Source organism: Setaria viridis, chromosome 9, assembly GCF_005286985.2.
Source record: "Setaria viridis chromosome 9, Setaria_viridis_v4.0, whole genome shotgun sequence".
Classification (NCBI taxonomy): Eukaryota; Viridiplantae; Streptophyta; class Magnoliopsida; order Poales; family Poaceae; genus Setaria; species Setaria viridis.
The window spans coordinates 43904436-43971399 of NC_048271.2; the positions used below are offsets into that span (position 1 = coordinate 43904436).

Genomic DNA, 66964 nt, shown 5'->3' on the forward strand with positions numbered 1-66964 from the left:
TATACTATATTCCAAATATAAATATTTAAATTAAAATTTAAAAGTTTAACCGTACCTCCTCAGCACGACAAATATTTAGTTTCAACCGTATGATCAGCAGTAGTTTTTGTTTTATATTCTAGCAAGGTCCACATGGAAGCGACAGAACCATGTCCTGGGCCACGAGATTAGCGCGTCCTCCCAGCGTTACCAGCACGAAGGAAACCTCATCATAATCCGCCCCCGACACCATGACGCAGCACCACGTGACGGGACATCCCCATCCGTCCGTCCGTTCCTCCCACCGACGGTCGATCCAGCCTCGTATCGCGTGGCCTGCGGGACATTTAACGTGGGCCCGGCGTGGCATTTCCAGCTCCCACCCGGCCCCACGCCGTCCCAGACACCGACGAGTGGGCTCGGCTCGAACGCGGGACCCACGTGTCGGCTGGGGGTGCGGCACACACCCGGGCCCCTCGGCCCGGCCACTAGTGGAAGCATCTCACGGAAAGCGAGGGGCGGGCGCGCGGCCCGGGCTCGGGACCCAAGAGAGCATCGCATCGATGCGTTCCTTCCCTTACCCGCCGGGCCCACCGTGACGGCCGCCGCTGCCAAGCGGGGCCCACGTGGGAGACAGCGACTGCAGGAGGGCTGGCGGGCGGGTGGTGGGCCCCGGCGAAGTCAAGCCGGGTGTAAATCGCGGTCTCTGGCGGCCCCCTCTTCCATCATTCCGCTCCCCACACCATCTGCCTGTGTTCGTGGCGGAGTTCCTGGCTCGCTGCGGCCTCCCCGCTCCTACCCGCCTCCTCCTCTCCCGTCCGCGGCACCGCTCCTCCCTCTCGCGGGCGGGGGCATCGACGGTTCCTTCGCCCATCGGTGAGTAAACCCGAGCTTCCTCGGACGGGTACCCTTGTTGCGGGAGCCGGTCTGGTGCCTGGCCGGATCCACGCATTTCTTCCTCCCCTCTCTGTGTCCGTTGCGGGGTTCGTGTGCAACGTGGTGCGCCTAAAGATCCAAACCCGTACTTGTATCCGCGGCTGGGTTGGGTTTTCTTGGCGGTGTTCTTCAGCGCGAGAGATCGATCCGCCGATCTCAGTGGGTGCCGCGCCGTATGACACTTCGGTGTGCCCAATTGAGGTGACTGGCGTTGTTTTTTCCCCCGGAAAAAATGCTGTTTCTCTTTCACATTGATTTTTCGAGGTGTATTTGGAACACATCGGGCGCACGTATTCTAGAACCGTATCAAAAGAAACCTATTAACGTTTAGAATGAATTGTCTTGCCTCTCCCCTCGTTTTTCGTTGCCTCTTGTTGAAGAAAAAAATAGCTCTAGGAGATGCACGAGAGTTGTTTGGAAAGTGGGTTGGAGAAAAGCCTTCACCCAAAGCAACGTTTTGTAATTTTGATCGCCGGAATCATCCTAGTCTTCTTAAGATAGGTTAAGGGTTTACTTGCTTGACTCATTAGGAACAGGTGAACGCGCATCGTATCATTCTAAAAGCGAATTCTTATATCTGCTTATCTGGAAAGCTTTATTTTTGGAAATCCTTGGGTATTCAATTAAGTCTTTTCAGCCTTGTATTTTGTATGGTTCTGATCATAGTTTCTTATTGACTTTGTTATATTGGGTCTTTGTGGAAGCTTGTGTGCATGGTCTAGTTGGATCGTATAAGTTGTGTTTGAAATTTAGTATGCTTATATGTCCTGTTGAACTTTGTGCTCAGATCTTGAAAATCTTGTCACCTTTGCAGTGCTGAGGAGGTTCGGATTCACCTTTGAATTTTCGCAAGGCGGCACATTAGTTGGAAGAAATGTCTGGTGGCAGGCAATCATACTGGTGTTACCAATGCCGACAGCGGATAAGGCCTCGTGGCCGGGAGATGGTGTGTCCTTACTGTGATTCCGGGTTTGTGGCTGAAATGGATGATGTTGATGCTCTCATGAACCACTTCGTTGGGATGGATCCTGATTTCCAACGTGACCCAAGGTTTGGGATAATGGAGGCAATCTCCGCTGTGATGCGGCATGGTATGACTGGGATGAACAGGGAGGTTGATGTTAGAGGAAGGCCAAACATCTTTTCAGACCTAGAGATGGAGTTTGGCTCAGGGCCATGGCTGCTCTTCCGTGGCCAGCTCCCTGGTCATCTCACAGAGGATAATGGTTTCGATGTGTTCATCAATGGACGGCGTGGTGTTGGCATGAGGAGGGCAAACATTGCAGACTACTTTGTTGGGCCTGGATTGGATGATCTCATTGAGCAATTAACTCAGAATGATCGTCGTGGACCACCCCCTGCCGCACAGTCCTCGATTGATGCTATGCCCACAGTTAAGATCACTCAGAGGCATCTAAGTGGAGACTCACACTGCCCTGTCTGTAAGGAGAAGTTTGAGTTGGGATCAGAAGCAAGAGAGATGCCATGCAACCATTTGTACCACTCTGATTGCATAGTTCCTTGGCTAGAGCAGCATAATTCCTGCCCTGTTTGCCGTTACGAGCTTCCAACACAGGGTTCTGCTACTGGAGCTAGCTGCTCACGCACAAGATCAACGAACCAAAGCCAGAGCTCAAGTAGTTCAAGCAGCAGTGGGAGAACCAGTGGGCGGCAAAGGAGAAGGAACCCGTTCTCGTTCCTGTGGCCTTTCCGCTCATCAAGTTCTCGCTAGATTAGTCTGGTAATCTCTCTCTAGTTCACTATACTGCTTTAGTCAATACGCTGGCCTAATGAGCTTTAATGTGTGGGATCTTGGTACTCAACCTGTACTGTACTGTATGGCTTGTTATGATCGCCACATAATATTTCTCCTTGCAAGTATATTATTTTACCACGGTATCATAGCTACTCGATTTTGTTTACTTCTGAGATTGCAAGCAATCATAAGCCTAATTGCCGTCCAACTCCATTTTAGAAGTGACTACAGTTATGATTGCCCATGTTCTGATAATTATCTGCTGTGACTGTAGAATACATTATCCTGCTAATTATTCATAAGCACTAAAAAGGTGTCACGGTTAACCGAAAAGCAAAAGGTATGATCATGATCTGATAATAGTGAAAGCAAACACCTGACCTGTCATTTATATTTGTGCTTGCTCTTTTTAGAAGTCCTTTGAAGCTACTGCTTTACGTTGGACCATTCGTTTATGCCATCAGCTCTAGCACATCTTGATTAGATAATTGTGCTTTCATTTTGGAAAGGTTTGTCCTGTGAACAAAAAAATTGGACATAATTGACTTGGTAAATGAGTCACTAGCTGTGGTTCCATTTGACTCAATGCTCTCTGGATGGTTTATGAGCTGGCTACCTTTTCTGGACACTCCTAGCTAGTTGTTTTGTTTTCACGCCATGGTACCTACCTTGTGTATTCCAACGTCCTCTGAGTTACATTATTCTGCCAATGACATGCATTCGTGTGGTTCTTTATACTGAATTCAGCGTTGTTGGCGATTTGTATACTGAGCCACTTGCAGTGCACTTAAAATTTTATCAAACATGCGGTGAGTCACTCCTGACTTATTCTAGCCAGTAGCCAATGGTGCATGTGCTCCTGTGATGGACATCTCATAGCTTGACGTGGTATTGCCCTGCGTGAGATCATTCTGAATTCATTTCCTGTTTCCTTGACTGTACGATGAACCTGCTAACACGTGTTGATTACGCTAAACACTCTGGATGGTTATCGGATACGAAAATGTAATGGGAAATATTCAGAAGAGAAGTGTTGCTGGATAGAGATATGCAGCTAAGATGCTCTCGCCAGATGGGCGACTGGTAAACTGTTTTCAGCTCTAAAGCCTCTAATTGATGCTTCATGCTTCTTTACCTGTGACTCTTATAATTGTTATCTTTTTTCTTGCGAAAATTATAATTCTTATCCCATACGGTAGCAGACTAGATTACCAGGCTGCCGTCTTCTCACGGTTTCGCAAGAGCTTATCTGCGACCCTGAATTTTGAACCATGGGCAGTTGATGGGTGGCATTGATGCCATGTGTGTGTTGTCCTTGTCCTGAATGAATCCTGATCCATCGCTGGTTTGTGCCGGCCTGCCGGGAACCTGTCCTCGTATTCCTGCGAAGCTTCGTTGCACGGGCGGGAGCATCATCCCGTGCAACTGTGGCTCTGGTCCCTAAGGAGTAGCTTAAGGGAAACTCTGCTCCAACAGATTGAGCTCCATACGGTTTACAGTTTACTCAAGCGGCCTGTCACTTCATGACCAGAGGACCACCAGAAGCGGCACAAATTGAGCTCTTATGCCCGTCTGCTGGCTCATGGAGTGCACCGAGGCCCAAAGTAGGGACCTCAATCACACAGTATTTGTTGGGCAACCCAGCGGTCCAGCTTATGAATGAAAACTTTCCAGTTCGCAATGAACACAAACCCAGCAATGAAGAAAAAAAAAATCCAGGAAACAGTGGCATGGCTAAAATATGCCAGAAAAACAGCATTAAGCTATAGACTTTTGGTGTAAGCAAGCCAGCAAAGATGAAACCATGTTGCAATTTCCTTGACCAAAGTGCAACCAAGCATGACAGTCATTATGGTCCACAGATATCGCTCCAGCTGCAGTACACTCAAGGGGGGAAACAAAAGGTTTGACAGCAATGAAAACAACACTCTAATTTGTCAGCTCCATAATGGCAGTGACAATGTCCCCATCAGCAGCCTTAAGAGCCTTGACAGCCTTGGGTCTGGAGACGGATGCCTGGGTCATCACCAGCTCAATGTCCTTGGGCTCAACACCGGTATCGTCAACCTCCTCCTCGTTGTCCTCCTGACCGAGCCCAGAAGTCTCAGGCTTGGAGATCATCTGGCTCAAGTCAGGAGCCTTGAACTGTTCAGCAGCCTGGGTCTGCAGCTGGGAGCTGAGGTCCTCAATCTTGGCCTCACCAAAGATGACATAGGTGTCCGAGTTCGGGCTCTTGAACACATCTGGCTTGGAGATGACAAACAGTATCTGGAAATGCAGCTGTGTTAGCCAAACAACCAGAAACATACCAGAAACATTAGTCAACTGGTGTGGCTGACAACAGTGAACTCACGTTCTTGCTTTTCTTCACGGTGACACGGCTGACACCAGTGATGGGCTTCATGCCAAGCTTCAGCATGGCCTTGCGGCTCTTCTTCTCGCTCCTGCTTTGCTTTGATTTGCCACTGGCATCACCTTCTTGCCCTAAACATGACAAAATGGAATCAAATACATGTCAGGTCACAGGTGTCGTGATTGTTCCACAAACTCAACAGAAAACAAAACAGTCAGCGGCCGGTACAGCCGTACAGGGGCAATAGGAAAAAGTAAAAACAAAACCCATGGCTCATAATTTCTTTGCCCAACACAGGCTTCTGCACCAATCATCCACAAGTGAGAGTACCTAGCAACGCAGTTTACTTGCCTCCTATGCATGGTATCCATTATGCATAGTTGGCATGCAGTTTATCTTTCAAGGATATGGTTGACAGGTAGTTGATACAGATGCTAGGGCAAACATAATCAGTAACGACAAAAATATTAACTAGTTACATGAATTCACTGCAAGCTAAACATAGTAACGTAAGCATAATGCATTAACCAGCAACTAGTAACGTAAGCATAATGCCAATAACCGGCAACCTTAGGTAATGTACACGTGCATCAGAAGTAGGGAAACTCAGTTCACAAACAACTCCATTTAACACTCTAATTAAACATAGTATCGTAAGCATAACCTATTTCACATATTCCACTCCAGCCTTTCAAAGTTTACAAATGCCAATAAGCAGCAACCTAAGGCAATGTAGACGTGCACCAGAAATAGGGAAACTCAGTTCACAATCAACTCCATTTAATACTGTAAATAACATTCACATATCACGAGTTCATGACACTCGCGAATATACAAAGCCCAAACCCATAAATGCCCCCCACACTCTTAACATGTACAATATTTAACAATAAAGATGCAGACCCATAGGCTTGTAGCAGTACCATTGATTTGCCCTAACTGATTCTAATACAAAAACCATTGGAACTGCCAAACCATTTACAGAATGAGACAAAAGACAGACGAGTGACACTCTAAAATAACCAAGCGTTTGTGCATAACTTACCCTCATCATCATCCTTGTCATCATCGTCGTCATCCTCGTCATCATCGTCGTCATCCTCAACCACAACCTCCTCTGCCTGTCCGTGACATTCAAAAGAGAAGTCATCAGGTGATATAAAAATCAGAATAGATTATGCACAGCGCTATCACGAAAATAGATAGCAAATCAAATCATACGAACAGGCGAGATTAAAAGGATCATGCCGCCTCACACAAACAAACAACAAACCGCATTGGAGTGATGGGCGCTTAACCCCTCTCAGATTCACTCCCCTCACATGATGGCAAATCCACTGCCACTCACCACCTCGTAGTGGCAAACAGTTGACTATCTGGGAAAAGCGCACAACTAGAAGAAGACTAGCAGCACCAATCATTTCTGCCTGCCAAGTAATACTACAAAAGATGCAGCTTTACATAATCCAGCAAAAACCATCAAAGAAAATCCAATCTACTTCAGGCTCACGGATCTACTTGATAACATCATCCCAAGCCTACGCGAGACAGATTCCACTTCGGATTCTTTTTTTTCGAGAACGTGCCTGAGCATGTATTTCATTAAGAAGAGGATTACAAGAACGACCTAGAATTACAAAGAGCACAAACCGCTGCACACCACACACAACCCAAACAACAGAAGAGACCCACAGCACACACACCAACCATCTAAACGACCTAAGAGTTAAGACACTACTCATACAACAAAAGAGACCGCACTCCAACCCAACTAAAACGACCTAAGACACTGAAGCCCTGCAGAGACAAAGATGAGCGCTATGATCACCCCCTGAGATTGCCAAAGCGACCGACCCAAACAACAGGCAAACGAAGGTAGCGTGCGGAAGGTTATGCAAGATTGATGCCTTCACAAAGGGTGCGACGTCAAAGACGCCGCCGTCATTCGTCTGTTAATGGACGGAGTTTTCACCAAGCAAGAACCAGAAGGGAGTAGGTGACCACGACAACGCCTCCAACAAGGTGAACTACGCCCGAAGCCGTAGCTGTTGTCGGCACCAGCAGAAGCCGGGCAGAGCTTTCGCTGGTAACACCCGATCCCTAACACCACAGAATAAACCAACGGAGGCCTATCATGACCCAAACAACCAGTATGACATCGCAATCACGACGAAGGGCAGACCACAACGCAGGCAAAGAGCATACACACAGGGCTTAGTGAAGATTCCTCCTCCAAAGCAAAGGCGACAGTGGCCACCACCGCAGAACGGCGGCGGCAACGACCTCCAAGCACCGGCATCCAACCCCCCCCCCCCCCCACACACACACACACACAGCCTCCTCACCTGCAACCAAGGCACCGGCCACGAGGAGGCACCTGCAGTGATAGTCGTAGATTGGGACCCGAGGACGGCAGATCGGAGTCGGCCGGGGAAGGGGGTCCGGCGTCGGGGACCCACGCCGTCGATGAAGGTGCGCGCGTGACCAGCAACAGGGAGGAGGCGACCACGCCGGGGGACGACGGATCCGCACCGAGGGGCGACGGGAAGATCAGGCGGCGGCCGGCCGAGACACGACCGGCGGTGGCAAAGACGACCAGCGACCGGGTTGGGTGTGGTGGAGGGAGAAAGGAAGAGAGAAGAGGAGAGGGAGTGGGAGCGCGCGGACGCCGACTTCGACGCCGCCGCGGGCCGCCGCGGCCGGCGCCGGAGGTGGCGGCGGCGGCCACCGGGCTAGGGTTTGAAGGGGGCTCGGCGGCGCGGCTCTGTTCGCACCCGAGTCGCCCAGGAGAGCGACGCGGGGGCCGGGACTATTAGCATTCCACTTCGGATTCGTACCATTAGGGAGGGAAGGTTGTGAGTTCTGACCTCGTTCTTCTGCTCCTCGAGCTTCTGCTGCTCGATCTGGGCGGCGAGCTCCTCAGCGGTCTGCGCCGTCATCTTGGGTGGGAGGGGATGCGGGGGAAGAGAGAGGCGGCGGCGGCGGCTTGGCAAAAACCCTAGAGCAGACTCGCGCAAATGGGGAGCTGGGGCTTGGGGCTGGGGAAGGGGCGCTTTGGACTTATTTAATCAGGTTGGATCACAACAAACACCCCCACTTGTTTGGATTTTACAAAGCACTGACAAGTTGTATAGGGCAAGGGTGATGTGAATGTCTCCTATTATGGCAATAAGGGTGGGACTCACAGCAGATGGCAGTAACTATGGTCAATCCTACAATAGTTAGAGCTTCGCGGGTATCTCCAACCATTTGAGATAGCTGCTAGCTTAATGTGAAAGAGAAAGAAAAGTAAATTAGTCTACGTGTAGGAGAAGGGAGAGTATCGGAAGACGTGCAAGCTTAGCTCTTCACTAAAAGCTAGCGGTGATATTTTTACACTGTTTATTGATTAAAATATTAACTTCACTAGCTCAACACCCTCTCGTTGGAGAGGCCCCAAGGGAAATAACGTGGATCAATGAAATCACCTTCTCCTCCCATGTGAACAGCGAATCAGCAAAAGTATTGTATTTTATTGTCTTGTTGCCACACCTTAAGCTTAAGCTTCATTTTTGATGAGCATTGACGGTGTGTTCCTACGATGGCAAAGGTCAATGACTGTAGTAGCATTGAATGCTTAATGCTACATTTTTTAGCCACATTGTGTTGCCCTAAGTATGCGTTGGCCGTCGAATAGGGAGTGGGGTGGGAAAACATTCATATATACATTTTACAAGCACTAAAAAACTAATTAGTCAATGCTTGCATACTTATGTGATTGACAATTGTACTCAACAACTCTTGTAAAAAAATATACATAAATAACTTAGTAAAAAAAATTCTAATGTTCATGCTAAGAGAAGTTCGTGTATTAAGGTCATGAAACACTATGATATGCTCTTTCTAAAATTAATTTTAATCTGATTTGTCGTCTCCTGATCAAGTCATAAAGAGCTAGTAACTAATTGTTTATAAGTTAATATATGCTCAAAATAAATTATAAAGAAGTAGTAGTGAAAATTATATTTTTAGATTGTGTCAAACTCTCGACGTTTAAAACATCACTTAATCGCTCTATTTTAAAATATAACATCGTGAACAAAAACTAACATAAGTGAGGAACAATGTTCCTTACCAGGGGCTTTTGTTTGTCGTATGCACATACTTTGTGTACCAGCTGATTAGATGCATTCATGCATGTACTAGTCTTGTATATGTTTAGTGTGCTACCTTAAGTCCCTTCTTTGCCCTCCATCGTTCTCCTTGTGGAAAAACCACTCATCCACGTATAATGTCACCTTCTTACTCGACCAAGCCATCACTGAGACGATGATAATATCCACGAGCACCACATGCTCCGTCTGTTGAAATGTCTAGAATTCATGCATGCTTGTTCGACACGTAGCTTAGTATTTTGTTTGGTAGTGTTTAACCTTGCCATAGACAGGGTGAGTGTGGCAACAAATTAAAGCCATGGTTGTCGTAAAAAGTTCGGAAAGAAAACGTATCTATAACATGTGGGTTGCATGGCTGAGGATATGTAGCAAGTCATAAATGTGCAACTGAATCAAACGGAAACTGCAACACGTCTAAACTTTAGCATAGCAATGTCAAGCACGAAACAACACACGCTAAGTACTGAAGGCACACTTCGATCATAGCTGACCGATCGTGACATGCGGCAAGACAACGTTTACCACCACTGCCATGAGCCATGAGCGCATAGTGCGTGCTTATAAATAGAAGCTTGCCATGGTTGCGATCGACACGTGTAAAGAAGGCACAACAAACATAGGGGATGTTCGCCACACAGGGGCTAAAATTTAGCCCCTGTCACATCGGATGTTTGACACTAATTAAGAGTATTAAATAGTGGTTAATTACAAAACTAATTGCACAACCCCTAAGTTAAATCGCGAGACGAATCTATTAAGCCTAATTAGTTCATGATTTGATAATGTGGTGCTACAGTAACCCTTCGCTAATGATGGATTAATTAGGCTTAATAGATTCGTCTTGCGATTTAGCCTAGGGGTTCTACTATTAGTTTTGTAATTAGCTCATATTTAATCATCCTAATTAGCATCCGAACATCCGATATGATAGGGTTAAAGTTTAGCCCTTGTCTCCCAAACACTCCCATAGTGCGTTGCGCATGCGCAGGCGCAAGCATCCTCCATGGCTTGTGCCGCCCCGAGCGAGCTCAGGTACTAACACAACCATCGAAGAAGAGCAGCTCCCTACCGTACCATAGTCATTGGAGTTTTAAGACATCGTGACTTCTGGGCTTCCGCTTCGGCCTCCGGAACTCGGAAGTCGGTGTTCGCAGTGGAGAAATTAGAGCAAATCAGAGAGGCGTTTCTATCCTGTGGGTGTATATGCTATTGAAAATTTGATCGCAGTCACTAGTTTTCTTATTTTTTCACCCGCACCGCCTAGGTACCATGTACCCCCTAGGCCACGAGACGGAGGAGGATCAAGGCTCTGTTTGCTTCGCGTCCAAACTCGTCGTGCCTAGACTTCGGCGCGCCAGACTCGTTTAGGCCACCGTTTGGCACACGTCCGTATGTTCGACACGCCACAATTGCTTGGCTGAGCTCCTGTTGTTTTCTGCGCCAAAACACGCCTGAAGTCTGGCGGACGCTTCGCCCGCCGGACTTGCGGCGTCGCCGCACCTCAGCGTTGATTGCTGGGTCACAAGCCCAACAGGGCCTAACCACGCACGTGAGCGCATTCATGCGCGGTCACCGCGGAGCGCGGAGGCCCCCGTCCACAGACCCCGCGCCGCGCGGCGCAGGTCAACAGCTTTCAACGCCCGGGCGCCACCCGTCCCCCGTTGTCGTCATCAACCCCCGTCACGTTCCCACCAACCTGGCTGCTGCCTGCCTCTCCGCCCGGGCACTCCCCCTCCACGGCCGCCTCCGCTCGTCCCAGCCACACTCACCGACGCGCGGGGCCCATGCCTATTTGTGCCCCACCGGTCACCGAGATGGGCTGCAGCGCTGGCGGTAGCTGCGGAAGCCGCTCCGGGATTTAACTCGCGGCAGTACCCGAGCACTCGCTCGCTGCCGCTGCGCTTCGGCGGTAGTGACCTCCGCCTCCTCGCTGTCCTTCTCTCTCGCGCGCTCGCTCGCTCACTAGCGCATCCAACCCCCAATCTCTTCTCCCACCCCCCCATTGGAGGAGCGAAAGGAGCCTGAGCAGAGCGGGAGCAAACCCTAACCGCCCGTTGGCTCGGCTCGGGAATGGCGGAGGCGGTGGCGCGGTGAGCGGATCTGCTGCCGGGTGATGGGGAAGGCGGCGGGGGACCCGCCGGACTCGGCTGGAGGAGGTGGAGGAGGAGAAGGAGGCGGCGGGGAGGTAGCGCCTGGGGAGGAGGGGCGCGGGCGGCGCCGGTGGTGGCGCTGCGCGGCCGCGGTTCTGCTCGGCGCCGCCGTCGTGCTGTCGGCGCTGTTCTGGCTGCCGCCGTTCGCCGCGCGGCGGCGGAGGGACGAGGAGGCGCGCGCCGACCCCTGGGGCGGAGGTGAGTGGCGTGCGTTGCTGCCTGCTGCTTGGGTGTAAGGGTGGGGTGTTTGCAGCTTGCAGGTCGCTTGCGATGTGTTCACCTTGTGCGTTTGGTGAGGCTGTTGTAGGATGGAGCTGTTGGGTTGTGTGATGCGAAATGCAGGTTGATTCCTGTGGCCAGGCGTGCTCAATTGGGAGTTCCCATTCGGGTTCCAGTGAGTTGAGCTTGTAATGCTGAGCTCGATGGTTTGCAACTTTGTCTAGAATTGGGGCGGGCTACACATGGTTTAGCAGCGGCGCGGTGAATTTGACACGCCTTGGTTTTAAATCGTGGACTAGTTGATGCACTGGGGGTTCGTGCTTCAACAGGTTGACCTAGCCACCTAGGAACTCTGTTGATGGCGACAATGGTAGTTGATATGGTTTGTTTGATTGAGAAGTTTGTGGTGCATTTGATTATTTGAGATTATAGCACTGTTACACGGTTGCGTTGGTTGTGGAACCACTGTCCGATTGGTTTCTGCCAAAATTATAGTTGTCCTGCTGGGGATTGTTGGTCTGCTGTCCTGACCTGCAGTTGGCGCCGATTCATATTTGAATAGGACCACTTGCTAACTTTGTAGACTGTCAAATTCATTGTCAGCTGATGGAGTAGGAAGGTGTTTAGAATAACCTAATTATTTGCCCAGAAACATCTCATAGAATTGATAGCTCTTGTTATATGTTGCAAGATTTGGTAAACTACATCTGCAAATTGTCATCCAAGAACTTTTGGAATGAATATTGACGTACCTGACAAAAGGTACAACCGTAACCTGAACAGTTCACAATCCACAAATCCGAATTCCAAATGTGCTGTGCCTGGCAATTGTAGTGCATGATAATATTCTGATTTCTCAAATTTACTCTACATTACCACGAGTACCCTATAAGCTAGCAGCTGAGACTGAGGGTTCTCGTGCGCTTCCCCTGTACCTAGTTCTTATTTGTTTATGGAAAACATGTTAGGCTTGTTTAGATGGTCCGATGTACTTGCATAACATTTCCTTTAATGAAGCATTTCTTTTAGTTCCAATTCTCTTTTGTGCTTATTGTATTTTACTTACAGCTGATGTGGTTGCAAGCTTCAGGCTGCAAAGAATGATTTATGAGCTGAGTGGAAATAAATCAAAACTTGAGTATGATATTTTTGAAGAAATTGGCATCAACAATTCTGCAGTACGTTTTACTTCACTTATTATCTATAGCGATTGTCCATGAGTCGGTCTATTTATTTGCTCTTCTGCTACTCCAGGTGTCTGTACTTTCCTTGGATCCAACTGCTGAATCAAACTGGACTACCGTGACTTTTGGAATTTGGCCCTATCCTAGTAATCTCACCATATCACCAACAGAGTTAAGCATACTGCGGTCATCTTTGGTGTCCTTGGTTATACATCAGTCTATACTCCATTTGACACCATCTCTGTTTGGGAATTCTTCTTCTTTTGAGATCTTGAGGTTTCCTGGCGGCATAACAATTATACCTCCACAGACTGCTTTTGTTCCTCAGAAGCCTGATGGATTATTTAATTTCTCGTTGAACTTTCCCATTGATGTGGTACAAGACAAACTGAGTGAATTGAAGGCCCAGATGAAATCTGGGTTATTTCTTAATGAACATGAGGTTTGTGCTACTCAAGTTCTAATTCATTTGCTTAAAGTGTTATTGATGAACCAGTTCTCATTTCGTGGATACTGGGGAAATATTTCCATTAAAGTCAGTTGGTTAATCCAAATCGGTTTTATTGGTGAATAATTGCTTTGACCCATATTCTTGCTATGCTGCTGACATTATATGGTGCATGGAAGATGTCATTGCACTTGCACAGCAATTTAATAAATCATAAACTAATGTAAATTTTTTATTTTAACATGTCTTAGCTGTACATATCTGGATTTAGTGTATCCACACATGACAAAAAGCATAGCAGCTTATGGATGCAAATTTAGTTATTTACTGTTTGGCACTAAGTCATTCAAGTGTACCTCACTCACTTGAGTGAATGCAAGAAGTTGCCTTGTTATCAATGTTTATCAGTTGTCACTGGTATTTTTTTTTTGTCGGTAGTCACTGGTAAATTTTTTGTGCTTATTTATTACTGCAAGTAGTTTTACTGTTAGGGTTTTAGGCTACCCCCTGGGCCTAGGGTACTAGAGAGGGAGGAGGAGGTGGCCAGCGGCCATGGTGGAGGTGCAGGGGGCGCAGGGAGAGAGGGAGAGGGAGCCGAAGCCTGAAAGCTGGAGAGCTTTAGGGTTTTACCCCTTAATGCTTTACTGGATTAATTTGGTACATGGGGCCTCTATTATATAGAGGGGACTCGACTTGGCTCTCAAGGCACCTTGACCTACTTGGCTTGCAAGCCATCCTAATATCTAGAACCTTCCTAATTCCTAACCTAGGTAAACGGGCGGCAGCTGCCGCGCTACAGTACCGCAGGTACTGTTCAGTACCGCATGCTCCTCTTTGGGCCAGCTTTGGGCCCCTTTGGCCCATCCGGGCTAGCTGGGCCCTCTAGACCCATAACATTTACACTTGGGGAAAGACACGTTTCTGCTCTGTTGATTGGTCTTGCTAGTTGCCAGATAAAATATATCCACTAATCCTGCATTGTATTGATCTTTTATGAGTTGAAAGCCCATTCAATCACCAATCTTTACATATTGTGCCTACTGCTTTCGAAATTTCTTTTGTTCAAACTTTTTTTCAATCTTTATACTTTTCACAAATGCTTCTTTTATTCTTGAGTAACTCTTTCCCTTCTGAAATGCAGATCTTATATGTTACATTGACAAATCTGTATGGTTCAACAGTTGCACCTCCTACCATTGTTCAAACATCTGTTCTTCTTGCTGTAGGGGCAGATAACAAACCACCATCCTTGCAAAGATTAAAACAATTAGCCCAAACGTTAAGAAATTCTTCTTCAGGAAACTTGGGTTTGAACCACACTGTATTTGGACGAGTTAAGCAGATTAGTCTGTCATCCTATCTTCAGCATTCACTGAACAACTCAGGCAACGCTCATTCCCCAAGTCCAGCTCCTCAACCTTATAATCAACCTCCCTCAATCCACCAGGATCACATTGACCACCACCACCATCATCACCACCACCACCACCACCACCACCACGATCATAGTCATCAGAGTTTACAGCATTTGCCCCCTGCTCCTGCTCCTCTTCACGGTGCACCTACTTTTCTGAGCTGTGGTTCTACATGCACACGCAGGAAAGAACATAGCACTGCTAAGCACCATTCACCTTCCATCAGGGATCCTCTGTTACGCCATATTGTGCCTGCAGCTTCTCCAAATAGTTATGGAGCTTCAGGTCCATATGCAGATCCACCATCATTTCATCCAAGGATTTCATCATCTCCGCTTCCTGCTGTTGTCTTTCCTGCAATGCCGCCCAGTATGAGAACTTTGAAGCCTCCCAACAAGTTCTCATCGATATCACCTGCAACATCTATCTGTGAGTTATTTTTCTACTGATTTTCCGTAATCTCTCTTAGATTATATATCTATTGAGGCAAATTATTCGTCTGGATCCATTTTTCTATAAGTTATAACATGAATTGCTTGGATCATTGATCTAAAAATACTGATATTGACTTCACTAACTTTAATATGCACTCCAGTTAAACAATTATTTGCTGTGTACCAAATCAGCTTCTTGTGTTGATAATACTTGACCTTGGGCAGTGTTTAAGGATGGTCTGTTGACAAAATCATATTTTGAAATTTGGACGCCAATGGTTTGTGACACTCTTGACTTACTATTTTTCTTTTTCCACAAGCTTTTAGATTTTAACAATACAATCAACTGTTTGGGACCTTTAAGTAGGTAACATGTCTATTTAATATTATAAAATCCCTATTAACTCTTTTGAACTTTGATTATTCGTTGGGAATCATAAGGCTTTTCTATTTAAAAAAAACATATGGGTAATGCATGTAGCATGACAGTTTACCACAAGAATAGTATTTTTAGTTATCAGTACCATTTTACTTACTAAGAAACTGGCACAGAAATATATAGAAAAATAGAACTTATGTCGTTATAGTGAAATGGACATGGATATTGCGTTGTTTTACACTTATGCTGAGTGACAGTGAAATGAACATTAATATTTGTGTTAGTTTTGAAATGAATTAGTGGGAAATGCGAGTTCCTGATATCTTGATGAGAATGATAAACATAATATGTGCTACAGTCATTTGTGTACCTCTTTCTTCGTAATGGAGCCTTAGGGGGCAATTAAGGACTGATGACAGTACTTAACAGCTACGTAGGAATCTGAAATCATTTAATTTTGTGACTTGTGATGTTTAGACATATGAAAGTGAAGTATTGGGACTTTGTTGTGGGCTTTCCTGACAGAGATTAGGAAAAGAATGAACAGTTGCAATAGCTTTGCTAGAGGGCGAACCTGCTTTCACTCTCTTTCATAATAACTTAAGATACATATGAAAGTGAAGTATCGGGGCTTTGCTGTGTAGCTTCCTGACTGAGATCAGAAAAAAATTGAACTGTTGCAATCTGTATCTTTGAGTTTGTTTCCTTCTGTCGATATTATCTGGTCTTCTTTTCTTATTCAGAACTTATCCGTCTGGTGTTTGATGTCTAATACATCTGCTATAACATGGTGCAGCATTTGCGCCCAGGTTATCTTCCCACTGGTGGGTCATTGCATCACTTCTATACTGGCCCCTATTATAGAGATCGAAATATCTCATCACCCAGGAGGTGAAGTTCATGCGGCAGCTTGGATCACCATTTTTCAAATGATCCTCAGCATAAAAAACTCTGGATGGTTGTCTTTGGTGATCACTTAATGGATGTAAATATGTGTATAACGCAGCAGAGGGGTGTATTTGTGGTCAAAGCCGTAATGATGGCGGGCCCTCAGTTGTCTTCCATCCCTTATGCTGCTTTGTACAATCATGCGCAGATCAAATAAAGATTTTGTGTTTTTTGTTGAGAATTATTGTGCAGCACTGAGGTCTTCAGTATTTAGAAAACAAAGGGGTCTCATGTTATTGATCCAGTTTTGCTGTTTCATGTGTTGTAAAATTGTAAATACGAGTTTGAGAGGGGATGGACTAATCTTTTCTTTTTTTGAAATTAAGAAGCAGCAATGTTCTGAATACTTATGTTTAATGAATAAGGCACCTCTATATCTCGCGAAGCATTAGATTGTTGTCCGAGATTTGGCCGGGGGCAGAAACTAAACATGTGGATATCATTCCTGAATTTATTGCAGCATGCATATGGATACATGATAGCATATTCTGTATTTTGTTTGGCACCTTCCATATTTCTGATTTGCCTGCAACCGGTCATAATTTTTTGCTCCTTTAACTCGTACAATTACAGTAATTGATGTTGCAAAAGTTGTACTAGTTTGCTATATGCTTTTCTCATCTTATTCTCCATGTGAAAAGGTTGCCTATCACTATCAGTGTCAGAATCTGAATCTGTGAAGATTTGCTCAGACCTGGGACTCTTCAAATTGAAGCAGAAGACTAATGGAATGGAATTCTTGAAGTTTCCCTCCATTTCCTCCGAAGCTGCCTGAGTCATGGTAAGTTTGTATCCAAATTGTAATGTACCTAGAAGCCAATTGATCTCTGTAGCTCTTGGATCTATTGTTGCACTGCAGGTATTTGGTGTGTTTTGCTAGAAGATGTTTCCCAGTGGTACGCTTCATTGTTAAGCTGGATTGATGCTCCATCGCTGATGTGATGTAGCTTATCTTTCCCTTTCAGGTACAAGACTTTATCTAGGATAATGGCATGGGCTAAGTGCTTTTAAACAGGATCGAGTTATATGTAACATATAGTGCAATATGCCTCCTTTCTTGGATTCCAAATGTGGTGTGACAATTGGTTGAGATTTACCCAGAATGTGTTGCTTTACAGGTGTGCTTGTGACAACTTTGACCCTACTGGTTGGCTAAGTCATCCAAGCAACTGTCAGTGACATTGTTGCAGGTAGTGGGGCTCCATTTCCAGGAACCAACATGGAAGGGGGCGGGAGGAAAAATGCAGAGAACTTGTCTGAAGGTGACGAGGCTCAGCTGAATGGGTAAGCCATCACACAGCCATCACAAAGTTTGGATAACAATGACACTTATTGACAAACATAGAAATATAAAGGTGAATGGCCATGTCGGCTCCGCCCAAATCACCCCTGTTATGGAATTTGAATTAACTACCACACCATTTCATATGACTCTGAAGACAATATGACTTCATTTATCCCGTCAGCATGATCTAAGTTCCGGTTCGGTTCGCGGTAATCTTCCTCGATGCTCATTTGTTGGTGGGTGGCACTGCTCCTTCTTTGACTATCCTAGACCTTGCTATTGGATCAGGTCACAGATTTTCTAGTTGCCAGTTCATATCATTCAAGTTGTTAGGGTACGTGATGAATTGGACAGTGTCTCCAACTGAGAGCTACACATCTAACCCCGCTCCTGGCCGGTGGCCGACATCAAAATGGTTAGTTTGAGTCTTGGTCTCGGCATCCGCGTTAGAGGCAGGAGGTGCATGAACATCGCTAACAGCGATTTGATTGGGCCCCGAGAGGAAAGCAGCTCCTTAAAATTCCAATTCCTTTTGAAGAGCACAAGCAACTCGGGCACAGTGCTTTGCTTTCTTTTTTTTTGAAAGCCACAGTGCTTTGCTTTCGGTTGTACTGAACGCTGGTTTTAACAAATGCACAAGGTGTACTTTTTTCCTGTTGGGAATTCTAGAAACAGTTGACATACACTAAAGGGCACCTTTCCTTTTAAACTGGCTACTGAAAAGAAATGCTTTCTTTCCACTGGCAGCAAAATCTCTAGAGCGACAAGCATATGTTAGCCCCTGTATATTTTTAACTACACGTGTGGTGTTCATTTTTTTTTTTTGCCCCTGTCTTGCACCACGAATAGAAAAAATAACCCAAAGTGAAGTGCAAGAAATAGGTACAGAGTGCACACGACTTTCTGAACGAAAGAATCACTAAGCTACTAGGTCTGTTACTGCAACTGCAAACCTGCATCTTTTTTGATGAATGAATTTTGCTGACGCCAAACACACACGCTACTGTTGCAGTAACTTGCAACGACGTCCCAAGCCCAAACTTGCTGAGGCCGGCTGACTGGCGCGGCCACTGATCTGGCCGCGATCCAAGCCTCAGGGGTAGCCCGACGCCAGGCACGCCTCCCAGAACTTGCGGTCTTCCTCCTGCCGCCTGGCCGCCGCCACCTTGGGGTCCTCGTCGTCGCGCTCGCTGCCGGCGCGTAGTCCGCCCTCGGCCGCCGTGCCCCCGTTCGCCCAGAGGGAGCAGCGGCCGCCGCCGCCGCCGCCGCTGCTCTCGTGATGGCGCCACCAATCGACGACGCTCCTGCTCTCCTCGGTCTCCTCGTCGTCTTCCTGTCCCCCACAGCCACCGGCGACGAAGCTGCCGCAACCGCCATCCTCGTCTCCGCTGTCGTCCTCGACCAGCACCAGCTCCAGCTCCTGATCCTGGTCCGACGACGGGCAGCAAGACTCCGCCACCCTCTCCTGCTTCCTGCCGTGGGCGACGGCGACGGCGTCGGCGCGACCCCGCTTGCACGGGAGCCGCGGTGGCCGCGCGGCCGGCGCCTGCGACGGTGCCGCTGGCGGCGGCGGATGCCGGCGCGGGGCTACGTGCGGCTGCGCGGCGGCCATGGCTCGGAGAAACTAGCTAGATACCCGGGAGAGAGGGTGAGGCGAGATTGGTTTCCGGCTTTTGGGTTCGTTTTCAAGAGCGTGGGATATGTATGGAGTGGGGGAGGAGGCAATCAACAATAGCAACAAGAGAGCTTTCCTAGGGGACATGGCGTATCGGTGGCTTGCTTTTGTTTTGCACTCCTGCAGCTATCAACTTCCGGGGTCCGCTGCGCCCAACCGCGCGGGCCACGTCGCGTCTTTTCCGCGGGCGTCCGATCGCGGTGATCCGGCGACGCGTACTCCTAGTGGGTGGTAGCTGCTGTACTATTTGCGTCCAGCAGTTTGGTGCTAAATTAGGAACGCGCAGGAGTGTTTGGATATTGAGTTAAAGTTTAGTCCGTGTCACATCGAATATTCGGATGCTAATTAGGAGGATTAAATATGAGCTAATTACAAAATTAATTGCGGAACCCCTAGGCTAAATAGCGAGATGAATCTATTAAGCCTAATTAATCCATCATTAGCGAATATTTACTGTAGCACCATATTGTCAAATCATGGACTAATTAGACTTAATGGATTCGTCTCGCGATTTAGTCTAGGGGTTGTGAAATTGGTTTATGTAATTAGCCTATATTTAATACTTCTAATTAGTGTCAAATATTTGATGTGATAGGGGCTAAAGTTTAGTCTAGGGATCAAACACCCCGGGCTCACGAACGAGTCACGCACGAGACGACCACTGCGCTTCATTTCCATTCATCATCTCCAAGCATTCTAGATAATAACGAGGCACTCTTAAAAACAACGAAATGAAATTTTCCATTCGAATTGGCCTAATACGGTTTTTCATAATTCCATGCTTTTGGTGCATTCTTTTTATATATACATTTACCACTATAATGTACAACTTTCTTTTACCATCGTTCCTGCCTGAATTGGTTGGTACCTTTCCTAGCTAAAAGAAATTCTTGCAAACTCTCCCCCAATTAGCCTGTTCGCTTCAGCTTATAAGTCGGCTGAAAAGCTGAAACGGCTGATTTGTTGTGAGAGAAAAACACTGTTTGGTGGCTGATAAGCTGGCTGAATGAGCTGAAGCGAACAGGCTCAATCCAGACTTTCCAAAGCGAAACAGAGGCGACGACAGGAAGGAAACAAAATAAGCTACTTGCACCGTTGGCCTCTCTGATCCGGGCCCCATCGGATCAAAATGGGTTGGGCACTAGCAGCGCACTGACAGCACACTTGGCATCGTCAGATGGATAACCAACGCATGATTACCATTGCGTACGGCGCGGGGGGAACAGCTAGAGCGGCTGACGCCGACGGGCAAGCCGCTGCGCCGTGCGCCCGATCCCGTCGCACCTCCTTCTAGAAGCGCATCAGCGATAGCATTTCAAATGCCACATCCTCCTGTCTGCATGGATCGAGGGCTGCTGGCTTCTAGAAGGAGAGGAACCGGACGCGGGACCCATGCCTGTCCCTTGGGCGCTTTGGATTCATTCGATTATTCACGCGCGTGCCACCTCTACTTGATCCAAATACAACAGCAGCATCAAACGAGAATCCATGGGCACGTTTGTTATGCTTGCTCGCTGCAAGATAGGCGCCGGATAGACTAGTTTGGGTCCTGTTTAGTTGCTCGATTTTGGACAACTAAAATCACTGCGTCAGCACTGTAGCATATTGTAGCGTTTCGTTTGTATTTGTGAATTATTATCTAAATATTGACTAATTAGGCTCAAAAGATTCGTCTCGCAAAGTACAACCAAACTGTGCAATTAGTTTTTGATTTCGTCTACATTCAGTACTCCATGCATATACTGTAAGTTTGATGTGATGGTGAATCTTTTTTTCATAGTGCCAAAATTAGTATTTTGGAGTAACTGAACAAGACCTTGGTTGGTCAGCTAGCTGTCTCGGGGCTTGAGCTTTCAAGGTTTTTCATGCGAAGCTGAGCGAGTCAGAACCGCTCTCCTTCATTGGCGAGCTTTATCTTGCCGAGGCTGAAAAGGCAAAACTACCAAACGTGTCCTGTACACGCTTATCCTATCTTGGTTGGTCATGTTTCTCACGATGGAATCTAACCATAGCTCCATACAGGTGAGGTGCTTGTGCCCATCTAAAACGAGTCATGCGTCATGCCCGTCTCAAAACCATTCCCAGAAACAGCGTGCATTCCAGTTCCAAAGCCGGTATGATGTATTGGGGGCGGGACCGGATCAGATGCATGTCCTGATCGGCTGGTGCACATGCCGATGCCGGCAGATCGACACACAAGCATGGCATCGTTCGTTAATACTAGTAATAAATGGATGGATAAAGCAAGCAAGGCGTTACGTGCGGCGCGGGAAACACACCGCTAGCACGGGAGAGTATCTGCAGGCGCACGAGGCCCGCATGCCTTCTAGAAGAAGGGCCGGCCGGAGAGGGACACTCTTTCACGTGTTCCATCGTCGTGTCGTGCCTGCCGCCTCGGTTTTTTTCTGGCAGCTGTTGCAGTTGTAGGGACCGACCGTGTACAGTTGTAGGGACTGACCGTGTACCTGTTGTGTGTGTTGTGCGGTGATGCACCCTACTAAAGTTTAGCACATATCACATCGGATGTTTGATGCTAATTAGAAGCATTAAATATAGGTTAATTACAAAACTAATTGCACAAATAGAGTCTAATTCGCGAGACGAATCTATTAAGCCTAATTAGTTCATGATTTGACAATGTGATGCTACAGTAACCATTTGCTAATGATGGATTAATTAGGCTTAATAGTTTCTTCTCGCAAGTTAGTATAAGGGTTCTGCAGTTAGTTTTATAATTAGCTCATATTTAGTTCTCTTAATTAGCGCCCGAACATTCGATGTGATCCTTCTAAAGTTTAGGACCTCGTATCCAAACACCTCCTTAAGTGGTAAGGAGTGGTAAGTGGGATGGCGTACGGTACGACGAGGCTAGCTGGTATTTGCAGGTGCGTGGTGAATGCTGCGAGCTGCAAGGGCGCCCGTGGATTTTTTTCTCTCTCACGAGCACAGCAAGCACCTGCGCAAGTTCAATTTCGTGTCCTTCGAATTGAATTTGACTTGTCCATCTTGTACGAGGGAGGGAACCAAAGCCGAAGCCCACACGTCGAGGCGTTGCGTCGTCCTCAACTTGTCGACGTACCGCAAGTTTTTTCTTTTTTGGGTCTGGGGACGTGGTCTCTGGTAAACATGGAAAATTGGAAACGTGTAATGGCGCAGAGCCGGATGTGTTGTTAATACGTTTAAATAACATTTTAAGACTAACGTTGACGTCAACAGGGCATTTGGTCTAGTGGTATGATTCTCGCTTTGGGTGCGAGAGGTCCCGAGTTCGATTCTCGGAATGCCCCCCTTTTTTGGCTTAATTGAAATTCTTTTTGTGCTTTCTTCTTCTTCTTCTTCTTGTTTTTTTTTTTTAAAATGCAGCAGCCCGTCGCGCTGTCCATATTTCGACCGATCCGGCGCGATTCCTTGTTTGCTGTGAACCTGACTTGCTGCAATGCGATGTAGGGAGTGTTTGGTTCCTGCCAACGCTTGCCACGCCACAAAATTCGGCTTTGACGTTTAGCGTGGCAGACTCTGGCTGGAGAGCAAGCAGGCCCGTCAACGTCGCCAGCGACCTCTACGTTTGCCCGTCAATCTCCGCAGACTGCAGCAACAAGCTTATCTACTGAGCGAAAGCGAGCACCCCCTCCTGGCTCCCGTTCATAAGGCACGCCGAGATCGCCGCCGGCCATGCTTCGACGACGATGACAGTGGGAGAAGATGCCAACGGCGCGGTACGCAGGTAACCATGCGCACGCCGGCAAACCCGGTGCCACCACTGGCACGGACCAGCTTCAAGAAAGAACAGACGATGAGACAATGCACATCAACCGGCAAGACAGCAACAACCAACAGGCCAAACAGTCTAGCACACCAGAAATGCGCTCCACAGGTGCCCTCTTATTTCACTTATATCAGTCGGACGCTCTCAAAAGCGACACGTAACACAGATTCAGGAGAAACAGCGTTCACCAACACATGTTCAGTTCATCGGCAGGTGCTACAAGTGCGAACGGCAAACACGCTGATCATAGATGGATCGGGTGCTCTTATTTCACATGTCCAAGGATGTTCAGACTGGTGTGGTGGTGACAAGGCAGGAGGCGACGCTTTCAGCACTCAAGTCCAGCGACCACTTTCAGCTTCAGCCCTGGAGTCCAATGATCCCTGGAAATGATAATACAATGCAATGAGAAATCCATATAGTATAACAAGGAACATTTGGTATTTGTTATTATACAGAAAATGATGCTTGTTTGGAGGAAGGAATGGGGCTGGCCAGCTGGGGAAACAGTGAACATACCACAGGCAATGCGGCCACCAGCGTTTCCAGTGCTCTTGCTCAGCTCGTGCCCACCTGAACATACAAACACAAAAACCAACAATTATTAAACTCCATTTAATGGCACTGGATAAAACCCACAAACAGAGGCATCGGTTTGGCAATCAAAGACAAACAGGCAACACAATCTGACAAAGTGCACAGACAAGATGTTTAAATGAACAAATGTGCATAGATCAGTGACAAGCACCATACCGCAAGCAAGATTTCACAAGCATAATATACAAACTTGAAACTCCAGACAAGGTCAATAGATCACAGGACAGCCAAATAGACAACTCAGGTAAGGCACTATAACCTACTTCCAACTTATTTGAAGTTCAAATTCCTTCCTGACAGAGAGATGCCAAAAGCACTGGGGTTTTCAGGGAAATCGCAGGACAGTACAAGCATAGCCATACCTCAATTTTTTTTCCTCTGGCGTTTAATAATCAGATAGTTAGGACACTATTACATTGTCTTGCTCATGTCATCTATAAATAGAAATCTATACTGATCTTTCATAAGTCTATCTGAACTAAGAACCACTGTGTGCTAATAGACAGAACCTTAGCTCAAAACAGACTACAACACACAAAAGGCACAAGTGTAAACGATAAGTAGCAGCATTACCCTTTCCAAGATCATCAGGATCAGCGTGAACAACAACAGCTCTGCCAATGATCGAGTTCGGCCCAGTCAGTGGGATCTGCCAGGAAAAAAAATATCACCGATGTTAAAGGTAAGTAGAAGGCTAGGGCGACAGGAATCACAAGGGAATATGCTGAAGAAATGTCTGATTACCTGGCTGTCGGTAACATGGATGTTAGCAACACCTGAAAACAGAGAAATAAAGTCAGTGACTAAGAATGGTACATTCTCTCATACGTAAGATGTGAAATTGTGAATAGAGTTGCAGACTGCATCTACAGGATCAAGAAGTAATTCAGTTTCCTTAATGCAAGTAGCCAAGTACCCACTACATGGGTATGCAACAGATGGGAACAAAGAGGAGCAAGAGATCTTTACCATCTGCTCCCGCTGTGACATTTCCGAGATCTCCAGCATGGCGGTTGTCATCTTCTGGTGCTCCATGCTCCTTGCCCGCAGGATTGTAATGCGGTCCTGAAATATGAAACAAGTTCACCAATAAGTAGACAATTCAACGGTCTATAACTTGGCACAAATCCTGATCACATGAGCAAAGCCAAAGTAGGAAAGGAATAAATACCAGTTGACATGCAGCCATTTGTGGTGTCACCAAGTGCATGCACATGGAACCCGTGGAGGCCAGGCTTGAGGCCAGAGACACTTCCGGTCACAGTGGTGGGGCCTAAAAATAGATCCAACCATTTATCATCAAAAGGCAAGGGCTACAGTTCAACTGAATGAAACAGATCATAGAATATGTGATGACTTGCCATCTCCCTCTTGGGTGAAGTAGATGGTGCCCTTGACACCCTCACTGCTACCAAGCACAACAACAGCCTTCACCATTGTTTATGTGATCTGCAAAAAACTCCACAAGTAAAAAGGCATATCGGTACAGGTACAAGTAGCCTGAACTATAAGCAAGCAGTGAGGGATGTCAGTACATTTTAGAGGCTACCCCTAAGATATATAGAATATGCATACTCACATCATACTAGTGGAGATTGAATATGCTAAAAACAGACATTAAATATGGCTACATTTGTGGTATCAAGACAAATGTATGGGACAGTTGTCTACTTAGCTTTCAAAACCATGTAAACCAAGAGGGGGGTCTATGATGCACGATGTTGTAAATGTCTATTTCCACTTACTAGAAACCACACAGATCAGCACATTCATTCAAGACAACCAAGAGTTTTTCTGGGAAGATGGAACATTTTGGGGTAAAATGCCTGACTTGTTACATATATAAAAAAACCAACTCTACAAAAATCACACCTTGCACCAATGGGTGCAAGTAGTACACACGACATCAGATTTTCAGAACAGAATTTTAAAAAATAATTGTGAAGGTAGAGGTGGTTTTGGCTGGTCACCATGCTAGTCAATCATCCCCAATATACTGGCCTCCACCCTCGTATCAACTGACAAATCATAGCAGCATAGAACTATCTAAATTTTTGTGACTACTATAAGCATACTCCAAGGAATTTTTTTTTAAAAAAAGAGTACTCCGAGTAGCTAATGCTACAACGGACTGAAGCCATGGTGCCATGACATCTAAACTTCAATGGAAGTTTATTGCATGATTCAGACCCACTTTTAACCTCGGTGCAAATTATGATGCCAAAAAAATTTTAGAATTGCTCCACCATGTTCTTGAACCCTATGGCATCTATTTAGAATCAAGCCTGTCAGGGGTAAAACTGAAGGCTTGTTGATGATCCGTTCATCCAACTAGAACAGGCAAAAAAAAAAATCTACAACCAACACTTCCATAACAGTCGCATCAATCGCATAAACTACCTTTCCATGTATGTAGTCTACACATGTGCACAGTCCCCAAAGGCCCAAAGCAATAACAGCGTTGTGCCAGCACACGAACTGAATATGTGATACTAAATCCTTCCCTTAACAGCATGAGCTCGTGATCATTCATCGCAGGACAAACAACAAGCTCCAACCTGGGAACTAACATAACACATATCTATCGCTCAAAGCGCTTAGTCCTGTGAACAAATTGCCAAAGAAATGGACCAAATCAAGCCCCACGGGTGACACCTAGATGGAATAGATCACTCGCACAAAGATCGACCGATAGCATGTAAGATCTGTCTCGACGATCCATCGGAAGCTAACGGAAGCGGAAAGGGGGAAACCCCAAATCGAAAGAGGAACCGCACCAACGATCTGAGATCCGACCGCGACTGCTTCCACGGAATCGGAGACCGGAGTAGATTACGCGGAGCAACAGCACAGTGAGGCGATCGAAACCCCCAAAATCGTGGGGTTTTGGTCAAGCAGCATACCTCAGGCGACCCCCGCGGCGAGGAAGGAAGGGATGGGAAGGCGACGGCTTGGAGTCTTGCGCTTCTGGAAGGTTCCCGGGCGGGGCGGGGTTGCTGGACCGGGGGGTAGTTGGATGCTGGGGTGAGGAGGAGGATGGGCGCGTGTGCTGGATTTGTAGGCGCAGCCGGACCGAGGAGTCAAGTTGCGTTGCTATTCCGCAACTGTCAGCTGCTAATAAGATACTATTAGTGATAATTAATCTTTTTTGCCACTAGCCTCACCTATAAATTGCTGTGAATTTTACAGGAGCGGTATAAACCTTTTGGTTATGTAAAACTACATTCTTTGTTTTTTAATCAGCTTCTGTACTCGTAATTTCAAAGCTATAAATGGTATTTACTCTTTCCTAGCGAATATAAATTGCACTTGTTCACGAATACAACGGATAGAATACATCTCGTCAAGTGCTATAAAATTAAACATCTTGAATGTGAGGCCTTGTTTAGTTCCACCCAAACTCCCAATTTTGACACTATGCAAAAAGAAGATTCCCCATCACATCAAATTTGCGGTACATGCATGGAGTACTAAATGTAGACGAAATCAAAAACTAATTGCACAGTTTTATTGTACTTTGCGAGACGAATCTTTTGAGCCTAATTAGTCAATATTTGGATAATAATTTACAAATACAAACGAAACGCTACAGTGTGCTACAGTGCTACAACAGTAATTTTGGACACCCAAATTCAGGGCAACTAAACAAGGCCTGAGCTATATAGTTCGACTAGTAGTTAGTTAAATTTTGCGAAGTAAAAATTTCAAATTAAAGTAAACTTCAAGAGTAAGATGGCATGTGACTTGTTTGTGTTTAATCGGACGCATGTTAACGACATTATTTCTGGAGAAGAAGATGGAGAAATAGTCTTTCGAGGAATTGTTTGGATACTGGAGCAGGGGACTGAAGTTTCACAGTAGTTTTTGTTTTTTGGTTGCCTGGTTGGTAGGTTTTACGATTGGGCTCCTAGGGGAATGGAAACTACAAGTGAGGGCCACGGTAACGGGCCTACATGCAGTGGGCCTTCCCGCACTGAGAAGCAGACCCGGCCTTCGTTTTCAGGCCCATGGAATAGAATCAGCCCAGTCGCGCGCCAGCAGTTTTTTTTTCTTTTTTTTTCTTCACCAAACAACTCCGTCGAAACCACCCTCGTAGGCACATACGAGTACCTGTGCTATAATAATGTAAATTATTGGAATAATTCGTGTATATAATATAACATGATGATTATGTATTTCCCTCCATCTTATTTTGGTGTTTCGAAGTTATGTATTGAGATGGAGTATACATTATGCCTAAAAATGGTAAAACGATGTAGAATTTGAGGTGGGACGGAGCAAGTACAAGTTTCCCTCAACCTCTACGTGTCATGTGATCGTGGAATGTGATTGTGGAATTTTGTAGAAACACATGCTCCTTTGAGCTCAGATCGCTCGTTGCCTTCCGTAGTTCCGTGCCCGAACTGCAAAGGAGCCGCCCTCGTAGCTCCATCGAATTCCTTGGGATGCTCGAGGGCCATACTGATCCACGGACCACACCATCTATCATCCCCACATCTCCAAATAGTAGCTCCTCTACCAATGTGCTCCTTTTTATCCACAAGCATCGAAAATGGAGTGGCAAAACAAAGGTGCACTGTCTTTCAAGAAAACAGAAAACAACCCCCCCCCCCCCCCCCCCCCCCCCCCCCCCCACCCCCACCCCATCTTTCAAGCGAATTATTGTATGATGCAAGCAAAGCAGTGTCGTCACGGGTCAGCAGCAAAACAGATACCAGGATTTGCAAGACCAGCGCGGGATGACAGATGATTGGCCTCTTCCTTTTTCCGTCCTGCGTTCTCACCGGACCGTTGCTGCTAGTAGTTGACTAGTTGCCGCATCTCTCCTGTTCCTTTTTTTTCACGGCCAAGTATAAATTATAGGTGCTAGATAAGGACATGAGGCACATAATATTTAGTGCATTAGTTATGAATTTGACGAGTTTAAGAGCATGTTTCGGTCCATGTAGTTAGAGTTATTCGGTGCCGGGTCCAGAACTTAGAGGATGAGGTTCATTTTTCCTTTTTTTTTTCCTTCTTCCTCCTTTCTCTTATTCCCCTCCCTTTCTTCCTCCTCCTCTCCATCCATAACTGAGGGAGGGGTGGGGTGATCTAGGCCTGGTTTGGTTCCTCCTACTTATTTTTAGCACCCGTCACATCGAATGTTTAGATACTAACTAGGAGTATTAAACGTAGACTATTTACAAAACTCATTACATAAGTGGAGGCTAAACGGCGAGACGAATCTATTAAGCCTAATTAGTCTATGATTTGACAATGTGTTGCTACAGTAAACATTTGCTAATGATGGATTAATTAGACTTAATAGATTCGTCTCGCCGTTTAGCCTCCACTTATGTAATGGGTTTTGTAAATAGTCTACGTTTAATACTCCTAATTAGTATCTAAACATTCGATGTGACACGTGCTAAAAATAAGCAAAGGGAACCAAATGTCCTGAATCAGATAGGTTTAACTACCTTCCAACTAACAACTATCCAGCTAGCTACCTTCATAAAGCTAAAGTCCCATATTTGGATCCACGGGGCAAACTTTAGTCTGCTAGAATCAACCATTGGTGATCCAAATAGGGAGGACTAAAAATTAACCATTCTTAAGTTTACTCTAACCCCAACTAATAAGAGCTAATTTTAAACATAAATGGCAAAAAGAAAACAGAATACCCTCCCATAAAAAATCTTATCATTTTTTTCTCCCTTACCCCTCAAGGATATAATGGCCCTTTCACCAGGCGTGCTGGATTTTCATGGGAATCAACTGGGATACCTCCCTAGAATCTGGGCAGATGATCCTCAATGCCATACAAGATTTTGGTAAGATCATTTTCAGGGAAATTGTTATCGTAGCTTCCTGGACAATTTGGTGTCACAGAAACAATATAATCTTTGATGGTGCTTCTCTCTCATTGGCAGCCTGGAGAAGCTTTTTGGAGAAGGAAATGAAGCTGGCCACTTTAAAGTTAAACCAGCCACTTGAGATAGGATCATTATTTGGTTGAGTAGTCTTTAAATTCCCTCCTTTTTTCAATTTTTAGGCTTAATGCCTATGTAACTCTCTTGTACATAAACTCGTTTTATATAAAAAAGAGGTAGGGACTCCCTGCTGATTCGCTTAAAAAAAGATATAATGACCTTAGATCAATGAATGAACTAAAAATTAGCTCTGATTTCAAACATGATAGACCAATTTTAGCCAGCTAAAATTTAGACGTCTAAACTTTATTCAGAATTAATAGTGACGGGTCCATAGACCTGGGTCCCTAATGGGCCCACTTTTCCACAACACTCGGCCCAATAGGCGGCGCAGCGACAATGTGCGCCTGGGTCAGCCCAGATACGTGACACCAGTCCGTGACTATGATCTGGCCACCGACCGGCGCCCCCGACTAGGAGGCCTGGTCGGGGCTAGGACTACAACCCGACTCCGGCAAAGTTCCCTCAACTGGCGATGTGCCCTTGGTCGGACCGGCGCACATCGATCCCTCCCGACCGACACGGTCAGGACCGATCGGGGACGCCCGCTCGGTATGGGCCTGGGAAGCAGGTGGAACGAATAAAGGAAGATGCTCAGGTCAACAGCCGTACAGCGGACTGTAGCTTGCCACGCCCTGCACACGCAATGCACAGTGCCGCCCCGCCATGCTAGGCGGACACTATGCTACCTATCCGTCACGACGGAGTGACGAGATGAGATGAACAGGGATGGAGGGCGATGGCCATCCCGTACCCGACGACGTGGGTACTGACAAGATTAGGCAGCGCCCATGCACCTTTTCTCTCTCTCTCTCTAACTTGTAAGGCCGTCCCCTTGAACTATAAAGGGGGCGCTCTCTCTCTATCACAGGACTCTCTGGCTCATACGCACTCGAACACTCTCTCCAACACTTAGCGCACATTCGAGCTCCCATCACTCTCCTCCACTTGGACCAAATAATGACTGGGCCGTGAACACCCCCTTCTCCACTCCTCGCTCATTTGTACCCCCACTGCAAACTTTGAGCACCTGGGCTCAGGAATACAATTGACCGATTGACCCCTGATTGGACGTAGGGCCCGTTGCCCGAACCAGTATAAATCCTGAGTCATTGTGTGCTTGGCCATATCCGATCTAACGCGTGGCAAACTACGTACATTCACCTGTCGGCCATATTCCGCACCAACAGTTTGGCGCCATATGTGGGAACCCGCCTTGCGTTCGCGTCTTCGGTCATCAGATGGCTCACCTTCCCGCCATTCTCAGCATGGCGAGCTCGAGCGATACGATTCTCTTGGGATCGCTGGAGTTCCCCACGCCCCCGCTTGGTGTAACGCCCGCAGAAATCACCAACTAAAACCACCCGTTAAAAACTGCCTTTAAAATCTTTTTACCGCTGAGCTCCCGGAAATCGGAAACCTCCCCGGCGATTTCGCCGTCCCGGTACCCATGCCGACCCCCACCTGCCTTTTTATCCGTGCCCGTAAATCTCGCCGCATGCCGTATCAGACGCCGCGCGCGTGCTCCGACCGCGTGCCGCGATCGCCGCCGGTCCCTCTCTTTTTCTTTCTCTTTTCCCCTCCCCTTTTTCCTTTTCTTTTTCCTTCCTCCTTCTTCCTCTTTCTTCTTTCTTCCTTCTTCCTTCTTCTCTCTCCTTCTCTTCCTTCTTCCTGGCGCCACCCGTCCGGCCCCAGCTCCTTAACTCCCCGGCGCTACTGGCGCCACTCCGCCCGGCCTCGCAAACCAGGGGCACGCTGCCCGGCCTCGCACGCCAGGGGCCTGCCGCCCGGCCAGTGCCACCACGCCGCCCCCTCGGGCCGTGCGCCCGACCCGGCCCCGGGTCGCCTGCGCCGCCGCTCCGGCGTCCGGCCACCCCGGTCCCGCGCGCCATCCCTTCCACGCCGGCCTTTTTGGCCCCGCGCCACACCTCCCGCTGCCGGCCCTTACCCCCCCATCTCTCGCTCGGCACGGCACCGGTGCCGTGCCGGCCATCGCCGCCCGCCGCCCGGACCCCCACCTCCCGCACGCCTTGGACCCGCCCTCGCCGGCCTATAAAAAGGGGGCGAACGCCCCGGCCACCACCACCACAACCCGCCGTATTCCCCTCCCCGTTACCAGCACAACCGCCGCCGCCTCCTTGCCGCCGCTGCCGCATCCTTGCCGCCGCCGCCGCATCCCTGCCGCCGCCACCTCCCGCACGGGCGCCGGTGCCCCGCCCCCCTCCTCCGACGACACCGCCCGAGGTGAGGCAAAATGGGGCCTCCACCCCATCCTCCGCCGCCCCGGCCCTCGGCCGCCGCCGGCGCAGCCCGGCCGGCCGGCCGCTGCCGCACACCCCCATTCCTCACCTTCTCTCTTTCTTCCTAGAAGAAGAAAGGGAAGATTTCCCAAAATTTTGATCTAACCCTCATTTCCTCCCAAATTACGAGCAGGTCCTCCCACCACTCTCATAAAGCTATTCGCGGATAAGCCCCTCCACCTCCAAAATTATTTACAAATAGGTCCCTGGTTACTATAAATCAGCCCTTAAGCCTCCATTTAAGCCCCTAATCCATGTTTAACCCGTCATTTCATGCGCCAAACTCCCTCCAATTAATCCCAAATTTTACCACGTCATCCTTCAGAATACTTTCGCCGATCTATATCCAAATTTCCCAAAAATAATCCTTCTACCTATTTTCCGTTCACATTTTCTGTTCGGAGCTCACGGTTAAAAATCGTTTCCTCTTTTATTTATTTGTGTGTCTGTTTGTGTGTGCCATAGATCGTGGGTTGACCGAGGAGGAGCCCGAGGAAGAGTTTGACCGCGAGCCCGAGCCCGAGGACCAGTACCGCGAGCCGGAACTCCCGGAAGGCTTTGAAGACGGCAAGTCCAATCTCACCCTTTGATGCATACTTAATACCTAGTTTTTTTCAAACACAACCTATTGGCCTGTTTTACAAAATGCATATTATTTTATTGCAAGACACGGTTGGATAGCCACCCCTTGATTGCTATGAACCTTCCTTGTTGTCCTATGCTTATCTCTAAATATGACTCGCTCTGTTTAGATGATAGCCACTGCTAGAACGCTTAGGAATTCGTTACTCAACTGCAACCATTATTACAATGGCGTATTCGGAAAATAAATGTGTGTGTGTGTCCAAGTAAGAGAAATGGCTTTTGGGTTCGGGAAAAGAGGATGTGTAGACGGGATGGATGGGTGTTCCTTGTGTGGAATGCCCTGTTGTTGTGCTCGTACCTTGGTGGTTGAGCAATGTCGGGAGATATCCATCTTGTCATGATTAAGGACCGAGTTGATGTGTCATCTTGCCTAATTCCCCTATCGTGCAACCACTCGACCGTTGTATGGGCAACGGCTTAGCATAAATCCCACTAGCTGGATGGTTAGTCCTCAGGGGTGCTGGTGAGCAACAGAGCCCATGAAAAAGGAGTAAGATCTTGGTGACTTAGGTCCCGGTTACGGTCTCATGGATGAGCCGTGAACCCCTTGGGTGCTTCCGCGGGAGCTAGCCCGTCTTAGCTAAGGTGGGTAATGGCTTAGTTAGGATCCGTACCGTCACCAAGGTGATCGTGCTACGATACCCTACTTGTGGGAAAAGTGTACACCCTCTACAGAGTTAAAACCTATCCGGGTAGCCGTGTCCACGGCATTGGATGAGTTACAGCTTGGTCACATAACTAGCAATTGGGCAAGGTTGTCATGTGTGTGTGTGTGTGTGTGTGGGATTTTGGAAGAGTCCGGCAGTTGTGCCGTGCGCTATGACGGACGGGGAGTCCGATAGCGATAAAAACTTGGATCCTTGTGTAGGATCAACCCCACTCAATGTTCTGGGTATGAAAGGAAAACTTTACGAAAACCCCTTTTGGAACAACCCCCTGCATGTGTTAAAATCTAGCTTTTCCGCAAATAAACCCTAGCCTATCCTTGTTATACTTGTGCATAAACTTGCTTGTATCCCCTCCGTGGATGGGGTTGGACTTGTTGAGTACGTTAGTACTCACCCTTGCTTCATTGCTACAGAGGAGGACCCCGACTTCGTCGCCGAGGACCTTGAGTAGAGGTTGTGTCCGCACCCGACGCTGCCTGTGGTGTTGGCCTGCCCAAGATGCTGCTGCTGCCGTGTAGTCCCGAGTGCAGTCTTTTGGCAGTCGCTTGGTTAGCCGCCGTTATTTATTTACTCTTTATCGCTGCGTGGCTTTCACGCCCACTCCCTCGGGAGTTGTACGGTAACTGAATTATCTGTCGAATAAATGTGTTATCAGCCTCTTGGGACTGATATTTGTATCACATTTAGTCTCTACTTATATGGGGACGCTTCACTTGGCGGATCCTCATGCGGAGGCCCTGGCGTGTGCACAGCCGCATGGTGACGAGTTGCGACAACGGAGGCTGAGCTGGCAGCCACCTGCGTCGGCGTGCCCCACGCAGCGCTTTGAGCCGCGCGCGCGCAACCCGACGGGCAGCGCTCGAGGCCACGCCTGCCAGGTCCAACGCAACATCTTGGTTGGAGGAGACAATCCTCCTCAGTTCACTCGTGCTGGCCAGAACATCGCTACCACGACGATGCTTCTGCGCAGCCTACCCAAGCCCGTCGACCCTCAGGAGCAGGCGATTCACCGGACCCTCCGGGAACTGGTGGAGACCGTCGCCGTTTAGCAGACGGATAGCTCCACATCGCGACAGCGACATGCGGCCTCTTGCCCGACCGGGGCATTGGGGCCGCACTTGCCAAATCATTCTGTTCGCCCACCACAGCAGCCGCCTCGAGCAGGGCAGGGCGTCGCGGTCGCGCCACAGCCCGACCCGGCTCCTGCTCCACGACGTCCATGTGTGCGCGAGTGGCTCAAGCCAACCTGTGACACTCGCAGTGTCATCAACACGCGACGCCAGGCTCGGCACGACACCAACGTCGACCGAGTGGCGGCGAGCGCGGTCGGTGCGGGCCCCAGCCGACCTAACGAGGAGTACAAAGAGACGCACCCTAGGCGTGGCAGGCGACTGAACGACCGGTACGGCGACTGGAGCCCCAGATTGGATGGCCCGGGACCACGGGTCTTCGGTCGCCGCATCCAGAAAGCACCACTCCTGCAGCGCTTCTGACCGCCTACCAACATTGCCAAGTACACTATGGAGACGAACCCCAATGTGTGGCTCGAAGACTTCTGGCTCGCCTGTTGAGCCAGTGGAGCGGATGATGGCTACTTCATCATCCAGTACCTCTGCATCTGCGAAGGGGAGTTTGTTCGGGCATGGCTCGAATTTCTACCCCCAACAGCATCCACGACTGGGCAGCCCTCACGAAGGTCATTGTCGGGAACTTTCAGGGGATGTATGTCTGTCTCGGGAATTCTTGGGACCTCAAGAGCTGCAAGCAGGAGCCCAACAAGTCCCTGCAGGATTACATCCGCAGGTTTTCAAGGCAGTGCAACTCCCTTCCTAATGTCATCAACGCAGATGTCATTAGCGCGTTCCTCTCCGGAACAACCTGCAAGACCCTGGTCCACAACCTCGACTGCCTAAAGCCCCGTACCACCCGTGGCCTACTCGACATCGCCACAAACCACGCCTCCAGCGAGGAGGCGTTCAGGGTGGCCTTCAGCGATGGTCGGGACAAGGGCAAGGCCAAGCATGAGGTCTAGGACGAGGACCCCTCCGCACGGCAGGGCAAGAAGAATGAGAAGGACCGGCATCCTACCGACTGAAGGACAACGATGGCAACATCCTCACCAACTCATTGAACATTGAATAATTACATCATTTCTTTCTCTAGCTCGATTTTAATGGTCATTTCCATTCAACGCTTGCTCCTACAGTACCCCTGCCCGAACACTCTTGGCCTGGGTTGCTTGGGGGCTCCACGAGGGTGTGATACCACCCCTTATTTACTTTCGTGCAATCACGCACTTCACCCAATCGAAAGGGCGTCCTGTTACTCTGACTACCCTAAGTAGCTTACGCTCTAGCCTCCCGACCGATCAAACCCCGCCACGACCTACGATCACGAGCAGCCGAGCCTCGCGGGCCACGCTCGGGTTCTAAAGGTTGCAGCCTACGGTCAACGGGCAGGTTTGAAAGGAAAATACGTTTTCTTTCCCATTGCAAGAGCTTTTCATGCATGCGTTCATTCGTCTCATGCATGCATACATTCATCCATTCATTCATCTCATACATACAATCATCGCATCACATTGCTTTGCGTTGAGTCATAAAGAAAAAGTCAGCTCATTGAAATGACCCGCAACCGACCGAGGTTTGAAGGCCGGTCCGCAAAGGACTCAAGGCCGCCTCGCGTCAAACAGAGCCAGGGGAAAACAGATGAGCCCCAGTGACCTCTGCTTGACCCCCTCAGAAGCGGATAGGGTCATCTCAATTTCTTGTTCGATCCTGACCTCGAGCGATGCCCACAGAATCTCCATCGAGGAGAGGCCAGCGGACCACTCGAGTCGGTCGAACAGCTCGGGCATCTGCCGGGAGGCGGGTCAAGGAGCAGTGGAATACCACATGAGGGCTATGCCGACCCCATCACGAACGACGGACCCGGATTCCACTCGAACATACCCATTAGGAGCTCACCGAGCCCGCCACTTGAGCCATCAAGGCAAGTGGCGTCAGCTCAACCCCTACGGTTGCGGGAACTGCGGACGGGGTGACGCAGAAAAAGACGCGACCGATCCCGACCGGTCCCTCCAAAGAACAAGGGCTCGGGGTCTCGAGCCGCTAGATCCCGACTTGGGAGTCCGACCAGTGACACAGGTCACGACCTGGAACACACGCTGGCAAACACCCTGGCTTGGATGCACCCGTTCATAGCTCACCGAGCCCGTCGCTCGGGCCATCGAGGCAAGCGACGTCAGCTCGACCCCTCTGGTTAGATAAACCACAAATGGGGTGGCGCAAAGAAAAGTCGCGACCGACCTCCCCAACTGACCCCTAGGGGCACGGGGGCTCGGGCCGCCAGATCCCAACTCGGAAGTCCGACTGGAGACACAGGTCGCAGTCGGGAACACACACGGGCGAACGCCCCAACTCGCGATAAGGACCGTCTCATATCGATCGGTGGGGACACATGAGTCGCGACTCTTGAAAAAATATGAAAGTACTCAATTCTGACTTGACCGACCGCTGGGGAAGCATACGATGAAGGATAAAATCATCCTTGGCTTCCCCCCTACTCCGTAGGCTCGAGGGCTAGACCCACCGGGTGCGCTCGTGCGAACCCGACAGAAGACGACCTACCGATCAAAACTAAATAGCCCCTTCACAGCTTTAAAAAGCCCCAAAGGGGCTCGGGGGCTACTGACGGGTCCATAGACTCGGGGTCCCCAATGGGCCCGCTTTTCGACAATGCTTGGCCCAACAGGCGGCGCAGTGACAATGCACGCATGGGCCGACTCAGATACGCGACGCCAGGCCGTGACTACGATCCAGCCACCGACCGACACCCCCGACCAGGAGGCCTGGTCGTCACCCCGACCAGAAGGCCCGGTCGGGGCTAGGACCACAACCCGACTCTGACAAAGTTTCCTCGACCGGTGATGTGCTCTTGGTCGGACCGGCGCATATCGCTCCCTCTCGACCGACACGGTCGGGACCGATCAGGACGACCGACCGGGGACGCCGCTCGGTATGGGCTCAGGGAAGGTGGAACGGATAAAGGAAGATGCTCAAATCAACCCAGGATTGTAGCTCGCCACGCCCTATCCACGCAATGCAAAGTGCCGCCCCGCCATGCCATGCAAAGTTTTTAGGAGGGTAACCAGGGTCAAAGCCTAGGATGTTTGGTAATAATAATACCAATAATGATAATGGTAGCTGTTTCGTGGAGTTTGCTGGCAGTGCCGACGCGGTTTCTTCCTCCCTCTCTTCCGCGTTCAGCCGTTCAACCGTGTTGGAATTTGGATTGGATTCCAGTCGAAATTCAGGAAGGGATGAACTGAGCTCGTTTAGGTTTCCAAATCCCAAATCAATCCCCTGAAACCCTCACGGCCTCACCCTCCACCCCCAACAAATATACGGAGGGGGAGGCAGAGAGAACACCGGGAGATTGATTGTTGCAAGAGCAGATCTGATTCCGGAAGGACTAGGGAGGTATGCTTGCTTGATTTATCGTCTCGTTTCTGCCCCCTTGACCTAAGACAGGCATCGGCCTCCTGGATCTCATCCGCCACATGTCCATGGAGCGGCAGCCGGACCGCTGGCGTCGGCAAGTCCAAGCCCCTGGTTAGCAGCCTCGTCCTCCTCCTCCTCCTCCTTAGCATGTGTTATTTCTGTGCATGCCCAGCCGCAGCGGCTTGTTGCAGTCTTAATCTCTTAGCCAACAATCAATCCATATGGAGAACCAAAAGGAAGTCTTTTTTAACGGGTGTCTCTAGCGGTTTGGATGGATGGATTAGCCAATGATAATTACTAATTGTTTGAGTGGCTAAAGCTATCTACCAATCTCCTTGTTGTTTCAATGTGAATCTGAAAAAAAAGGTCTTCCTTTTGCCGTCATGTAAGTAAGACCTGAGATGAGCCTTGGGAGCGACAAGATCAGAGGCGATTATCTAGGGTGTGTTGATCGCTTTGACTGATGGTTTCCACCGCTTTGTTCCCTTGGCTTGAACTAGATTGACAAGGTCGGGGGGTTCATACGTAGGTGTGCTTGTTATGCTGCTTTGTGCCTTTCATAACCATGCATGTTATCCTGTAGATGGGTTGATTACTTCACGGGCTAAAAGTAAGGGCTCACCCTGCTTGCAAGATGATGATTCTCAGAGTGGTGAAATACAAATATATTCAGGACCAAGCCTTCCAGAGGTATGACATGACATTTTGATAATGGGAGACCTTCTACAAGTATATTTAGTGATTACTGCTTGAACTGACAAATCACTTAACCCATGCTCACTAAATTGATTATGGTCTGATATTTTAGTTCTGTGATCTCCTTCAGTCCTGCTGCATCGATAACTTCACTTTTTTCCAACTGTGCATAATTAATTTTCCAGTGCACATGGTTCTCCTAAGCATAATAATGTTGCAACCCTCTTCTGTCCTTCAATGCACATAAAAGCTTGAATTTCTTAAACTTAGAGTTTGTAAAATTACCATCAATGATGAGGACTTACAGTTAATCTCCATATCATCTATAAGTTCCTTTGAATGTATAACTACAAAAAAATATTGATTTCTAAGCTGGTCATAGGTCATGTCTTTGTAGTGCTACTTCCCATGAAGTCTATTAAGTGACTTTTTTATATCTGCATTCAACCATTGCAGACAATACATTGTAACTTAGGGCTGCATATCCTAGGAGAACGGCATGTTTCCATCTGATCAGTTTATTAAGATTTATGGCACATTCTTTTAGCTTTCAAAGCTGTTCAACTCTACTATACGACTGCATTTGCTGTTCAAATATTCAGATGCATTGTTACCCTGTCCAGAAGTGCATGCTCTTTCTGTCCAATCTACCATCAACTAGCATGGTAGTGTACAACAAAACATCATCCCATCCATCTTAGTTGGCACAAATGCAAAGAAATCAGTATTGTTGGGCATTACATGTCTGATTTGGGTAGTAACACATTCTAGTAGTAAAAATGAGGTGTGAATGAATTTTGTAGCAGCTAATCAGCTCTGGTTGCCGATAGTGTTTTTTAAGTAACCACCAAAAACACTTTATGTAACAATGCACATATCAGGTGAGTTACATTGTTTCTTCATATTTTGTTCTTTCCCTCTTGCATCTGAAATAATCGTTTGCCTTTACAGTTCTAACTAATACTGAGCTTCTCTCTCATGGCCTCTGCCTGCAGGATATCTTGTGCCATATACACTCCCTGATGCCAATGAGAGATGCTGCCCAAGCTGCCTGTGTGTCTCGCGCTTTTCTACATTCCTGGAGAAGCCATCCCAACCTTGATTTCAGTAAGAAAACATTGGGATCGAATAAAAAAACATATGGAAATGGTGAGGTCGCCAGAGATTTCTCTAGTAAAGTTGACCACATTCTGAGAAAGCACTCAGGCATTGGTGTGAAGAAACTCAAGATTCATATGCCCGAATTTTGCAATGCAAAGGACTCCTGTTATCTGGACAGTTGGCTTCAGATTGCTGTTATACCAGGAATTGAAGATCTTGTACTAGCACTGTCATGGAAAGCAAAATATAACTTCCCATACTCACTCTTATCTAATAGGAGTGGAGACTCAATACGATCTCTTCATCTTGCCGGTTGTTCCTTCCGTCCCACATCTGAACTTGGTGGGTTAAGAACCCTAACAAGACTGCATCTTCGTGATGTCTGTATCAAGGGGGGCGAGTTAGGGTCCCTTCTTTCTAGTTCTTTGACTTTGGAGCAATTGGAAATCATGAATTGTGATGGGATTGTTTGCCTGAAGGTACCTTGCTTGCTGCAGCGTCTCAGCAACCTAAAGGTATTTGAATGCCGCACGCTTCGAGTGATAGACAGCAAAGCTCCAAATATATCAAGATTTTCCTTTACTGGAGATCATAGAGTTAAATTATCACTTGGAGAAGCATTGCAAATGAATAACCTATTCATGTGCTTCTCTGGCGCAGTCCATTACGCTCGTGTTGAACTTCCATCCAGCATGCCAAACCTTGAAACTGCTACCATATATTCGGGAAGTGAGGTATACTCTTAATTTTGAGTTGACTACCGATGTCCATACACTACAGGAGTCATACCTTGGAGTATTAAATAATTTGGCATCTTTATGCAGATAGTTGATACACCAATGCTGCATAGCAAATACGCCCACCTCAAGAATCTAAGTATTGCTCTCATAGCTCTAACATTTCCTCCGACCTATGATTATTTTTCTCTGGCCTCCTTTTTTGATGCCTGTCCCTCGTTGGAGATTTTCTTGTTGGATGTAAGTTGTCGTGATTCATATTGCATGATATTAATAGCTATCACAGTGAAACAATGACTATAATTTTTTTTTAATCCTAGGTCTCACAGCGAAAGATGGAGCACGTCTCAATTCTTGGAGATCCATCAGGTCTGAGACATTTGCGAGGACAGCACCACCACAAAATCAAGAGTGTGAAGATACTTGGATTCACGTCTTCAAAGAGCCTGGTTGAGCTAACATGCCATGTTGTTGAGAATATTACATCTCTTGAGCTACTTACATTGGAGGCCCATCAGAGTACTGTTAGGTGTTCTGTGCCTGCTCACAACTGTCGCAAGTGCTCTCCACTGCCCATTGATGTTCTCATGGAAGCTGAACGGGCACTCTTCGCCATCAGGGCATTCATCGAGCCTAAAGTTTCCTCCAAAGTAAAGTTGAATATTGTGGAGCCTTGCCGCCAATGCCATGCTGCTGAACTTGCACGTTTAGGATAATTGATTACCATTAGTTTTTGTTTTTAGACGTGCCATGGCTCCTTAAATACATTGTCATAAGTTTCCTCCGCGACTTGTGCTGTTATCTCTGCTTCATCGTGCTGTTCGGTGTTTAGCTCTGTACTATAACATTATATTCTCACAATTCGGTAGTGGAGTACCTTTTTTGTTTGCAAATTTGCGAGTGCTGTCCCCTTCTCTCTTTATAAGAGAGAATAATGACACAGGACATGAACAGGTTGGATGAGACCTTGGTTGAAGCCATTGTTGTTCAGGCGTTCGTCACAGCTCTGTGACAGCTGTCAGATTTCGAGACTGAGATTGCTGCAGGAATTGCTCATTTCTGATGAATTATTATGCTGCAGGTACGGTGCTTCCGGTTGTTTCTTTTTTTTTTTCTGCTGATGGCGCCTACTTACCTGTGCTCAGAAGTTACCACAGAATTTGAGCTGATGGAAGCTCGTTGTATGAACTGGGCTCTGAGTTTTGGAACTTAGATAAGTATCAGTGGAGTTCCAGTATCAGGGGAGAATTTGGACTGATATGAAAGATTTTGAGCCTTTTTTTACTTTCAGATTGCTCATGTCCATCGAAGAAAAAGGCTCATGAATTGCATCAAACAACAGTTCCAGTTAATTCTTGGGGACCAAAAGGTGCTGGTGTAGTGCTAGAGGAAGAAGACACCATGGCAGTAGATGGATATAGGAGAAGAGGGTTCTGATTACCATGAAATATTTGGTAAACTGTCAGCTACCTAACTCGGCTCGCCACATGTTCCATGTTATATGAGGCACATCAAACTCTTCTTATAAAATTTAGAGGCGCGGTGGAGGTAACGGCGGCACCCTAACTTGGGTCACCACCGATGCATGTTGATTAGCTGGACAGAACAGCCCCATCCGTGACCTTGACATAGGGCGCAACCTGCTGGAGAGACCGAGAGGTCAAGCTATCTGTTACAACTTACAAGAATCCTAATAGCTTAACAAGTCTATCTACACGATATGACTCGACCCTTATCAAATCCAGGAGGGTTACTTGAGATACAAGTTAGGAGTTTAACCCGTATCCTATCTCTAGACCTTCTAGAGATTTTAAATTTCTAATCTATATGTACATATTTACAAATAACATACTCCCTCTGTTTCAAATTGTAGATCGTTTTAGCTTTTTTTTAGGTTCATGGATATTATTATACATCTGGATATAGTGTATGTCTAATTACATAATTATATCCATGAATCTAGAAAAGTCAAAACGACCTGCAATTTAGAACAAATGGAGTATCTACTAAGGGCAGCTCCAGTGCCGGTTCGACTCATGCTATCCATGGAACCTGAAGTTCCGAACACAACTTGATGGCTGCAGTGTTGAATCGATGTGTGGGATCCGGACTTCAACAAAAACATGCAAAAGATAAAGTTCTCTCTCTATTGCACAACATCCGTCTGTGTCTGTGCAGCTGAATTTTTTATTCAACGCGGTTCAAACAGAGAATACTATTCGATCTTACGTCTGCAGTGTTCGATGCTCGCTATGTACTCTGTTCGTTCTATTGTTGGACTTGCCTAACACACCACTCACCAAGTCACCAGCAGCGCCGCACCCGCACCCAGATCAAAAATTGCTGCCCGCGCAAGAGACGATCCGATGCACGCGTCGCGGAGCCACCTGCCCGCGACTGGCGACGCCGACGCCCTCCTCCGCCTCGTGGCCGCCTTCCGCGCGCCCGCTCACCATGCTGATTCAAGCTACCATGCTGTCAAATGGCAGAGCACAGCATCTTTTTCCAATCCATTTCTAGTGCTAGCTCGGCCTCGACGCGAACCGCTACGTGGCGCACTCGGCGATCAGCATGTACGCACGGTGCGGCCGCCCGGAGGACGCGTACAGGGTGTTCGACGGAATGCAGCACCGGGACGTCGTCTCCTGGAACGCCATGATCTCTGGGTTCGCGCGCGCGGGTTTGTTTGAACGTGCGGTGGAGGTTTTCAAGGAGTTTGTGGCACTGCAGTGTTCAATCCCCGATGCCGGTACAATGGCAAGCATCTTGCCAGCTACGGGGAATGCCAAGGCAGAGGACATATTATTCGTCAGGAAAGCGTTTGACGAGATGCAGTTTAAAGAACTTATTTCTTGGAATGCAATGCTCGCTATATATGGGTACCATGTTAAGGCTGTTGAACTGTTCTTGAGGATGGAAAAGGATGGGATTGGGGTCAAACCTGATTCAGTGACTCTGGCAACAATTCTTCCTCCATGTGGGGAGCTCTCAGCATTTTCGGTGGGAAAACGGATCCATGAGAATATCAAGAGGAAAATGATGCTCCCTAACTTGTTGCTTGAAAATGCTCTCTTGGACATGTGTGCTAACTGTGGATGTTTGAAGGATGCTTGGGAGGTCTTTGATTCCATGAGTGCACGGGATGTGATATCGTGGACTTCAATCATATCTGCTGATGGCAAGCATGGTCATGGAAGAGAGGCTGTTGATCCTTTTGAGAAGATGCTAGGACAGGATCCGGAACCTGACTCTATTGCCTTCGTTGCTGTTCTCGCAGCATGCAGCCATGCTGGTCTTTTGGATGTTGGAAAATGCTACTTCGGTTCTATGACGTCCAGGTATCACATAGCTCCTAAAGCAGAGCACTATATTTGCATGGTGGACCTTCTTGGCCGCGCTGGTTGTATAAGTGAGGCATATGATTTCATCACGACAATGCCTATTGAGCCAAATGAAAGAGTCTGGGGAGCCTTATTACAAGCTTGTCGAATTCACTCTAGTATGGACATTGGGGTTGTGGCAGCAGACAGTTTATTCCGATTGGTACCTGAGCAAACAGGATATTATGTGCTATTATCTAATATGTATGCTAGGGCTGGGAGATGGGCTGATGTTACCTCGGTGAGAAGTGTCATGGCAAACAAGGGTATCAAGAAATTGCCTGGTGCTAGCATTGTTGAGCTAGGGGATCGGCTTCACACATTTCATATTGGTGATAGATATCACCCGCAATCTGAAATGATCTATCAGAAATTGGATGAGCTATTGGGAAGAATCAGGGGAATGGGTTATAACCCAGAGGTGGAGGCCACACTTCATAATGGTTAAGAAGACAAGGAGGGTCATCTTTCAGTTCACAGTGAGAAATTGGCTATTGCATTTCTCCTAATAAACACTAGTCCAGGGACACCTATCAGGGTAACTATGAATCTCAGAACTTGATTTTTTGTTATCATAAAAATTCAATTAACAGAAGTTGTACATTCATGCATTGTCAAATTACCTTTTCAGTAAAAAGGATCACACCAACTAAAGTTATGCTTCTCATACTATACTATGTTTTTACTAGCTGGAATCTTTGTTCCAGTGATCTATGTTTGGTGAATGGTCCACCATGCAGTTATTGTTTGTTTTTTCTAAAACTTGTCAATTTATTGTTCTGTGATGCCTAAAATATAATTATTTGGTGGTGTAGCTTGCAACGAACCAGTTCAGCTGTTGACTTGTTGCTCTTGCATAGGGAGGTTATATTTAAGATAGTCAATTAAATACAAGCAACTGCGACATATAATTTGCCTCATTTCGTGACCTCTGAGCATCTTGTAGTTATGAGGAGGCTAAGAGGAGCATGTATGCTTTTAGTACGACAATTTATAATGGTTTTTAGGCTTTAGTGACTGAGGAAATGTCATTAAAATTCCACGGTGAGTGCATAGGATTACTGAATTCAAGTTTGCCTTGCCTGCCTGTTCTTACCTGCCTGTTTTGGTATTTTCATCAGGGTTGCCTGAGGTGGTTTTCATTTTGCCTGATGTGTATCTATATCTAGAGACAAAGGAATTTGGAGGTAGGTCGTCCCACTCTTTTCTCTTTACTGAATCTATCATTTATTAACTTCCGATACTTTTGTTTCCTTGTATCCCGCGGGTAAATAAGCAGTCCATTCATTTTATTGAGTTTATAATTGTGCCTTTATTAAAATTTAGTTTCAGAATTTTCCTAAATTTATTTAAGCGCATGCTAAAGTTTCTAAATTTATTTACTGCATCTAGTACATGGTAGAAATTCATACTATGTTTATGTTTTGACTTCATCAGGAGATAAATATGATAATGGTGTCATCACTCCAAGATGACCATTTCATCACTGGGGCAAATCATCAAGGCCTGACACGAAGATTAACTTCCAAAGGAAACAATCACCATAACAGAGCAGCCCTCCTCCACAAGAAAGTTCCCACAGCAGCCATCCACAGCAAGAAGTTTCCATACATACTGCTGGTAGCAAGATAGAAGCTATGCATAAATCTCATTAACTAATCTGGTCGTGTTAAAACTTGAATCCTAGAGTTTCACCGAAGACAAGCATGAGGCCTGAGATGTTGAAGTCCCTGCATGTAACATAATCGACCAATTTCATTATTGTGTCGTTTTGCTTGCATTCAAATTCTAGCCTGGTGGCATGTGTTACTACCAAATTAAATTTCTAATGCTGAGCCATATGTTGACATTTCAAAACATCACAAATTGTGAAACTCTGGTCAGTGTTAATCAAAGCCACATGTCATTCAGATACTTTCATTGAACTTACCACTAGAACCTTGAATTTGGGTATGCCATTCATATGCTTTGATCCGTCTTAGTATATTACGACTGGGCCATCTTGAATAGGCAATGTCTTTCAGTTGCTTTGATCGAACTTTATTGTTCAACTTGAATTCTCAATTCGTTCAGATTCGAGTCATGGGCATGAAATCGAACATCTTTTAGTTTATAGCGACTCATCCATTTGAATGTACAGAACAAGTAATCGTGGACAATGAACGTGTTCTTCTCTGATGAGAATTTCCATTAAACAATAGTAAGAGTTGAATATGTGATGCCATTAGTGCTAGTAAAAAGGCCAGCAATTTTGGATAGTGAAAGCATAGCCCTGCTACGAAACATAGCAGAATAAGCTGATTTCCTCTCAAGTCAGGTGATTATAGTTTAAATTTTAGGCTGCGATGCATATTGAAAACAAAAGTGTCGTGTTACTACTTACTATGATGCATGGCAGAATTTTCCTAAAATATTTACTCTTTTTATATACTAGAAAATTTAGCATGCTCGACCTACCAACCGTCTCATCGTCTATTAGAAGATATATATATAATACTCCCAGCTTATCCACATTCTCAACTGTGGGGTAAAGATACATCACAGTTAAGGCAGAAAGCAATAGGGAATACAGAATATGCGGATCGCATTATCTTCGGACCATAGCAACTCATGCAAACCATCTTTACTGCTGTTTTCGAGCATCTCAAAACACACATTAATTACATACACCACAATCACTGAAACAGGAAGAAGCACAACCTTGCGGCCCGTCAAGCAAGATCTTTGGTTGATACTCAGCATCTGAATAGAAGACAGGAAAAGACAAATAGTCGGTAACACATCATAAAAACATTGGACTAAACTTCCAGGTTCAAGTTAGAATCTACGTATGTGCTTTTACTACCTTCAATCAGTTCGATTTCAATTAGAACTCACTGTTACATAGTTTGCTGGCTAGAGAGCACATAATACATTTATCTTGCCCATATTCTAGTAGAGATGAAGGAAAGGTGTGCAAATTTAAACAGGAAATGAAAAGAAAACCTAAAGATTTATATCGGTGATAATAGCATGGAATCAAATAATCAACACATAGGATAGGGTTTTTAGTCTACAAATCATGAGTACACCGACCAGGGTCCAAGTAACCTCAACGGATAGTAGTCTTACCTGTAGCGATCAGGATTCCTCTGAGCTTGTTGCCAACTAAAGTGGCCAATACCTTACCACTTACATCCACCGTGATTATAACTGGTGGTGCTCTTCTACTCCACATATGCTGTTTTTGTATCAGTGCCCTACATCGTTGTCCATGTCTCCTAGCAGCCAATGTGCCAACAGTATTGTTATCCTCCAAAATATCAATACTCAGTCTAAACATGGGATAATTAAAAAAAATCCTCAGAAAGAAGAATTTTGCATCATTTAACAATTTTGGCACTCTGTAGAAAAAAGAAGCTAGAATAAACTTAGTGTCGGATTTATAAGCCCGACAGTCCACCACGGGGTTACCCAAGTGGTTGATTTGTAGGTGAGGACGATTGCGAAACAAGAACTCGAAGGTGATCGCGAGAACACTAAGGGGACATGAGGGTTTTAGATAAGTTCGGGCCTCCGGAGAGTAATACCCTACGTCATGTATGCTTGATGATTTATATTGCTCAATGGTTCGATTGCCTCGGGAGGCTCCTTGGTCGCTGCTGACGATCAAAAGTTACAAGTCCGTTTGAACTTAATCTACTTGGTAGCTACATGGAAGGTAATCTAAGTCGGATTACAACACGCGTCCCATAATATCCGGGTAAATTTGTACTATCTAGTTGCCTTGACGTATACTTCAAGTAACTCCATGTCCTCAGCCCACACGTCCTGGTCAGGCGGGCCCACTTGTTAGGTCCGGCTAGTATCATGGTCGGTGGGGGCCCATGGGGTACCCATATCCCTCAAACCCCCAAGCAATGTGTAGGCAAATAGAAACTAGTGGTCATCACAGTGAGTCGCGTGGGGACGGGGCGGAGCTCCGGGATCGGGGTGGGGAGCAGCGGGCGGCGTCCGGGGGAGCAAGCGGTTGCCAGCGTCGGGGGAGCGGGAGGGCGGCCTGGGGCTGGGGGCGGCGGATCCGACCGCGGCTGAGTCCTCCACCGCCGGCGGAGCGAGCGGCGGCGGGGATCCGGTCGCGGCTGAGTCCTCCACCGGTGCGGCGGTGGGTGGCGGGAGTGGGGCGGAAGTGCGGTGGGGGCTGGGCGGAAGTGCGCCGGTAGCGGGTGGAATGGCGGCGAGCGGCTGGGCGGGAGGGAGGGTGGGAAAGAGAGAAAGGGCAGGGCAATAAAGGAGGGGTAGTGAAGGACTTTAGGAGCCTTTAGGAGAGGGTGGAGCTCCTAAATTTTTTGACCCTTTTTAAAGTCTTTAGGGGACGTTTGGATACCATGTGCTAAAGTTTAGCAGTGTCACATCGAATGTTCCGATACTAATTAGGAGGACTAAACATAAGCTAATTATAAAACTAATTGCATAACCTTGTGCTAATTCGTGATACGAATCTATTAAACCTAATTAATCCATCTTTAGCAAATGGTTACTGTAGCACCACATTGTCAAAATATGGACTAATTAGATTTAATAGATTCGTCTCACGAATTAAACTCCATCTGTACAGTTAGTTTTGTAATTAGACTATGTTTAATACTCCTAATTAGCATCTAAACATCCGATATGACACGTGCCTGCATCCAAACAGGCCCTTAGAAGCTTTTAGGGGTGTGTTTGGTTTTTTAGGCAAATTTTATCTAGATTTTAGCTCCTAAAGTTTGTTTTTAGGAGGGGTAACCAGGGTCAAAGCCTAGATGTTTGGTAATAATAATACCAATAATGATAATGGTAGCTGTTTCGTGGAGTTTGCTGGCAGTGCCGACGCGGTTTCTTCCTCCCTCTCTTCCGCGTTCAGCCGTTCAACCGTGTTGGAATTTGGATTGGATTCCAGTCGAAATTCAGGAAGGGATGAACTGAGCTCGTTTAGGTTTCCAAATCCCAAATCAATCCCCTGAAACCCTCACGGCCTCACCCTCCACCCCCAACAAATATACGGAGGGGGAGGCAGAGAGAACACCGGGAGATTGATTGTTGCAAGAGCAGATCTGATTCCGGAAGGACTAGGGAGGTATGCTTGCTTGATTTATCGTCTCGTTTCTGCCCCCTTGACCTAAGACAGGCATCGGCCTCCTGGATCTCATCCGCCACATGTCCATGGAGCGGCAGCCGGACCGCTGGCGTCGGCAAGTCCAAGCCCCTGGTTAGCAGCCTCGTCCTCCTCCTCCTCCTCCTTAGCATGTGTTATTTCTGTGCATGCCCAGCCGCAGCGGCTTGTTGCAGTCTTAATCTCTTAGCCAACAATCAATCCATATGGAGAACCAAAAGGAAGTCTTTTTTAACGGGTGTCTCTAGCGGTTTGGATGGATGGATTAGCCAATGATAATTACTAATTGTTTGAGTGGCTAAAGCTATCTACCAATCTCCTTGTTGTTTCAATGTGAATCTGAAAAAAAAGGTCTTCCTTTTGCCGTCATGTAAGTAAGACCTGAGATGAGCCTTGGGAGCGACAAGATCAGAGGCGATTATCTAGGGTGTGTTGATCGCTTTGACTGATGGTTTCCACCGCTTTGTTCCCTTGGCTTGAACTAGATTGACAAGGTCGGGGGGTTCATACGTAGGTGTGCTTGTTATGCTGCTTTGTGCCTTTCATAACCATGCATGTTATCCTGTAGATGGGTTGATTACTTCACGGGCTAAAAGTAAGGGCTCACCCTGCTTGCAAGATGATGATTCTCAGAGTGGTGAAATACAAATATATTCAGGACCAAGCCTTCCAGAGGTATGACATGACATTTTGATAATGGGAGACCTTCTACAAGTATATTTAGTGATTACTGCTTGAACTGACAAATCACTTAACCCATGCTCACTAAATTGATTATGGTCTGATATTTTAGTTCTGTGATCTCCTTCAGTCCTGCTGCATCGATAACTTCACTTTTTTCCAACTGTGCATAATTAATTTTCCAGTGCACATGGTTCTCCTAAGCATAATAATGTTGCAACCCTCTTCTGTCCTTCAATGCACATAAAAGCTTGAATTTCTTAAACTTAGAGTTTGTAAAATTACCATCAATGATGAGGACTTACAGTTAATCTCCATATCATCTATAAGTTCCTTTGAATGTATAACTACAAAAAAATATTGATTTCTAAGCTGGTCATAGGTCATGTCTTTGTAGTGCTACTTCCCATGAAGTCTATTAAGTGACTTTTTTATATCTGCATTCAACCATTGCAGACAATACATTGTAACTTAGGGCTGCATATCCTAGGAGAACGGCATGTTTCCATCTGATCAGTTTATTAAGATTTATGGCACATTCTTTTAGCTTTCAAAGCTGTTCAACTCTACTATACGACTGCATTTGCTGTTCAAATATTCAGATGCATTGTTACCCTGTCCAGAAGTGCATGCTCTTTCTGTCCAATCTACCATCAACTAGCATGGTAGTGTACAACAAAACATCATCCCATCCATCTTAGTTGGCACAAATGCAAAGAAATCAGTATTGTTGGGCATTACATGTCTGATTTGGGTAGTAACACATTCTAGTAGTAAAAATGAGGTGTGAATGAATTTTGTAGCAGCTAATCAGCTCTGGTTGCCGATAGTGTTTTTTAAGTAACCACCAAAAACACTTTATGTAACAATGCACATATCAGGTGAGTTACATTGTTTCTTCATATTTTGTTCTTTCCCTCTTGCATCTGAAATAATCGTTTGCCTTTACAGTTCTAACTAATACTGAGCTTCTCTCTCATGGCCTCTGCCTGCAGGATATCTTGTGCCATATACACTCCCTGATGCCAATGAGAGATGCTGCCCAAGCTGCCTGTGTGTCTCGCGCTTTTCTACATTCCTGGAGAAGCCATCCCAACCTTGATTTCAGTAAGAAAACATTGGGATCGAATAAAAAAACATATGGAAATGGTGAGGTCGCCAGAGATTTCTCTAGTAAAGTTGACCACATTCTGAGAAAGCACTCAGGCATTGGTGTGAAGAAACTCAAGATTCATATGCCCAAATTTTGCAATGCAAAGGATTCATGTTATCTGGACAGTTGGCTTCAGATTGCTGTTATACCAGGAATTGAAGATCTTGTACTAGCACTGTCATGGAGAGCAAAATATAACTTCCCATACTCACTCTTATCTAATGGGAGTGGAGACTCAATACGATCTCTTCATCTTGCCGGTTGTTCCTTCCGTCCCACATCTGAACTTGGTGGGTTAAGGACCCTAACAAGACTGCATCTTCGTGATGTCTGTATCAAGGGGGGCGAGTTAGGGTCCCTTCTTTCTAGTTCTTTGACTTTGGAGCAATTGGAAATCATGTATTGTGATGGGATTGTTTGCCTGAAGGTACCTTGCTTGCTGCAGCGTCTCAGCGACCTAAAGGTATTTGAATGCCGCACGCTTCGAGTGATAGACAGCAAAGCTCCAAATATATCAAGATTTTCCTTTACTGGAGATCATAGAGTTAAATTATCACTTGGAGAAGCATTGCAAATGAATAACCTACACATGTACTTCTCTGGCGCAGTCCATTACGCTCGTGTTGAACTTCCATCCAGCATGCCAAACCTTGAAACTGCTACCATATATTCGGCAAGTGAGGTATACTCTTAATTTTGAGTTGACTACCGATGTCCATACACTACAGGAGTCATACCTTGGAGTATTAAATAATTTGGCATCTTTATGCAGATAGTTGATACACCAATGCTGCATAGCAAATACGCCCACCTCAAGAATCTAAGTATTGCTCTCAGAGCTTTTACATTTCCTCCGACCTATGATTATTTTTCTCTGGCCTCCTTTTTTGATGCCTGTCCCTCGTTGGAGATTTTCTTGTTGGATGTAAGTTGTCGTGATTCATATTGCATGATATTAATAGCTATCACAGTGAAACAATGACTATAATTTTTTTTTAATCCTAGGTCTCACAGCGAAAGATGGAGCACGTCTCAATTCTTGGAGATCCATCAGGTCTGAGACATTTGCGAGGACAGCACCACCACAAAATCAAGAGTGTGAAGATACTTGGATTCACGTCTTCAAAGAGCCTGGTTGAGCTAACATGCCATGTTGTTGAGAATATTACATCTCTTGAGCTACTTACATTGGAGGCCCATCAGAGTACTGTTAGGTGTTCTGTGCCTGCTCACAACTGTCGCAAGTGCTCTCCACTGCCCATTGATGTTCTCATGGAAGCTGAACGGGCACTCTTCGCCATCAGGGCATTCATCGAGCCTAAAGTTTCCTCCAAAGTAAAGTTGAATATTGTGGAGCCTTGCCGCCAATGCCATGCTGCTGAACTTGCACGTTTAGGATAATTGATTACCATTAGTTTTTGTTTTTAGACGTGCCATGGCTCCTTAAATACATTGTCATAAGTTTCCTCAGCGACTTGTGCTGTTATCTCTGCTTCATCGTGCTGTTCGGTGTTTAGCTCTGTACTATAACATTATATTCTCACAATTCGGTAGTGGAGTACCTTTTTTGTTTGCAAATTTGCGAGTGCTGTCCCCTTCTCTCTTTATAAGAGAGAATAATGACACAGGACATGAACAGGTTGGATGAGACCTTGGTTGAAGCCATTGTTGTTCAGGCGCATGGGCCTGACGAAGGTCACAGCTCTGTGACAACTGTCAGATTTCGAGACTGAGATTGCTGCAGGAATTGCTCATTTCTGATGAATTATTATGCTGCAGGTACGGTGCTTCCGGTTGTTTCTTTTTTTTTCCTGCTGATGGCGCCTACTTACCTGTGCTCAGAAGTTACCACAGAATTTGAGCTGATGGAAGCTCGTTGTATGAACTGGGCTCTGAGTTTTGGAACTTAGATAAGTATCAGTGGAGTTCCAGTATCAGGGGAGAATTTGGACTGATATGAAAGATTTTGAGCCTTTTTTTACTTTCAGATTGCTCATGTCCATCGAAGAAAAAGGCTCATGAATTGCATCTTCCAGTTAATTCTGACTTTTAGGGTGCGTTTGGTTGCGAGGACGAAGTGGAACGGGACGGGACGATCCCACTTCATCCCGCGTTTGGTTGCAGGACAGGTGGGACGGGGACATCCCTACGAGGGAATATACCCTCCAGATGCGGGATGCCCCTATCCCACCAAAACGAGCGGACGGGGGCATCCCACTTCGCCCCCGTCACGCGCCGTCCGTCCGCACCGGTGGAGGGGGTGAGTTTGGGCGGCGGGAGCCGCCGGCGGAGGGGCCGGCGCGGGCGAGCTCCGCCGCGGCCGGCGGGCGGGAGCTCCACCGCGGCCGGCGCGGGCGAGCGCGGCCAGCGGGCGCGGAGGGACCGGCGCGGGCAAGCGCGGCCGCGGCCAGCGCAGGCGAGCAGGGCCGGCGGGCGGGGGCATGCACGGCAGCGGCTGGCGCGGGCGAGCGGCCGGTGGGCGCGGGCGAGCGGGGCCGGCGGGCGCGAGCTCCACCGCGGCCGGCCGGTGGAGGAAGAAGATACCTGTTAGTATGACAGGTGGGCCCCACAAACGGTGTTAACAGAAGAAGAAAACAGTGCTCGTCCCGTCTATAGCGATCTCTCCAACCAAACAAAAAATTAGGACGGACCCATCCCATTCAACCAAACAAGAAATGGGATCATCCCATCCCCAAAAACTGGAACGAGACCGTCCCGTTCTACATTGTCTCCCAACCAAACGCACCCTTATTCTCAGATAGATCTATCTGAGGGGTTTGCGATCGCTTTAGAAATCCCACTCCGAGTTTAGTAGAAATCCCACACGCTTGGTCAATGTTAAAGTTCCCCAATAAGCAACACATAAATCAAGTTTAGCCCCACATGGAGGGAGGAGTGGTGAACTCATTTTGGGCCGGCGACATGGGAGTTGGGCTTCCTAACCATGGTGCATCCTCGCGGCCCAGCAGCAGCTTCCAATTATCAATGCCTACCAGCCACGTGAGCACGCATTATCGCGCCCATGAGCTTTCGGAGGCTTCCGCCCGCGCTTCCCTTGATGCCGTGCCCCAAAACTCTAGTACGGCGCCATGCCACCTCGAACGCGCCTGCTGAGGATCGACTGCGCTCGGCGGTGGTGCCGCGCCGCGCGAACCCTAGACGGCTTCGGGCTATAAATAGGACCCTGGCGCCCCCTTCAAGCCATCCGCAAGCTACCTGGGGCTCTTCCCGCCACTGCCGCCAGTGAGAAAGGGGAGCAGAGGAAAGAAGGAAGAAGGAGGGGAAGAAGAGTGGGAGGAGGAGGAGGAGCAGGAGCAGGGGAGAAGAGCAAGAGAAAAAGGGAAGAAGAAGGGAGGCCGCCAGTGGGACGCCACCGCTGTGTTCGCCTCTTCCTCGTGAGGCTTCTCGCCATTGTGCCCGGCCTTCAAGTCGCTTGCAGGTGTGCGCCGCCACTTGCCTGGCTGCCAACTGCTGCAGGCTCGGGATGCTGGGGCCCCGCACGCCACCTCGCTGCCTGCTTCGCTGACGTGGAAAGGGCCGGCCCCAAGGGGCCCACTGACTTGTGGGACCCACCGGCTGACCGGTGAGGCCCCGTTGACAGTTGACCGATCAACGTTGACCAAGTCAACGCTGATCGTTGACCGGTCATCGTTGACGTCAGCCGACACGTGGCACACCCTTGTGCTACCATGTGGCACACATGTCAATATAATAATAAATGTTTTATAAAATTATTCAATAATGAAATAAATCTTTTAATCTTTAAAAATTCATAATTAATTCATTTTAACTCCAAAAATATGAAACCAGTTGCATTAAATTCATAAAATCGAGCCTGTGCTGTTTGTACCTAGTTTGGACTTACTTGGATTTTCTAAATTTAGCTTCCTTGGAGTCTTTGCCTAGACGTAATGTTGTTTAATTTATGTTTCATCATATCTCATTCTTTTCAGACCCGAGCTACGACCCAGAACACCCGCAAGACCCCGACTATGCCAAGGAAGATCCCAACGACTACGGACAAGGTGTCATGTCACTCCTAATTATATAGATCCTATACATGCATAGTTGCTAGCGCTTTATTTATGATGCTTGATGATGATGGATTCAATAGCCAATGGTTTTAGCCATGCCTTGATAATTGTTTATCCTGTTTTTCTTGTTTACCTATGTTGACGTCAGATTTTGACACGTATGGAATCGGCGTCAAGGAGGAAAGGATTGGCTGATACGGCAAGTTCAGAAATCACGGTTGGGAATCGGCCGATTGATGCTACAGTTGGAGATCGGCCGATTGGTGTTGCAGGGTTTTTGCGGACGGAGTTGGTAGAGATCGGCCGATTGGAAGACTGGAGCCATTGGGCCAATGTGGGCTTAAAGTGGATCTAAAAGAGAAGACGAAGGGGGATTGGCCCGTAGGAGTGTAGTAACCAACTCCAATACGAGTTGTAGTTGTAAATATTCGTTTTCGTTTAAAATTAGAGATAGACCCTCGTCGGTTAGGAAATTGGTTGTAACAGGCTATAAATAGCCATCTTTAGAGATATATAAACAACACATCAATCAATACAACAATCTACTATTTCCTTGTACTTTACTTTCAAGTCGGCGACTTCGCCAATACTTTTCTTCTTTCACGAGTTCGTATGGGTTGGCAGGGCTGCATCGACACGATCTCCGACCGATTCTGTAAGTTCCGATTATCGAGTAATATCTAAGCTTTAACTTCGGGCGCATCGTTATCGTTTCATTTAGATTTATTCACCAGTTATCGACATTTACTAGAATTTTAGGTTTTACCTGTTGTTCTAGTTTTATCACCAGTTATCCAGCTTGGGATTAGAACTGTCGGCTTGATTATCGTTGTTTTCATCCACTATCTTCACATAGCCGATTAGATCTATTTCAAGTGTTGCTCCTGTAGCGTTATCTAGTTTACTCTAGTAGTTCTCTTTATAATCGCTACGTGGTTGTCGGCTGTATCATAGCCGATTATCTTTTTTATAGCAAATCAGCCGATTCGCTGATACGCTTCCTCGAGATCGGAATCTTAGCCGATCGCAACCCCTGGAATTTGACACGTTTCTCCCTTGCTAATCAACAGGTCAGATTGGCTGGCACGCCGCATGAACCGCACCAGGGCGATCACCCGAACAGGAGCTAAGTAGATTCTCCCAGGTCGTGTGTCCGACGCTGAAAGTCAGTCGACTGACTTTTAGCACCAACACACTTTTGGCACGCCTGGTGGGACACTTCAACCTCCAACATGTCAAAGGCTGCCGAAATCTCCGATGACAACATCATCGAAGTGACGGAAGCAGATCTCAAGGACGACCAGAAAGAATAGTTGGAAAGGCAGATAGAACAATACCGGAAAACATGCCTGCAATCTTTCAATCGTACCAAGAGCGGGGAGACCATCAAGAAGGCTCCTTTTCCAACTCCCCGCCAGATCACAATCGCCGAGGACTCGGGTGTAATAAATGCCATTCATAATAATATAGTAACTATGAAAAATTCAGAAGAAAATTCAAAAGAAAAAGAAGGAAAAATGGCAAAAGGGTCAAATTCGGCCAAATTTTTGACCGAAATTTGAATTTCAAATTTGAAATTCAGAAAAATTTGTCAAATGTGTGGAATACAAGTATAAGAGTGTTTAGGACTAAAGGATCAAAAATTTGGAACCAAGCTAGTACTAAATCTCTCAGAAGAATCAGAGAAAAGAAAAAGAAAAAGCCGTTTACTGTTCCTCGTCCGACAACAGGATTCAGTAAAAAACAGCTCAGAGTCTGATTTGGAAATTTAATTCTGGAAGAATTTGCAACTAAGTGCACCAGAACAACTATACCATGTTGAAATATAGACTTTGGACTACAATAATCATGTATTGTTGGCCAGGATCAGTAAAAGGAAGGGAGTCAAATTCCAGCCCAAAGTCAGCACATTATCACGAGTTAACTGAAACTCTGAAAAATGCCTAAGTCTGAACAGCAGCTAGGCATCAACTTTGAATTCAATTTCAGAGCAAATTAGATCAAAGAGGGTACTGGTTTATGATCAAAATGGAACATTGGGACAATATAGAGCATGTTTGGGTAAAAGTTGAATTGGAAACGCCATATTTAGGCCACTGAATTGGATTGGCAAGTTGAAGTCGGCACTACTGTCGGTGACTGACGAACTGAACTTTTGATTCAGTCGATTCAGAATCAACTCGAGCAACATCTTCAAATTCCACCGGTTTGATGATTATCTCGGGGTGAAGTCAAAACAAAAGATGGAAATTTCAAGTTTATCTGTAACTTCCTTTAAACATCGGTGTGCCGTTGGATCAAGGATCAACCACGATTGGCATCTGAAGATCACGGGCGGGAGAAGCAGTGACAGGAACTCCAGACGTGTCGCCGCCGCCGTCGTCGGTCGTCCGCCAGCACAGCTAAGCTAGGCCACCTCCTCGCCACATACACCTACGGGTAGGCCACGGTGTCACCCATGCGCGCGGTGAAACCCTTGAATATCTACCGCTCCCGCGCCGCCGTTTTCACCGCCGCTCTTTTTACCGCCGCCCGTGCCTCTTCTACCAGACACCGCCGCCAAGCAAAATTCCACCTCCACGCCACCGCTCCCGTCGATTCCTTCCGTCCACACCTCCGCCTACATCCCACCAACAACCCTAGCAACTTGTTGCTCAGCTTCTTCGCCGTGACGCCTTGTATCGCCGCCGCTTCTGTCCGCCGCTGTCGCACCACCCGCTCTCGGTGAGAACCCCCTCGCGCTGTCTTTCTTCTTCCTTGAGCAGTCGTGGTCGAGTTCTTAGGGTTCTAGGATGGAGTAGAAGTAGTCGGTTGAGTCAGTTAAGTAGTTGTCACGGGTAACGATGGCCGGCCGTGGGTGTCGTCGCCCGTCGCCGTGGAGGAGGTAGCTCCGGTCGTCTCCGGGGAAGCTGTGGCCGCGCACGGAGTCGTGTAGGGTTAGGGTTGGTGTCGTCGTCGAGACCCGCCGCCAGGAGGGCGCCGGCCGGCGAGCCGCGCCGCCCCCTGTTCCAGTCGCGTTTTGGGCGGGAGGAGGAAGAAGCTCCTGGTTGCTCGGGCCCGCATGGCAGTGAGACGTGAGAGGGGGAGAAGGAGGCCGGGAAGGCGCGGGCGTCTGTGGGCCGGCGCGTTGAGGCCCAGTAACGCGCGTGCGGTCGGCCGAAGAGGAAAAGTGCCGGAGGCCCAGCGGATGCAGGCCGACGCCGCGTGAGAAATGAAGAAAAAGAAAGAGGGGCCGTGGGCCGGTGTTGGGCTCACAGGAGAAGGGGAAGGAGAAAGCGGCCCACGGGGCCCGTCAGACGGAAGAAAGGGCCGGCGGGTAGGAGGAACAGGAGGATAGGTGGGTCCGCGTTGTGGCGGAACCGCCCAACTTAAGCTGGTTTAAGTGCGCCTAATCGCTGTCGGAGCAGCAATTATCCGAAACGCACCTAAAACAGCATAAGTCCGGTAGTCCGTCGAGTGTCCCTAGGACTCCTCGAAAGATCCACGGCGTGTTTCATCACCATACATCAGGATAGTATCCGCGATGGGATAATATCAACAAACATTACATTTTTACATACATAAATAAGAGGTACGAGTTATTACAATACTTCAAGTTGAAACAAACTTAGTGATGCATAGTTAGACAAGCTCTAAGATTAAACATAAGTAGTTTAGGAGAAGATGCGTCGATAACGGTTTTCTAGAGTATTGAGAGACTCAGATCAATACTCTAGGTCTTCGGGGTCTCCTCCTCGGTAGCTTCTTGTGGAGCTTCTGAAAGATAACCACAAGGGGAAAACCCTGAGTACGGGGTACTCAGCAAGTCTTACCCGACTAACCAATATAATAGTTTTTCTTTGGAATGCATGCCGGCCTTTAGGTGTGCTTAGTTGACCAATTTTTTTTTTTTTTGCCGAAAAGCTTACTACGAGTGAAGCCTTAGTTTTGTCTTTTAGTTTAGTTAAGTTGTTACCTAACCATTCTAAATGATAACAGAAGTAAAAGCAATCACAGCTGTTGATTCATACAGTACTTGGCAACAACAATTTTATATCACATGAGTTCATGCTACGGAGCTCAACGGTGATCAAGTGCATTCATAACCGAGAATTGCGGCGATCCGGATCAATTTACATCCTGCAGGAGAGCACCCGATCACCCGCATCATACGACTGTACAGGTCGTACTAGCAACCTCTCGATTAGTAAAGTCAATGATTAGGAACACAACTACCCGGACCCAGGGATGCACCCCCACATGACCCCACGTCTGGCCCGATCTCCATGTGAGTTTCAGGCTACACCCCTGCCAATCTCCAGCACGTCAAATGCGGGTACGAAGCATTCCTGATCATAGAATTTACTAACCTACTGGGCTTTACTGGTCCCATACCCAGTAAGTGATCAGATGTTATCACTTGACCAGCGGTTAAGACACGGCCCGGTCCTTAAGCAGATTAATAAGCAGACAGAACTACATCTCTAGCTTCTGTCTGGTTCGATACTTCAAACTATCTTTCCTAAACAACATGTATGATCAAGAGTTTTCCCTAAGGTTGGTAAACCAAGCATGTAAGCGAGTAAGCAATTCTAGACTTGGGTAGTTTCTAGGATTTGAACAAGTGGCAAAGATGTCCTTAAATCAAGGCATGATCATACACCAGAATAGGTTTCATCCAACTCCTAGACCTAGTGCATACAATAACCAATTAACCTATAACTAGTCACATGAAATAACGACTCCAAAATAGATAGGTATAAATGCACCGGGGCTTGCCTTGATCGTTAAAAAGATTAGCAGACGCCGACGGATTCACTTCACAGGGGACAAATTCAAACACCTCCTCGGACTCCAAAGGTCCTTCTGAAAATTCCCAGTAATCCTCTTCTGGCGCTTCTGGATCTACGGTACATACATGCAGGGGTTAGAATGCAAACTTTTTAAATAACAGACTATACAACTTTCCTTCATGATAAAGTTGCAAGCCAACAAGGACTATACGACTTATCACGAATAGGTTGTAAGTCAACACACAAAAAGAAATCTAAGAAGATTAATTTAGATTTTTATTTTCTTAATTAACCCTTCCTATAGCTTTTTCTTTTATTTTTAGAAAAAGTGGAAATTATTTTCTAACTTGAAAATCTAATTTCTTATGGGTTAAGGATTATTTGTGATTGATAAAACATTATTCATATTTTATACATTTTATAAATATTAAGTATTTATTTAATTACCTTAAAAGGAAGGCATTAAATAAATACCTAAATTTTTATTATTTTCCTAGGGTGTAAAAATTTTAATGCATAAAGGAAAATAAAACAAGCCTAACAAAATTGGTTTCACTAATTTTGGATACTCCTACAAATTTCTGGGATTAAAATGGTGTAAAACGAATTTAATCGGATTATTTTGCTAAAGAAATCTAAATTTTTCCCGAAATTCCCCCGGAAAACTTTTCTCACTCACCCACACTCTACCCTCACTCGCGAGCACTGGGCCCCCACGGCGCGGACCCCACCTCTCCTATACACTCTACCCGCCGGCCTTTACCCCTTCTTCCGACGGGCCCCGTGGGCCGATTTCCCCTTTCGCAGCCCAGCACCGGCCCACGGTCTCCTTTTCTTTTTCTTCTTTTTTTCTCTGCACAACAGCCGGCTTCACTGGGCCGAGACGACACACCGGCCCTTTTTCTTCTTCGGTCGACCGCGCGCGTGTGTAGCTGGGCCTTAACGCGCCGGCCCACAGACGCCCGCGCCTTCCCGGCCTCCTTCTCCTCCTCTCACGTCTCACTGCCACGCGGGCCCGAGCGACCAGGAGCTTCTTCCTCCTCCCGCCAAAACGCGACCGGAACAGGGGGCGGCGCGGCTCGCCGGCCGGCGCCCTCCCGGCGGCGGGTCTCGACGATGACACCAACCCTAACCCTACACGACCTCGTGCGCGGTGACAGCTTCCCTGGAGACGACCGGAGCTACCTCCTCCACGGCGACGGGCGGCGACACCCCCGGCCGGCCATCGTTACCCGCGACTACGGCACAACCTAACCAAACGACTACCCCGACACCATCCTAGGACCCTAAGGACCCGACTACGACTGCTCAAGAAGGAAGAGAGACAGCGCGAGGGGGTTCTCACCGAGAGCGGACGGTGCGACGGCGGCGGACAGAAGCGGCGGCGACACAAGGTGTCGCGGCGAGGAAGCTGAGCAACAAGTTGCTGGGGTTATTGGTGGGATGTAGGCGGAAGTGTGGATGGAAGGAATCGACGAGAGCGGCGGTGTGGAGGTAGAATTTTGCTTGGCGGCGGCGTCTGGCAGAAGAGGCACGGGCGGCGGTAAAAAGAGCGGCGGTGAAACGACGGCGCGGGAGCGGTAGTTATTCAAGCGTTTACCCCTCGCATGGCTGCCACCGTGGTCTACCCGTAGGTGGATGTGGCGAGGAGGTGGCCTAGCTTAGCTGCGCTGGCGGACGACCGACGACGGCGGCGGTGCCACGTCCTGGTGCTCAGTCACCGACTTCTGGCGCCCGCGATTTTCAGAAGCCAACCGTGGTTGATCCTTGATCCAACGGCACACCGATGCTTAAAGAAAGTTACAGATAAACTTGAATTTTCCATCTTTTGTTTTGGCTTCACCCCGAGATAAACATCAAACCGGTGGAAATTTGGAGAGGTTGCTTGAGTTGATTCTGAATCGACTGAATCAAAAGTTCAGTTCGTCAGTCACCGACAGTAGTGCCGACTTCAATTTGTCAATCCAGTTCAGTGGCCTAAATCTGGTGTTTTCAATCCAACTTCCACCCAATCATGCTCCATATTGTCCCAATGTTCCATTTTGATCATAAACCAGTACCCTTCTTGATCTAATTTGCTCTGAATTTGAATGCAAAGTTGATGCCTAGCTGCTGTTCAGACTTAGGCAAATTTTCAGAGTTTCAGTTAACTCGTGATAATGTGCCGACTTTGGGCTCGAATTTGACCCCCTCCCTGTTACTGTTCTTGGCCCACATCACATGATTATTGCAGTCCAAGGTTCACACTTCAATATAGTGTAGTTGTCTCGATGCGCTTAGTTGCAAATTTTTCCAGAATTCAATTTCCAAAACAGACTCTAGAGCTGTTTTCCTGGAACTCTATTTTCGGACGATGAACAGTAAACGACAGTTTTCTTTTCTTTTTCTTTCTCTGATTCTTTTGAGAGATTTAGCACTAGCTTAACTCCAAACTTTTGATCCTTCAGTCCTAAATATTCTTACACTTGTATTCCACACTTTTGACAAATTTTCTGAATTTCAAATTTGAAATTCGAATTTTGGTCAAAATTTGGCCGAATTTGATCTTTTTGGCCATTTTCTTCTTTTTTTTTTCTTTTGGATCTCCTTCTGAATTTTTCAGGGTCACTATTTGATCTTAAATGGCACTTATTACAGCCTCTCCCCCTTAACAGAATCTCGTCCCGAGATTCCTGGGGTTAAATCCTTGGTTTTTGGAATGGAAAGGAAACTGCGTCAGGTCATTTACTCTTTCTTTTTCTGTATAAGGATAGTGGGGTGGTGGTTCTTGTTCATTTGTTCCTGACGGTTTCAAATAACTCCGGATATTTAGATTCTAGGTCTTCCGCTTTTTCCCAAGTAGCTTCGTCCGGAGTATGATTTTTCCATTGCACTTTATAAAACGTGATACTCCGAGTTCGGGTATCGCGTGTCTTTTGATCCAGAATTCTAATAGGTTTCTCCTCATATGTTAGATCCGGTTCGAGCTTAATTTCTGGATCCTCCAAAATTTCTTCTGGAACTCTTAGGCATTTCTTAAGCTGGGATACATGAAATACATTATGTATAGAGGTAAGTTGATCAGGTAATGACAACTTATATGCCACGGGACCCTTTTGTTCCAGAATTTCATAGGGACCAATGTATCTCGGGGCTAGCTTACCTTTTATTCCAAAGCGTTGTACGCCTTTCATTGGGGATACCTTTAAGTATACAAAATCTCCGACAGAAAATTCCAAGAACCGTCTTCTTTTATCTGAATAATTCTTCTGCCGGGATTGAGCTATTTCCAAGTGCTTGCGAATTTTCCGGACCTTTTCCTCGGTTTCCATAACCAAGTCCGATCCTAACTGTGTCCTTTCTCCTACTCCTGACCAATTTAGAGGAGTTCGGCATCTTTGACCATACAAGGCTTCGAATGGTGCCATCTTAATGCTAGCTTGATAGCTATTATTATAGGAGAATTCGGCTAGGGGTAAACATTCGTCCCATAGCTTAGAGAAAGTAAGGACACATGCTCTTAACATATCTTCCAAAATTTGATTAACCCTCTCTGTTTGTCCTCCAGTTTGAGGATGATAAGCAGAACTTCTAATGAGGGTAGTACCCATGTCCTTTTGCAGTTGCTCCCAGAATCTGGAAACGAACTGGGAACCTCGATCGGAAATAATAGTTTTTGGCACTCCGTGCAAGGATACAATCCGGGTTATATAGAGTTTGGCATATGCCGACATCTGGTATTTAGTCTTAACTGGAATAAAGTGAGCTGATTTAGTAAGGCGGTCGACAATAACCCAAATGGAGTCATACCCCTTTGAAGTGGTAGGTAATCCTACTATGAAATCCATAGAAATATCTTCCCACTTCCAGACAGGAATTTCTGAGGGTTGTAACAGACCTGCTGACTTCTGTAATATGGGTTTAACTCTTTGGCAAGTGTCACATTCTGACACATATCTTGCAATTTCCGGTTTCATTTTGGCCCACCAAAATCTTTGCTTTAAATCTTGGTACATTTTATTGGTTCCGGGATGAATGGAGAATTTGGATGAATGTGCTTCTTCTAGAATTAACCTTCTCAGGTTTTTATCTTCCGGAACTATTATCCGGTTCTTGAAATATAGTCCTCCGTCTTCTTCTTGATGAAGTTCGGGAACCTTCCCCTCGGCTTTTTGCTGGTAAAGTGCTTTAATCCATGGGTCTTCTTTTTGGGCCGTTATGATTCTTTCTTTTAGGGTATCTTGAATCATAACATTCTGGAGGGTACCTTGTTTTACTATTTCCAAACTTAATTCTCCCATTTCTTCGCACAGGGTCTTCAAGTTAGACTGGATGGTCATGCAGTGGCATTGGGCCTTTCTGCTTAAGGCGTCGGCTACCACATTAGCTTTACCAGGATGGTAATGAATTTCTAGTTTATAGTCTTTAATCAGCTCTAGCCACCGTCTTTGCCTCATATTTAAGTCCATCTGAGTGAATATATACTTTAAGCTCTTATGGTCGGTAAAGATACGACATTCACTACCTAAAAGATAGTGTCGCCATATCTTTAGTGCATGCACTACGGCAGCGAGTTCCAAGTCATGAGTAGGGTAATGTTCTTCATGACGCTTCAACTGGCGAGAAGCATAAGCAATAACCCTGCCTTCTTGCATTAGAACACACCCGATGCCTGTTCCTGAGGCATCGCAGTATACGTCAAAGGGTTTTTCTATATCAGGTTGAGCTAGCACTGGGGCTGTGGTCAATAATTTCTTCAAGATTTGAAATGATTCTTCACACTCAGGTTTCCATTCGAACTTTGTATCCCTTTTTAATAACTCGGTGATTGGCTTAGAAACTTTAGAGAAATTGGGAATGAATCTACGATAATAGCCAGCCATTCCCAAGAAACTTCTTACTTCATGAACAGAAGTTGGTGATTTCCAATCCAATATATCCTTGACTTTTCCGGGATCTACTTCAATTCCTTTTTCGGACAGTATATGCCCAAGGAATGGAACTTTCTTTAGCCAAAATTCACACTTACTAAACTTGGCATATAACTGGTGTTCCCGGAGTCTATTCAGAACAATGCGCAAATGTTGCGCATGTTCCTCTTCATTTTTAGAAAAGACAAGGATATCGTCTATAAAGACAACCACAAATTTGTCCAATTCTGGCATGAATACTGAATTCATGAGATACATAAAATGCGCTGGGGCATTTGTCAATCCGAAAGACATAACCAAATACTCATATAGTCCATATCGGGTAGAAAAGGCTGTTTTTGGTATGTCCTCGGGTTTTATCTTAATCTGGTGGTACCCTGACCGAAGGTCGATTTTTGAAAAGACCTTAGCTCCAGACAACTGGTCGAACAACAAGTCAATCCGTGGTAGTGGATACTTGTTTTTGATGGTTACCGCATTCAAGGGACGGTAATCCACACATAGCCTCAAGGTACCATCCTTCTTTTTAACAAAGAGAGCTGGGCAACCCCACGGTGAAGTACTGGGTCGGACAAAACCCTTATCCAACAATTCTTGGAGTTGTGTTTTTAATTCTGCTAGCTCTTTAGGTGGCATTCGATACGGTCTTCTAGAGATAGGAGCAGTGCCGGGTTCTAATTCAATAGTGAATTCTACCGCTCTGTCAGGCGGTAGCCCAGGCAAATCTTCTGGAAATACATCTAGGAACTCATTAACGACAGGAATAGATTCTAGAGTCACTGCTCTAGTCTTTTTGACCATTTGGTCCATACAAGGTTGAATGGGTAATTGGAGTTCGAAAGAATGGCCCTGATCATTTTTCAGGCTAACAATCCGTGTAACCACATTAATTTGAACTTCATGTGCTTTCATCCAATTTACCCCCAAAATAATATCTATTCCTTGATCTTCCAAAATTAAAGGATAAGCTCCCACTTTATTTTCTTCTAGGTTTAAAATCACATTCCGAGCTACTTGATTGGTATACTGTGTGGCACCAGTAGCTTGAATAGCATATTTGACATCTAAGGTATGAACCTCTAGTTGATGTTGTGTGACAAACTCTTTACTTATAAAAGTATGTGATGCACCGGAATCAAACAAAATCATAGCAGGGTAGTTGTTAATAAGGTACATACCTGCTAGGATTGGCTCCCCTTCTGGAATTTCTTCTACAGTCATATAGTGAGCTTGTCCCGTCTTGGCGTTGACAAACTTGCGACGGATAAAATTTTGTCCAGAGCCTTGGCCCGAGGTCTGAGCCTTTAAGTTCGTGTTTCCCCCAACTTTGGGAAAACGACAGTCTCGGGCGAAATGTCCTGGCTTCCCACAGTTGAAACAAACCGGTGGGATTCCAGAAGGAATAGGGTTACGAAACCCAAAAGATGGTGCAGTCCCAGGACGAGGAGCAGCATTAGGAGCTCTGACATTCCAGGGCTGGGAAGGTCGTTGCTGGAATGAAGGACGATACATGGGTCGAGGAGGACCTCTATATACCATCCTCATCCTCTGAGGAGCATTTCCAAAATTTCCAGAAGGAACAGCCTTCCTCTTTAGTGCTTCTTCTTTCCTTAATGTTTCATCCAATGCTTTCATCTTTTCTTCTGCGGTAATGGCTGTGCTTACCGCGGAACTGTAATCGGCGAATGTGCAGGTGGATAGCTTCTCTTGCATTCTGGTATTAAGCCCTCGGAGATAACAATCCCTCTTTCTGGTTTCGGTATTAACATGCTCTGGGGCATATTGAGCTAAATGGTCGAACTCATTGGTATATGCTAGAATACTGCGAGTCCCTTGTTGCAGTCCCAAGAACTGTTCCAGCTTCATCCTCATGACGCCCTCGGGTATAAACTGCGTCCGAAAGGCTTCCTTAAAATCTTCCCATGTGACTTCCCTTCCTACTGGCTGCCTGGCCAGATGACTGGTCCACCAAGTTGCTGCGGGACCTTGAAGCTGAAGCCCCGCAAACTCGGCCTTCTGAACGGCAGTACATTGGGGGATTACTCGAAATTTCTGCTCCATGGCCTGAAGCCACTCATTAGCTTCCAAAGGATGCTCAGCTTTTAAGAAGACTGGGGGACGTGTTTCCAGAAATTGGGTGTAAGACACCCCCTGTTCTGGCTCTCTCCTACGTCCACCATTGCCGGTGTTCTGTACTATCATCTGGAGTAAGCGGGCTTGCTCTGCTCCGGAATTCATTAAACTGGCTATGGCGTCAGCCAATGTAGGTGCTCGGGGTAAATCCTCTTCTTGTCCTCCGGAGCCTGAAGCTCGGATTTCTCTAGGATCCGTCATGCTGCCAAGAGTAACAAGATATTAATATCTATTGTGCATTCTTATCGACAACTCGTTGCATACTAACATATCACACATCATGCTTATACACAAACCATACTTATATACATACTTATTTATATTACATGCTTAGGAGTTAATATTTACAAAACCCCTTGGTGCCACTTGTCCATCACTCATATCTTACAAGAATATATTACAACATGTTCCAACCAAGTCCACGTTAACCGTCATAAGGAAAGATGCCCAGTTCTTCGGCATTTAAGC

The 66964-nt window shown here is 46.8% G+C and overlaps 8 protein-coding genes and 1 non-coding gene across 12 annotated transcripts; 6 read left to right on the forward strand and 3 right to left on the reverse strand.

The window, feature by feature from the left end:
• The first annotated feature begins 695 nt into the window (after positions 1 to 695).
• Positions 696 to 2823, forward strand: LOC117838092 (probable E3 ubiquitin-protein ligase RHC1A). Its single transcript, XM_034717971.2, has 2 exons — positions 696 to 855; positions 1730 to 2823. The coding sequence occupies exon 2, from the start codon at positions 1790 to 1792 to the stop codon at positions 2645 to 2647; it is 858 nt and encodes a 285-aa protein (XP_034573862.1). The 5' UTR covers positions 696 to 855; positions 1730 to 1789; the 3' UTR covers positions 2648 to 2823.
• A 1643-nt stretch (positions 2824 to 4466) lies between these two features.
• LOC117838093 (nascent polypeptide-associated complex subunit alpha-like protein 1) lies at positions 4467 to 8066 on the reverse strand. The gene is made up of 4 exons (XM_034717972.2): positions 7892 to 8066; positions 6070 to 6145; positions 5025 to 5155; positions 4467 to 4939 (listed from the first exon to the last, which is right to left on the reverse strand). Exons 1-4 carry the CDS (start codon positions 7961 to 7963, stop codon positions 4601 to 4603), a joined length of 618 nt encoding a protein of 205 aa, XP_034573863.1. The 5' UTR covers positions 7964 to 8066; the 3' UTR covers positions 4467 to 4600.
• Positions 8067 to 11031: 2965 nt separating this feature from the next.
• LOC117838734 (uncharacterized) lies at positions 11032 to 16743 on the forward strand. Of its 2 annotated transcripts, XM_034718872.2 has the most exons (5): positions 11055 to 11526; positions 12616 to 12725; positions 12802 to 13173; positions 14321 to 15023; positions 16204 to 16743. In XM_034718872.2, exons 1-5 carry the CDS (start codon positions 11292 to 11294, stop codon positions 16269 to 16271), a joined length of 1488 nt encoding a protein of 495 aa, XP_034574763.1. In that variant the 5' UTR covers positions 11055 to 11291; the 3' UTR covers positions 16272 to 16743. The 2 variants fall into 2 exon arrangements, with proteins under 2 accessions (XP_034574764.1, XP_034574763.1); XM_034718873.2 differs by lacking the exon at positions 14321 to 15023 and having other exon boundaries at positions 11032 to 11526.
• A 1578-nt stretch (positions 16744 to 18321) lies between these two features.
• On the reverse strand, positions 18322 to 19457 carry LOC117838736 (uncharacterized). The gene has a single exon (XM_034718874.2). It carries the CDS (start codon positions 19250 to 19252, stop codon positions 18734 to 18736), a length of 519 nt encoding a protein of 172 aa, XP_034574765.1. The 5' UTR covers positions 19253 to 19457; the 3' UTR covers positions 18322 to 18733.
• Positions 19458 to 22530: 3073 nt separating this feature from the next.
• On the forward strand, positions 22531 to 22602 carry TRNAP-UGG (transfer RNA proline (anticodon UGG)). The gene has a single exon. It is a non-coding gene; the product is annotated as a tRNA-Pro (tRNA).
• A 575-nt stretch (positions 22603 to 23177) lies between these two features.
• Positions 23178 to 26743, reverse strand: LOC117840278 (superoxide dismutase [Cu-Zn] 4A). 2 transcript variants are annotated; one of them, XM_034720760.2, is made up of 8 exons: positions 26582 to 26743; positions 25040 to 25127; positions 24850 to 24951; positions 24648 to 24743; positions 24423 to 24454; positions 24252 to 24327; positions 23601 to 23654; positions 23178 to 23464 (listed from the first exon to the last, which is right to left on the reverse strand). In XM_034720760.2, exons 2-8 carry the CDS (start codon positions 25113 to 25115, stop codon positions 23442 to 23444), a joined length of 459 nt encoding a protein of 152 aa, XP_034576651.1. In that variant the 5' UTR covers positions 25116 to 25127; positions 26582 to 26743; the 3' UTR covers positions 23178 to 23441. The 2 variants fall into 2 exon arrangements, with proteins under 2 accessions (XP_034576651.1, XP_034576652.1); XM_034720761.2 differs by having other exon boundaries at positions 26456 to 26676.
• Positions 26744 to 37344: 10601 nt separating this feature from the next.
• On the forward strand, positions 37345 to 41192 carry LOC117837113 (F-box/LRR-repeat protein At3g26922). The gene is made up of 5 exons (XM_034716698.1): positions 37345 to 37876; positions 38349 to 38455; positions 39457 to 40296; positions 40387 to 40539; positions 40620 to 41192. Exons 1-5 carry the CDS (start codon positions 37825 to 37827, stop codon positions 41013 to 41015), a joined length of 1548 nt encoding a protein of 515 aa, XP_034572589.1. The 5' UTR covers positions 37345 to 37824; the 3' UTR covers positions 41016 to 41192.
• A 147-nt stretch (positions 41193 to 41339) lies between these two features.
• On the forward strand, positions 41340 to 45599 carry LOC117837117 (putative pentatricopeptide repeat-containing protein At3g49142). Of its 2 annotated transcripts, XM_034716705.2 has the most exons (3): positions 41340 to 44217; positions 44801 to 44866; positions 45117 to 45599. In XM_034716705.2, exon 1 carries the CDS (start codon positions 42871 to 42873, stop codon positions 44125 to 44127), a length of 1257 nt encoding a protein of 418 aa, XP_034572596.1. In that variant the 5' UTR covers positions 41340 to 42870; the 3' UTR covers positions 44128 to 44217; positions 44801 to 44866; positions 45117 to 45599. The 2 variants fall into 2 exon arrangements, with proteins under 2 accessions (XP_034572596.1, XP_034572593.1); XM_034716702.2 differs by having other exon boundaries at positions 41340 to 44866.
• A 2869-nt stretch (positions 45600 to 48468) lies between these two features.
• LOC117837116 (F-box/LRR-repeat protein At3g26922) lies at positions 48469 to 52225 on the forward strand. Its single transcript, XM_034716700.2, has 5 exons — positions 48469 to 48909; positions 49382 to 49488; positions 50490 to 51329; positions 51420 to 51572; positions 51653 to 52225. Exons 1-5 carry the CDS (start codon positions 48858 to 48860, stop codon positions 52046 to 52048), a joined length of 1548 nt encoding a protein of 515 aa, XP_034572591.1. The 5' UTR covers positions 48469 to 48857; the 3' UTR covers positions 52049 to 52225.
• The last annotated feature ends 14739 nt before the right edge of the window (positions 52226 to 66964 follow it).

Bases quoted from the DNA above. Each gene is read 5' to 3' on its own strand.
- LOC117837116 (XM_034716700.2), top strand. From the start codon at position 48,858: ATGTCCATGGAGCGGCAGCCGGACCGCTGGCGTCGGCAAGTCCAAGCC. The intron at 49,489-50,489 runs GTATGACATGAC...CTCTGCCTGCAG, and splicing joins CAGGACCAAGCCTTCCAGAG to GATATCTTGTGCCATATACA. The intron at 51,573-51,652 runs GTAAGTTGTCGT...TTTTAATCCTAG, and splicing joins TGGAGATTTTCTTGTTGGAT to GTCTCACAGCGAAAGATGGA.
- LOC117837117 (XM_034716702.2), top strand. From the start codon at position 42,871: ATGTACGCACGGTGCGGCCGCCCGGAGGACGCGTACAGGGTGTTCGAC.
- LOC117838093 (XM_034717972.2), bottom strand. From the start codon at position 7,963: ATGACGGCGCAGACCGCTGAGGAGCTCGCCGCCCAGATCGAGCAGCAG. The intron at 5,156-6,069 runs GTAAGTTATGCA...TGTCATGTTTAG, and splicing joins TGACAAGGATGATGATGAGG to GGCAAGAAGGTGATGCCAGT. The intron at 4,940-5,024 runs GTGAGTTCACTG...CTGCATTTCCAG, and splicing joins CCGTGAAGAAAAGCAAGAAC to ATACTGTTTGTCATCTCCAA.
- LOC117840278 (XM_034720760.2), bottom strand. From the start codon at position 25,115: ATGGTGAAGGCTGTTGTTGTGCTTGGTAGCAGTGAGGGTGTCAAGGGC. The intron at 24,455-24,647 runs GTAAAGATCTCT...CTCTGTTTTCAG, and splicing joins TGTCACAGCGGGAGCAGATG to GTGTTGCTAACATCCATGTT. The intron at 23,655-24,251 runs GTAATGCTGCTA...TTGTATGTTCAG, and splicing joins TCCTGATGATCTTGGAAAGG to GTGGGCACGAGCTGAGCAAG.
- LOC117838736 (XM_034718874.2), bottom strand. From the start codon at position 19,252: ATGGCCGCCGCGCAGCCGCACGTAGCCCCGCGCCGGCATCCGCCGCCG.
- LOC117838092 (XM_034717971.2), top strand. From the start codon at position 1,790: ATGTCTGGTGGCAGGCAATCATACTGGTGTTACCAATGCCGACAGCGG.
- LOC117837113 (XM_034716698.1), top strand. From the start codon at position 37,825: ATGTCCATGGAGCGGCAGCCGGACCGCTGGCGTCGGCAAGTCCAAGCC. The intron at 38,456-39,456 runs GTATGACATGAC...CTCTGCCTGCAG, and splicing joins CAGGACCAAGCCTTCCAGAG to GATATCTTGTGCCATATACA. The intron at 40,297-40,386 runs GTATACTCTTAA...ATCTTTATGCAG, and splicing joins CCATATATTCGGGAAGTGAG to ATAGTTGATACACCAATGCT.
- LOC117838734 (XM_034718872.2), top strand. From the start codon at position 11,292: ATGGGGAAGGCGGCGGGGGACCCGCCGGACTCGGCTGGAGGAGGTGGA. The intron at 13,174-14,320 runs GTTTGTGCTACT...TCTGAAATGCAG, and splicing joins TATTTCTTAATGAACATGAG to ATCTTATATGTTACATTGAC. The intron at 15,024-16,203 runs GTGAGTTATTTT...AACATGGTGCAG, and splicing joins ATCACCTGCAACATCTATCT to CATTTGCGCCCAGGTTATCT.